At 42.4% G+C, this 72089-nt stretch overlaps 1 protein-coding gene across 4 annotated transcripts; it reads right to left on the bottom strand.

Annotated features, from left to right (window-relative positions):
* Positions 1-23899: 23899 nt before the first annotated feature.
* On the bottom strand, positions 23900-56732 carry LOC108438527 (kelch-like protein 25). Of its 4 annotated transcripts, XM_037540742.1 has the most exons (5): positions 56628-56732; positions 55648-55707; positions 47331-47443; positions 40694-42541; positions 23900-24965 (listed from the first exon to the last, which is right to left on the bottom strand). In XM_037540742.1, the coding sequence occupies exons 3-4, from the start codon at positions 47392-47394 to the stop codon at positions 40728-40730; spliced, it is 1878 nt and encodes a 625-aa protein (XP_037396639.1). In that variant the 5' UTR covers positions 47395-47443; positions 55648-55707; positions 56628-56732; the 3' UTR covers positions 23900-24965; positions 40694-40727. The 4 variants fall into 4 exon arrangements, with proteins under 4 accessions (XP_037396639.1, XP_017571884.1, XP_017571885.1 ...); XM_017716395.2 differs by lacking the exon at positions 55648-55707; XM_017716396.2 differs by lacking the exons at positions 47331-47443; positions 55648-55707.
* Positions 56733-72089: the final 15357 nt, after the last annotated feature.

Raw genomic sequence — 72089 nt, 5'->3', positions numbered from 1 at the left:
CATATAGAATTCTCAGCACCACAGACTTTGTCCCCATAGTCATGTGTGAAGACTGAGGCCATATTTTGAGGTAAAAAAAATGTTTTTATGCAGTTTTAACTAGAATAATATCTACATGACTATGGTATATATTAATTAAATGACAAAGAAAACAAAAGCCAAATAAATATTTTAAAATATGTAATGAAAATCGTTCCCAGGAGTCGTGTCACTGGTGTTACCGCATAACAAAAAAATCACACTGATGACTTCACTCGACTTACTTTGACCTGTTTTCTGAGGATCTGAGGATCTATGAAGAAAAGCTCATGGTGAGTCCACTGAGTCTTTCAGTTGTCAGTGATTTTCTCATTTAGCTCATGATTTCATGTGAGGCTCTTAGCTCACGTCACTGGTGTGACCGACTTTATTCTGAGGTAACTGTGAAATAATAGAACACAAATGGATTAAATTCCATATTTTAGTGGATTTTCCATGATTGACAACATGTGGTTTGATGCTCTGTAGCAGCCGTTTAGTAAAATGCATTATTCATTAAAAACATCTCTGGTGTTTCCTTTATTATGTGGAACACCAATGACGACCGGTAACACCAGTGACTCCTATAGAGAGATAGAAAGGTGGACGTTTCTGTAGAATGAGCCAAATGTGTCTACAGCAGACAGTAGTCTGGAGAGTTCCCAAAGGCTGTATGATGCATTTCTGTGCTAGATATTACTACATCCATCCATCCATCCATCCATCCATCCATCTATCCATCCATACAGGATATATCCTGGACAGGGCACCAGTCCATCACATTGCAGTAGTACTACATAGTACAGCAAATAATATGCTTAATGCTAACTTTAGGCCAGAATTCCTTTATTAAAGAAAGTTTTAAGCGTTAAGAATGTTTTTTATTCTTATCCTCTGATGCAAAAATGATACAACCCCTCATATTTAGAGCCATCAGCTTTTTATTGGAAGCAAACTCACCTGAATGCTTTCCGTAGTGGGTGATCTGTCCTGCTCAGCGCTACAGAAGTGTTTTGTTTCATTCCTCTGAACCAAACTGGCTCAGTTCATGTATATTCTGGGATGTCCTGCTAGAATGGCCTACTTCAGATCTGGACACGGCGTTTCAGTGGATTGAGGTCAAGACACTAAAATGCTGAAGCATCCAGCGGGCAAAGGACCAAGCAGAGCCTGGGAGCTTTTTAGAGGAGCTGCTCTTTATTAAAGCGATAGTTCACATAGCCTGATGTTTGCTTCTCTAGCTTCAGCACTGGAGCAATGAGGCTAATGAAGCTATATAAAGGAAGCTTATAGCCCACCCATTATCTTGGTGCTAACTGCATGTCTAAGTCATCGCTCATTTGCCTCAAACTGTGTAGTTATTTATGAAAATAGATGAAAGGATGGACAACGTTTAGTTGGCTGCTACTGTTTTCAGCTATGCAAATGTGCTCGAGTCCATGTTAATACACTCACCAAGCACTTTATGAGGAACACTGGTACACCTATAAGATGGTTCTTCAAGGGTTCTTTAGTGAAGACAGTGGCTCTATATTGAACTATGAACGATCAAAGAATATGGTTCTAGGAAAAGGCTTGTATGTAACAAAAAAAAGGTTCTGCTATTGTCACAATGAGAAGCTTGAAACAATGGCAGAACCTGTTATGGTGATATATGTGTGTGTGTGTGTATATGTATGTATATACACTGCTCAAAAAAATAAAGGGAACTCAAACTGACCACTTAGGAAGCAACACTGACTGACAATCAATTTCACAGCTGTTGTGCAAATGGAACAGACAACAGGTGGAAATTATTGGCAATTAGCAAGACACACTCAATAAAGGAGAGGTTCTGCAGGTGGGGAGCACAGACCACTTCTCAGTACCTTTCTGCTTTCTGGCTGATGTTTTGGTCACTTTTGAATGTTGGTGCTTTCACACTCGTGGTAGCATGAGACGGACTCTACAACCCACACAAGTGGCTCAGGTAGTGCAGCTCATCCAGGATGGCACATCAATGCGAGCTGTGGCAAGAAGGTTTGCTGTGTCTGTCAGCGTAGTGTCCAGAGGCTGGAGGCGCTACCAGGAGACAGGCCAGTACACCAGGAGATGTGGAGGAGGCCGTAGGAGGGCAACAACACAGCAGCAGGACCGCTACCTCCACCTTTGTGCAAGGAGGAACAGGAGGAGCACTGCCAGAGCCCTGCAGAATGACCTCCAGCAGGCCACAAATGTGCATTTGTCTGCACAAACGGTTAGAAACCGACTCCATGAGGATGGTATGAGGGCCCGATGTCCACAGATGGGGGTTGTGCTCACAGCCCAACACCGTGCTTGGCTTTTGCCAGAGAACACCAGGATTGCGCCCTGTGGTCTTCACAGATGAAAGTAGGTTCACACTGAGCACATGTGACAGATGTGACAGAGTCTGGAGACGCCGTGGAGAGCGATCTGCTGCCTGCAACATCCTTCAGCATGACCGGTTTGGCAGTGGGTCAGTAATGGTGTGGGGTGGCATCTCTTTGGAGGGCCGCACTGCCCTCCATGTGCTCGCCAGAGGTAGCCTGACTGCCATTAGGTACCGAGATGAGATCCTCAGACCCCTTGTGAGACCATATGCTGGTGCGGTTGGCCCTGGGTTCCTCCTAATGCAGGACAATGCTAGACCTCATGTGGCTGGAGTGTGTCAGCAGTTCCTGCAAGATGAAGGCATTGAAGCTATGGACTGGCCCGCCTGTTCCCCAGACCTGAATCCAATTGAGCACATCTGGGACATCATGTCTCACTCCATCCATCAACGCCACGTTGCAGCACAGACTGTCCAGGAGTTGGCGGATGCTTTAGTCCAGGTCTGGGAGGAGATCCCTCAGGAGACCATCCGCCACCTCATCAGGAGCATGCCCAGGCATTGTAGGGAGGTCATACAGGCACGTGGAGGCCACACACAACACTGAGCCTCATTTTGACTTGTTTTAAGGACATCACATCAAAGTTGGATCAGCCTGTCATGTGTTTTTCCACTTTAATTTTGTGTGTGACTCCAAATCCAGGCCTCCATTGGTTAATAAATTTGATTTCCATTGATTTTTGTGATTTTGTTGTCAGCACATTCAACTTTGTACAGAACAAAGAATTCAATGAGAATATTTCATTCATTCAGATCTAGGATGTGTTACTTGAGTGTTCCCTTTATTTTTTTGAGCAGTATATATACACACACACACACACACACACACACACATATGTATAGAACCATTTACAACATATTCTTCATTAATCTGAAGAACCCCTTCACCATGCAAAGAACCACTCAAGCTTGCAAATGTTTTTTGAGTATTAATGGTTCTATATAGAACCACTGTCTTTACTAAAGAACCCCTGAAGAACTGTCTTTTTAAAGAATGTACTCTTTAAACATAATTGAAGCTTAGACCTCACCAGTCAGGACTATAACCTGTAATAGACTTGATAAAGTGACTTCTGATGCTAGATTATACGCTCTCATCAGCACAGCTAAAAACAGCAGCAGCCACTGTCTAGAAGATTTATATATATATATATATATATATATATATATATATATATATATATATATATATATATATATATATATATATATATATATATAAATATGGGGCATTCTACAGAAACGTCCACTTTCTCTCCATAGGAGTCACTGGTGTTACCGGTCGTCATTGGTGTTCCACATAATAAAGGAAACACCAGAGACATTTTTAATGAACAACGCAATGTAACGGCTACAGAGCATCAAACCACATGCTGTCAATCATGGAAAGTCCACTAAAATATGTAATTTAATCCATTTGTGTTCTATTTTTTCACAGTGACCTCAGAATAAAGTCGGTCACACCAGTGACTTCAGCTAAAAGCTTCATATGAAATAAAGAGCAAAATGAGAAAATCTCTGAGAACTGAAAAACATTTTAACCCTAGCATGTTTAAGTGTAAAATATCTGTAAATGCTATGGACACAAAAATGGACGTTTCTATAGCTTTAAAGTCCTTTTCCCTCATTCATTTACTTTGGATATGCTAATGCCAAACTAAATCCTGGAAGATGAAGCTGTCGTCACCGTGAGATCAAGGGGTGTGGGGTGAAGCGTTGGGGCTACATGACCCTCCAAACAGAGGTTTTTCAGAGACTCCAAACAGAGAGTTATGAAAAATAAAGAAAACAGGCCAGATGGAGCACAAGAGACCAAAGAAACCCACAAATGTGAGAATTTTCTCTGTTAAAAATTACAATAACCATCGTATTATCTCCTACTCCACTACCCTCTGTAACTCAGTTCCAAGGGGCAAGGTGACAGTCAAAAACAAGGGGTAGGGTAAAGATAAGAAATGGGACTGGGCTAAAGTCATGGATGAGTATGAACATTTTAAAACTGAATGCTGGCAAAACTGAGTTGCTTTATATTGGCTCAGAGGCACTGATATCTAGCTCATCTGTCCTTGGCATCAGAATCAATGGGGTTCCAGTAATGCCTTCTCCGCACATCCGCAATCTCAGCATTATCTGTGACCCCACGCTCTCTTCTGACATCCACGTTAATCCTGTTGTCAAGACAGCCTTTTGAAACTTTGTGTTTGTATAGTACATCAAACCCATACTTGAGAAATAAAAGATGTACTGAAAAGGAGAACTCCAGTATTTTTCCAAACTTTTTGCTATATAAAAACGTTAAGATGTAAACAGTCATTGAGTGGTGATAGGAACCAGACATCCACCTCTAAAAGCTCCTCACTGAAAGTTCCTACATGAAATGGTTCTGAATTCACTGCCTGATGACTGAGACGCTGTTTTATGATAGTTTAGAGAACTTCAACTCCATTCATGGTGGAGGGAGACATGCAGGGAGCTGTGCGGCAAAATAGTCCCCAAAGAAAACTGGTTATTCCAGATTTTCCACTATTTTCCATCAACAACATTCCATATAAACTCAGAAGACTCGTGTAGGTTCTCTGGTGGTTCTGGATGGTAAATAAAGGGTCTATATCTGTGTTGTAGTCATGGCGACGTCTGTTTCCTTTCACCACCACTGTAAAGACGTCTGAACCATTTCACACCAAACTGCTCTGAACCTCTGATTACATCTCACACACTGAGTTATGCAGGAAATATGAAAAGAATGGTGGAATTCTCCTTCAGGTACATGTGAGGGAAAGGAATCCTCTCGGCTTTCTTGTTGTTTGGAGCTGAAGGTGAGCAGATACAGGATGTTTTGTATGATCTGAGCAGGTTAAATATCTTCGGTCAGGAAAGGATGAGGTTTTGGACTCGGTTTTTTTTTGGCTGTCCTCTGAGGGAAATTGCTAAAGCCGGTCATACACTCTTGCATGTCCTTCAGGACGGTGCTGCGAGCTCCGTCTCTGACCTCCACTGCCCCTGAGGGTTTTGTGCATTTCAAGACATGAGCTCTCTGAGGCCTGGTGTGAGAGCGAGGTCTCGTTCGAGTTGGACGAGAGCCTGAAGCTCTTACTGTCATGAGGCGTTCATCTTCAGCTGAAGCGCTAAAGGAATTAGTTGCTAATGGTGTGTGTTTATGTTGACCTTAATGTATAGCGCTAACAGAACATATGGATTTCTTAATAGTCGCTCAAATGGAAACAGGCACAGAGTTGTTTGGCTGTGTTCACATTTCAAGCCTCATTACCCAATTCAGATTATTTTGCTTAGAGTCGATCTTTTTCACTTGATGGTTCACACTAATGTTTCCTGAAAGGAGCTGCATGCATTAATCACATCACATGCATGATCCACATTTTATTTATTTGTTTATTGTCATGAACAGTAAAAAGTCACATTTGCAAGAGAATCAATCAGTGCAGCGGCAAAAAATCAGGATGTAAATGGTTAAGGCTGTTGCTGACCTGCTGCCCATAGGAGCACATTAAAAACTCAAATTTGACTTTAAGTGAGAAAAAAACACATTTCACATTTCAGCAAAAAAAAAAAAGACAACTATTTTCACATTTAGGCAAAAAAAAATCAAATTTATGTTCACAATTAGACAAAAAAAATCACATCTGTGTTCAAAATTAGACAAAAAAAAACTTCACATTTAGGCAAAAAAATCACATCTGCATTCACATTTAGACAAAAAATTCTCATCTGTGTTCACATTTAACAAAAAATCATGTGCTCATCTTTAGACAAAAAATCACATCTATTCACATTTAGACAAAAAAAACATGTCTGTGTTCACATTTAGGCAGAAATCAAATCTGTGTTCACAATTAAACAAAAATCACTTGTGTTCATATTTAGATAAAAAAATCTGTTCATATTTAGTCATAAATCACATCTGTGTTTACATTCAGGAAAAAAACATCACACCTGTGTTCACATAAAAAAAAGTTTTGGGCCACTTTGGGCCCTAAAATTTGAGCACAGCCTGTACCAACTCATCCCAGCAGCAGCAGCAGCGAGAGAATGAGAACATCATGCCTGTTTCTAAATTCTCCTTTATTCAGCGTTCGCTGCGCATTTCTGAGCCCATACATAAACATAAAGGGATGGATTTCACACGCCGTGTCCTTGAGATATGAAATCCTTCCAGCAGCCTCAGCTATTTCAGCCCATCGCTCATTTTCTCAGAATTGGCTCAGTAATCTGTTTGTAGTAATTAATGCAGCTGAAGCCACGGCTCTGTGTTTGAGGGCTGATGTGGGCTCAGCATCGGCACCGTCCGCTAAGATCCCGGCTGCAAAGAGCTTAATAGACCAAACCGATCCACAAACAGCGCAGCGACCGGCTTTAGGAAGCCGGTCACAGCTCCAGATATCGAGCTGTGAAAGTGAGTCAGTGTCAGACCGGCGAGCGTAGCTGCGGGCCGAGAGCAGCTGAGCCTCTGTGTACTTACCCACTGAATTATTTAAAGAGAAAACATTAGCATTAGCATTAGCATAGACAGATACAAGCTTGGAAAAAAAACATTCCGTGATACATTAAAGAAGATAAAGAAGATTTTCACGCTGTCATTTCCGTTGTCGGCAAAATTAGGCTAGCTAACATGTTAGCACTAGCATTAGCATTGAAGATCAATTTGTAATATGTAATGTATAGCACTAACCTTAGCGTTAGCACTAGCTTTAGCATTAAAGATCCATTCGTAATAAGTAATGCATAGCACTAACCTTAGCATTAGCACTAGCCTTAGCATTAGCATAAAAGTTCTATTTGTAATTAAAAAAATTAAAGTAGATTTTCACGCATCGTCAGCTGTCGTCTGTAAAACGTAGACTGTCTATTGTGCATTAGCATTAGCATAAGCAGAAGTTATTCTGGTAATATATTACAAAATAATCACAGTATGTAAAAATGAGACTAACCCAGATAAAAATGTATAGATAAGTAAAGGGTGATTCTACAGAAACGCCCACTTTTCTGTCTCTCTATAGGAGTCACTGGTGTTACCGGTTGTCATTGGTGTTACTCATAATAAAGGAAACACCAGAGACATTTTTAATGAACAATGCATTTTACAAAACAACTGCTACTGATCATCAAACCGCACGCTGTCAATCATGGAATCTCCACTAAAATATGGAATTTAATCCATTTGCATTCTATTTGTATTTGTACCTGAATAAAGTCGGTCACACCAGTGACTTCAGCTAAAAGCTTCATATGAAATCAGGAGCTAAAGGAGAAAATCTCGGAGAACTGAAAGACTCAGTGGACTCACCGTGAGCTTTTCTTCTTAGATCCTCAGAATCAGGTCAAAGGAAGTCGAGTGACGTCATCAGTGTGACTTTTATTTCAAAAATAAGAGATTTTTTTGTACGTATTAACACCAGTGATACGACTCCTGGGGACGACTTTCATTATATATTTTATCATATTTATTTGGTGTTTGTTTTCTTTGTCATTTAATGTATATATTCCATAGTCATGTATAGATTATTGTAGTTAAAACAGCAGAAAAACGTGATTTTTACCTCAAACTATGGCCTCAGCCTTCACACATGACTGTGAGGACGAGCTCTTCCCCTGGTGGTTGGAGTTCTAGATGATTGATTTATAAACCAATATTGCTGAATTCTGGCTTCACACGCATATGAACTTGAGTCACATCCCATTCTTAATCCATAGGGTTTAATATGATGTCGGCCCACCCTTTGCTGCTATGACAGCTTCAACTCTTCTGGGAAGGCTTTCCACAAAGGTTAGGAGTGTGTTTATGGGAATTTCTGACCGTTCTTCCAGAAGTGCATTTGTGAGGTCAGACACTGATATTGGACGAGAAGGTCTGGCTCGCAGTCTCCGCTCTAATTCATCCCAAAGGTGTTCTGTTGTGTGGATTCTGTGCAGGCCAGTCAAGTTCTTCCACACCAAACATGCTCATCCATGTCTTTATGGACCTTGCTTTGGAACAGGAAGGGGCCGTCCCCAAACTGTTCCCACAAAGTTGGGAGCATAAAATTGTCCAAAATCTCTTTTCCTTTCACTGGAACTAAGGGGCCGAGCCCAACTCCTGAAGAAAAAAACCCACACCATGATCCCCCCTCCACCAAACTTTACACTTGGCACAATGCAGTCAGACAAGTACCGTTTCTTCCCTCACAACTGCCAAACCCAGACTCGTCCACCGGATTGCCAGACGGTGAAGCGTGATTGGTCACTCCAGAGAACACGTCTCCACTGCTCTAGAGTCCAGTGGTGGTGCTTTACACCACTGCATTCCACACTTTACATTGTGCTTGGTGATGTAAGGCTTGGATGCAGCTGCTCGGCAATGGAAACCCATTCCATGAAGCTCTCTACGCTGTTCTTGAGCTGATCTGAAGGCCACATGAAGTTTGGAGGTCTGTAGTGATTGACTCTGCAGAAAGTTGGCGACCTCTGTGCACTATGCCCCTCAGCATCCGCTGACCCCGCTCTGTCATTTTACTTGGCCTACCACTTCCTGGCTGAGTTGCTGTCGTTCCCAATCGCTTCCTCTTTGTTAAAATCCCACTGACGGTTGACTGTGGAATATTTAGTAGTGAGGAAATTTCTAAACCATCTGCGAGCAACTGTATAACTGAATAATTAACTGAATCTTTGCAGTTCCAAAATAATCAAAAGGAATAGTCGACTCCTCCCAGCTCCGCGTCCACATTCGGGAAAGTCATTAGCACGTTTTATGGTGAGTTTGAGGTTCACCAGGTATGGTGAAGTTTTATGGAAGCTCCTGTTTTGCTGCAGGGACTCTCTCTCTCCCTCTCTCCCTCTCTCTCTCTCTGTCTCTCTTTTTCGGATGGGCAGAAGATAGAGCTGCTCAAATATACATGAGGGGAGGAAAGCTCCCGAGCTTTTCAATTATGCACAAGTTCAGGAAAAACGAGAAAGCAAAACACCGCCGCTGCATTTCAATTAGCGAGCGGTTTGCTGCGTGAACGTCCTGCTGCGGCTCTGAGGGTCAGGAACCTGAAAATATGGAGCGGCGTTTTTATTTCCCTGCTTTAAAACAAGCTCAAAATAGTCAGGTGTGCTTTTAGAAAGGTTAGGTCAGGTTGTGATGCAATGAGTTTGGAGGGGTAGAACAAGGTTTAGTGGTCTTACATTCTGGTTTAAAGTGATAGTGATAAACTACTGTGGTACACACAGCCTGCTTACACGGTTCTCTGCAAGGTGAAATGGTTCTTCAGATTTATGGGGAACTGCTGTATGTGGTTCTATAGAGCACCAAAAAGGGTTCTGCTATTGTTACGATGTCAAGCTTGTTGGAATAAAAGAACAGTTTTTGGTTCTTTCTCCATCAGTCTGCAGAACTAAGTCACCATGCAAAGCATGCAAATGGTTCTTTTAGTGTTCATGGTTCTATATAGAGCCACTGGGCCTCATTCACCAATAACTTCCTAAGTTTGTTCTTAAAAGTGTTGTTGAGAAAGGGTTTAAGAAAGAGTCTGCATCAGATTCATGAGGTGTTCTTAAAGCACAGAACTGTTCTCACCTTTGTGCTCTTGAGTGTGTGTAGATTCTGTTCTTACCTAAGAACAAACCCCACATAAGAAACACTAGTGAATGTTAAAGTCTTAACTGCTTAAGTGGGTTTTAAGAAGAAATGATCAAGAACGGTTTGTGAATTAGACCTATTGACTTTACTATAGAACCTGTGAAGAACCATCTTTTTGAAGAGTGTAACTGTTATAAAAATGACTAATTAATTAATTATTAATTAATTAATATTAGCCTATACATGACCAGTTAGCGTAGTGCTAACTGCAGGCCTAAATCATTGCCTTTTCAAACCGTGACATAGTTAAAGTGACAAACGCTCCAGTCAAACTGAAATAAATTTTAAAAAAAAAACTACTGCTACCTCAATGGGTTTTCCGGGTTTAAAGATGAATAGAAACCACTGATGATGCATCTTGAAGGTGATAAGGAACTGTGAAAAACTGTGTGTGTGTGTGTGTGTGTGTGTGTGTGTGTGTGTGTGTGCTCCGATGTAAGTATGCTGCTGCTTTACCTCAGTTTTTTGTTTGTTTTGTACCGTTTGTGTGTGTGTGTGTTGATGTTTCCCTCCTGGCCTTGGAGTTTGCCACCAGAATAGCGGCCAAGAGCAATTTTCCAGCTGTGGCTTGGAGGCTTCATGGGCTGTTTGGGTGAGGCTACATCTCAACTATGATGCAGCCTGGACCGGCTGCTGGGATGACGCTGCACTGCAGTTGTGTGGCTACCTGGACTGGTGGTGTTCAGCTGCATGTGCAGCGCTATGCTGCAGCTATCAGGCCTCTCGAGCCGGCTGCCTAAGTGACGCTACATCGAAGCTACTTGGCTGCCTGGGCCGCCACTTGGGGATGCTGCATTCAAGCTATGATGCTGCCTGGGTCGCCACTTGGGGACACTGTATTCCGGCTACGATGCTGCCTGGGCCGCCACTTGGGTGACACTGCATTCCAGCTACAATGCTGCCTGGGTGGCCACTTGGGTGACGCTGCATTCTGGCTACGATGCTGCCTGGGCCGCCACTTGGGGACACTGTATTCCGGCTACGATGCTGCCTGGGCCGCCACTTGGGTGACGCTGCATTCCGGCTACGATGCTGGCTGGGCCGCCACTTGGGTGACGCTGCATTCCGGCTAAGATGCTGCCTGGGCCGCCACTTGGGTGACGCTGCATTCCGGCTACGATGCTGCCTGGGCCGCCACTTGGGTGACGCTGCATTCCAGCTACGATGCTGCTTGGGCCGCCACTTGGGTGACGCTGCATTCCGGCTAAGATGCTGCCTAGGCCGCCACTTGGGTGACGCTGCATTCCAGCTACGATGCTGCCTGGGCCGCCACTTGGGTGACGCTGCATTCCAGCTACGATGCTGCCTGGGCCGCCACTTGGGTGACACTGCATTCCAGCTACGATGCGGCCTGGGCCGCCACTCGCTGCATTCCAGTTGCTGGACTGGTGGTGTTCGACTGCTGGAAAATGCTGTCCCTTCACAGCTAAAGACACTTTCGGCTTTCAAGGCTTCCTCGGTTGACCTCCTGTTTGATGCACTGTAGTTGTTGTGTGACACTTTCCCTGTGGCTAAGGACTCTTTCTGGGTTAGCTAAATGGACCTATACTATGGTCAGTGAAATTCCCCCTTTAGCTGTGGGGACTGTGGAGTGTGTGTGTGTGTGTGTGTGTGTGTGTGTATTAGTTATGTATTATTGATTACGTATTCTGTTACTTTCTGACTGTAAAGTGTCTTTAGGTATGGAACAGCTCTATATACATAAAAGTGGTGATGACACTGATGAATTTTTGGGGCTGTTTGAAATTATTTCAGATGAGAAGTATCACTAGCTAAAGGCTAAAGTTAGTTTGGCTTAGAGTTTGGCTTCTTTTTCACTGAGAGGTTAAAGCTCATTTCTGGTGTCCATTTTCTGCTGAATAAAGACAGAATTGCTGTTTTCTTCGCAGTTTTGTTTGACAACCGAGGCACGAGTTACACCAACTATAGCTTGTATTTATGAGCCTACAGCCCAGTGGCCCATCCTAGGAGTCAGGATTGGGGGACATCAGACCCCCTGCTTTTGCCTTCCAAAGTGAGCTCCTTAGACACACACAGACCATTTGAGAGAAGCTCTCCCTTCACATCCATTCATTTCTGACTGATTTCAGTCCATCAATAAAGGCCGTTTTGGACCACCCTGTCCTCTTCTAGAGAGACTGGACTGTCTGCCTTTTGATCCACAAGCTCAACCGTCACTTCATGGCTTCAAAATGAATGTTTATCCACAACAGTAGGAAAATGACACAATAAACGCCCTATTTGAGCAGGATTAGTATTCCCTGGGGATGTGCTGTAATTCCAGGGAATATTGATGAGATTTTAATTTGGTAATCTGCCATGTCTGTAGTTTTTACAGTCTGCTAAATAATAATTCTGGAATAAATTACCTTCGGTAATTTGCCAAACTCTGAGCTCCTCAGTAACAGCAGTCCTGCTGGAATCCACATCTCATTCATGCAGTCACAAAACCAGGTATTAGAAAATGGACGAGGTTGACGTCGTCTTCCTCTTTGCCAGCTTTTTGTTAGAATACAGTAATACAGAATGTGAAGTAGAAGCTCCTCAATAATTCAATGCACTTATTACTTCTATTACTTCCCATTTCTGTTCTACAGTATATTTTACACAAACAGCTCATGATGGAGAAAGTCGTGACTGGATTCTTTTTACATTCAGTATGTGCTGAAAGTGTACTGTGTTGTGCTGATGGTCATGATTTACATTCCATTGAAGCGTTCACAAAAAATTTCTGGGCAGCCGCTATAAATAATTTGGTAATTTGCTCTAGATTTGCATCATTAAGATGCCTGTTGTGTTTCATGCCTTCGTGCTGTCCACCACATGAGAAGCCAATCAGGAAGTGACATGATTGACCTCATCTGATCCCCAGTGAAAACCCCAGTGGGACGACCAGGTCCAGTTTATATACACTGTCAGTGGGTCACCTCAGTGATTCCCAATGCCTGTATGATAAACATTGATCAGGCATAACTTTCTGACCACCTCCTTGTTTCTACGCTCATTGTCCAGTTTATCAGCTCCACTTACTGTATAGCTGCACTTTGTAGTTCTACAGTTACAGACTGTAGTCCATCTGTTTCTCTGATACTCTGTTACCCCCTTTTACCCTGTTCTTTAGTGGTCAGGACCCCCATGGACCCTTACAGAGCAGGTACTATTTGGGTGGTGGGTCATTCTCAGCACTGCAGTAACACTGACGTGGTGGTGGTGTGTTGGTGTGTGTTGCGCTGGTCTGAGTGGATCAGACTCAGCAGTCCTGCTGGAGTTTTTAAACACCTCAGTGTCACTGCTGGACTGAGAATAGTCCACCAACCAAAGCGTCCTGTGGGCAGCGTCCTGTGACCACTGATGAAGGACTAGAGGATGACCAACACAAACTGTGCAGCAGCAGATGAGCTGTCGTCTCTGACTTTACATCTACAAGGTGGACTGACAAGGTAGGAGTGTCTAATAGAGCGGACAGTGAGTGGACGCAGTGTTTAAAAACTCCAGTAGCACTGCTGTGTCTGAGAATGATCCAAAACCCAAATAGTACCTGCTCTGTGAGGGTCCATGGGGGTCCTGACCACTGAAGAACAGGGTAACAAAGTATCAGAGAAACAGATGGACTACAGTCTGTAACTGTAGAACTACGAAGTGCAGCTATACAGTAAGTGGAGCTGATAAAATGGACAGTGAGCGTAGAAACAAGGAGGTGGTCATAATCAGACACGTAAAGAGTGCCGATACTATAGTGATAATTTACTCAAATACAAGTAAAAGTATTAGTAAATAAAATTACTCAAGTAAGAGTAAATGAGTAGTTCATTAAAAAACTACTTAGTGACAAATTTCTGAGCTGACTTGGCTACATCACTGGAAATAACAGTTGGCTTTGCTAGAGCACATCTACACACCTTTCTGTGAACTGTGTTAGGAACGAGGTTTACATTAAACTGCATGCATTTCATGGTTAGGTGATTATATGAGACATCCTTCTTGATCTGTTTCTAATAAAGTGTTTAAGAATGACTTGTATGTTGAATTAAGTTCATTTAAGAGAACAATTTAATAGTGAAAATTATGAGCAGATTGCTTTAGTTATGATGTAGTTTCAGTGAGACTTGCTGCCCATCACCTCCCTGGACTCTAGCGTAAATTAACACATTCACAGCCTTCACACTGTATATTCACTGATATCAGTTCAGAACATTTACACCGTTAAAATCAGCAACAACATCAGCAACTTACCCTGCTTTGATCATTTACTGTAATATATTTCACTAATCATGATGATCAGTTCATACAGAATCAGACATCATTACTGCATTAGACAGGCAAACAGCTACACAGCCTCTCACTCAGACAGAGAGAGAGAGAGGGGATGAAAAAGAGAGCAGATGAGAGAAAGCGAGGATGAGTAAGAGTGAGACAGAGAGAGGATGAGAAAGAGAGAGAATGAGACAGAGAGAGGATGAGACAGAGAAGATAAGACAGAGAGAGAGGATGAGAAAAAGAGACAGAGGATGAGAAAAACAGACAGAGAGAGAGGATGAGAGAGAGAAGATGAGAGAGTGAGACAGAGAGGATGAGACAGAGAGAGAGGATGAGACAGAGAGAGAAGATGAGAGATACAGAGAGAGGATGAGAAAAAGACAGAGGATGAGAAAAACAGAGACTGAGAGAGAGAAGATGAGAGAGTGAGACAGAAAGATAATGAGAAAGAGAGAGAGAAGATCAGAGAGACAGAGGATGAAAAAGAGCAGAGGAGAGGATGAGAAAGAGAGAGAAGGTGAGAGTTGCAGAGAGGATAAGACAGAGGGAGAGAGGATGAGTAAAAGAGAGACAGAGAGAGAGGATGAGAAAGAGAGAAGATGAGAAAGAGTGAGACAGAGAGAGAGGATGAGAAAGAGAGAGACAGAGAGAAGATGAGAGAGTAAGAAAGAGAGAGGATGAGAAAGAGAGAGGATGAGACAGAGAGGATGCGAAAGCGAGAGACAGAGAGAGGATGAAAGAGTGAGACAGAGAGAAAGGATGAGAAAGAGAGGGGATGAGAAAGAGAGAGACAGAGAGAGAGAGAGGATGAGAAAGAGAGAGATTTAATTTAATTCTACTCAAAAAGTACCATTACAGGGAAAACTACTCTTACTCTCGTTACTAGTAGTTAAATGTAATTCGTTACAGCTCTGGTCATAATGTTATGCCTGATCGGTGTATTTGCATAATGATGCTAGGAAATCATAAAATTGACCAAACTGATGAGGATGAGGGACACAGTGATGAGCTACAGAGGATTTCATAACACCAGAAATGAAACATTAACCTCTAGGTTTAGGTTGACTCTCTCTCTCTCTCTCTCTCTCTCTCTCTCTCTCTCTCTCTCCCTCTCTCTCTCTCTCTCTCTCTCTCTCATATATATATGTAAAGTACAGTAGCAGTACCTAAATTTTGTCTAAACTTTTCATCCGTTTACATAGATAACTTTACAGAGCACTTAACCACTCAACACTGAGGCCGCTTAGGCGTGGTCTTGGTGGTTTGGCGGTCACCAGCACTGCTTTTTCACTGCACTGTTTGTGTGATCACCATTGGCTCTTACTGTATGCGTGGATGGATAAGTTCCTCCGGGCCTTTGCTGGATGTTAGCTGGAGGCTGCTGTTCGCTGTCAGGTGCTGTAAGCAGCAGGTGGGCTGGCAGGCCGCAGGATCAGCAGGTGCGTGTCAGCCTCAGCATTTTCTCTTTGGCTGAAGACTCGCCCCCCCGCCTGCGCGTGCCCTTAGCTGTCACCGGAGCCCATCCTCCACATCCTCTGGGCTGAATGGCACCGCACCAGGCTGCTAGATTAGAACCGAGCTCTGCTCTGCTTATAGTATATTAACTCCTGCGGCAGTTCCTCGTCTCACAAACCAGGACTGCTCAGTTAAGCACAGAAATTGCTCCAACACTCCAATACTGCCTGGAGTTCAGAGGAAGTGAACGATCAGTCCCACAGTAAAAATAAATAAATAAATAATAAAAAACTTGAATAAGCAATATAACGATTATGATCTGGTCTATTTAAACCCAAGGCATTAACAGAGATAGTAATACACTAAATACACTAATCAGGCATAACATTCTGACCACCTCCTTGTTTCTACCCTCACTGTCCATTTTATCAGCTCCACTTACTGTATAGCTGCACTTTGTAGTTCTACAGTTACAGACTGTCCATCTGCTTCTCTGATACATTGTTACCCCCTTTTACCCTGTTCTTCAGTGGTCAGGACCCCCCATGGACCCTCACAGAGCAGGTACTATTTGGGTGGTGGATCATTCTCAGCACTGCAGTAACACTGACGTTGGGGTGATGTGTTGGTGTGTGTTGTGCTAATCTGAGTGGATCAGACACAGCAGTGCTGCTGGAGTTTTAAACACTGTGTCCACTCACTGTCCACTCTACTAGACACTCCTACCTTCTCGGTCCACCTTGTAGATGTAAAGTCAGAGACGAGAGCTCATCTGCTGCTGCACAGTTTGTGTTGGTCATCCTCTAGTCCTTCATCAGTGGTCGCAGGATGCTGCCCACAGGACGCTGTTGGCTGGATAGTTTTGGTTGGTGGACTATTCTCAGTCCAGCAGTGACACTGATGTTTAAAAACTCCAGCAGCACCGCTGTGTCTGATCCACTCATACCAGCACAAAACACAATAACACACCACCACCACGAGTATTTGTTTTTGACTTTTCTGTGAGGTCTGTTGAAAATATCTGACTATTTATGTAAAAATCTGCAGTAGTTACCTTTCCATTCTGCAGTCTGGAGATGGAAGGCTCTGTATTGACGCACTGCAGTGAGATCACAGTGGGAGACGTGATATTGAGCTGGAAACCTGCCATGTCCGACCTCACTGCTCTGAGAAAGATTGCTTCTTGATAGCTACTTTGGCTGAGCGGCTGCCAGCGAGCTCGGCCCTGCTGTTTCCTCTGCACACGCCGCTGCCAGAGAAGAAAAGAGAGTAAGTGCTGTTTGCATTCTTCTAGTAAAGGCTTGAGAGAGCAGCCGTTACAGCGCACTGTGTAAGACCGTCACTCAGAGACAGCTGGGGTGGGCTAACGGCACATAACATACAGCAGTGGCGGACAAATTACACAAATCCAGCACCTGAGTGTAGATGCTGAAGTTTTACTCAAGGAAAAGCCATGAGTGACCACACGTTACAGTGATTTTACCACGGGTAAGGATGTTATTAGGCCTGAGGCGAAGCATAAACCCTCTTACCAGCAGTGTTGGAAATAATGCATTACAAAGTAGTGTATTATTTGACTTCCACTACTTTTGGTGGTAATGAGTAATGTATCTAATTACCTTGTCAAATTACAGTTACTGAAATTTAAATGTACTTGTTGCCAGTTACTCGTCTTGTATGAAATCATTAATAGACAATTGCAGACTTTGGCAGACAAATGCAGCCTATTCCACCAGATTTCTGTCTATGATCTCACGTCACACGACCTCACAGTGGCGCTATGAATGAGTGAGTCAATTAGGTTTTGTATCTGTTTCAGTATCTATTTTTCCATTCCTTAATACCTTCTTGACGTTTCACATTTTTTGGAAATTGGAAAAAAGTAGTTACCAGTTACCAAATAAGTGAACACAGTGCACGATTTTCAAGCCATCATTCAATAAATGTCAAACCAGCTACTGGACAACTGATAAATGTTAAACAGTGCTGTTATAAAGGAGCTGGTTAGCGCTAGCTTTGCTATGATGGACATGATCACAAGATTTTAATCCAGCATCTTGAACGCTGGGTCGGTCTCTCAGGTACAATTTTAATATAGTTTAAATCATATTTAGTTATGATACAGTGCATGGTTTCACTAGAAAATCCATCCATCCATCCATCCATTATCTTCCGCTTGTCCGGGGTTCGGGTCGCGGGGGCAGCATCCGAAGCAATGAAGCCCAGACCTCCCTTTCCCCAGCCACTTCCACCAGCTCTCCAAGGGGGATTCCGAGGCGCTCCCAGGCCAGCTGGGCGATATAGTCGCGCCAGCGTGTCCTGGGTCTTCCCCGGGGTCTCCTCCCAGGTGGACTCGCCTGTGACACCTCCCGAGGGAGGCGTCCAGGAGGCATCCTAACCAGATGCCCGAACCACCTCAGCTGGCTCCTCTCGACGTGAAGAAGCAGCGGCTCTACTCCGAGTCCCTCCCGGATGACTGAACTTCTCACCCTATCTCTAAGGGAGAGTCCAGACACCCTGCGGAGGAAACTCATTTCGGCCGCTTGTATTCGCGATCTTATTCTTTCGGTCATTACCCAAAGCTCATGACCATAGGTGAGGGTGGGAACGTAGATCGACCGGTAAATCGAGAGCTTTGCCTTATGGCTCAGCTCTTTCTTTACCACAACAGACCGGTAAAGAGCCCGCATCACTGCTGACCCAGCACCAATCGGCCTGTCAATCTCCCGCTCCCTTGTACCATCATTCGTGAACAAGACCCCGAGATACTTGAACTCCTCCACTTGAGGCAAGAGCCTATCCCCGACCCAGAGAGGGCTCTCCACCCTTTTCCGCCTGAGAACCATGGTCTCGGATTTAGAGGTACTGATTCTCATCCCAGCCGCTTCACACTCGGCTGCAAACTGATCCAGCGAAAGCTGAAGTTCGTGGCCTGATGTCCCCAATAGGACCACATCATCTGCAAACAGCAGCGATGTGACCCTGAGGTCACCAAACCGGACACCCTCCATCCCTTGACTGCGCCTAGAAATTCTATCCATAAAAATTATGAATAGAATCGGTGACAAAGGGCAGCCCTGACGGAGTCCAACTCTCACTGGGAACGAGTCTGACTTACTGCTGGCTATGCGAACCAAACTCCAGCTTTGTTTGTACAGGGCCTGAATGGCTCGTAGCAAAGAGCCATGTACCCCGTACTCCCGAAGCACCTCCCACAGAATACCCCGGGGAACACAATCGAATGCCTTCTCCAGATCCACAAAGCACATGTGGACTGGTTGAGCAAACTCCCATGAACCCTCCAGAATCCTGGAGAGGGTGAAGAGTTGGTCCAGTGTTCCACGACCAGGGCGGAACCCGCACTGTTCCTCCTGGATCCGAGGTTCGACTATAAGCCGGACTCTCTTCTCCAGTACCCCTGCATAGACCTTGCCAGGGAGGCTGAGGAGTGTGATTCCCCTGTAGTTGGAACACACCCTCCGGTTCCCTTTTTTAAAAAGAGGCACCACCACCCCAGTCTGCCAATCCAGTGGCACCGCCCCCAATGTCCACGCAATGTTGAAAAGGCGTGTCAGCCAAGACAGCCCCACAACATCCAGAGCCTTGAGGAACTCAGGGCGGATCTCATCCACCCCTGGAGCCTTGCCACCAAGGAGCTTCTTAACTACCTTAGCGACTTCGGCCTCAGTAATGGACAAGCCTATTCCCATGTCCCCAGACTCAGCCTCCTCACTGGAGAACGTGTCGGTGGGATTGAGAAGGTCCTCAAAGTATTCCTTCCACCGCCCAATGACGTCTTCAGTCGAAGTCAGCAGCACACCATCTCCACTATATACAGTGCTAGTGGCACACTGCTTTCCCCTTCTGAGTCGCCTGACGGTTTGCCAGAATCTTTTCGGAGCCGACTTAAAGTCAGTTTCCAAGGCCTCACCAAACTCCCATACACGGGTTTTTGCCTTGGCAACAACTGAAGCCGCAGATCGCTTGGCCTGTCGATACCTGCCAGCTGCCTCTGGTGTCCCACAGGCCAACCATGCCCGGTAGGACTCCTTCTTCAGCTTGACGGCATCTCTCACCTGGGGTGTCCACCACCGGGTTCAAGGATTACCGCCCCGACAGGCACCAACTACCTTACGGCCACAGCTACAGTGAGCCACTTCAGCAATGGAGGAACGGAACATGGCCCATTCTGAGTCAATGTCCCCCTCCTCCCCCGATATCTGGTCAAAGTTCTGACGGAGGTGTGAGTTGAAGATCAATCTGACAGGTTCTTCTGCTAGACGTTCCCAGCAAACCCTCACTATGCGTTTGGGCTTGCCTGGTCTGACCGGCATCTTCCCCCACCACCTGATCCAACTCACCACCAGGTGGTGATCAGTTGACAGCTCAGCTCCTCTCTTTACCCGAGTGTCCAAAACACATGGCCGCAAGTCCGATGACACGACTACAAAGTCAATCATTGAACTGCGGCCTAGGGTGTCCTGGTGCCATGTGCACTTATGGACATCCTTGTGTTCAAACATGGTGTTCGTGATGGACAAACTGTGGTTTGCGCAGAAGTCCAAAAACTGAACACCACTCGGGTTCAGATCAGAGAGGCCATTCCTCCCAATCACACCCCTCCAGGTCTCACTGTCATTGCCCACGTGAGCGTTGAAGTCCCCCAGTAGGACAATCGAGTCTCCAGGAGGAGCACTTTCAAGCACCCTTCCCAAGGACTCTAAGAAGGCTGGGTACTCTGAACTGCTGTTCGGTGCATAAGCACAGACAACAGTCAGGACCCGTTCCCCAACCCAAAGGCATAGGGAAGCTACCCTCTCGTCCACCGGAGAAAACCCCAACATACAGGCACCGAGTTGAGGGGCTATGAGAAAGCCCACACCTGCCCGCCGCCTCTCACCATGGGCAACTCCAGAAAAGAATAAAGTCCAGCCCTTCGCAAGGAGATTGGACCCAGAGCCCAAGCTGTGTGTTGAGGTGAGCCCGACTATATCTAGCCGGCATCTCTCAACCTCGCGCACCAACTCAGGCTCCTTCCCCGCCAGTGAGGTAACGTTCCAAGTTCCAAAAGCCAGTTTCAGCAACCGACGATCAGAACGCCAAGGCCCACGCCTTCGGACACTGCCCGATCCACAATGCACCGAACCCCTACTACTGCCCCTCCCATTGGTGGTGGGTCGATGGGAGGGGGGACTCATGTAACTCCTTCGGGCTGGGCCCGGCCGGGCACCATGAGTAAATGCCCGGCCACCAGACGCTCGCTGGCGAGCCCCTCCCCCAGGCCTGGCTCCAGGGTGGGGCCCCGGTAACCCTGTTCCGGGCAGGGTACACAAGTCCTGTTTTTGTGTCTTCATAGGGGTTATTATGGATCACACTTTGTCTGACCTGTCACCTAGGACCAGTTTGCCATGGGAGACCCTACCAGGAGCTTTTGCTCCAGACAACATAGCTCCTAAGATCATTCAAGCACGCAAACCCCTCCACCACGATAAGGTGGTGATCCAAGGAGAGGTCACTAGAAAATCGTTCATCCAAAAAAAAAAAAACCTTGTGGAGTCCCACAGGGTTCAGTTTTAGGGCCTTTGCTTTTCTCTTTGTTCATGTTACCTCTATGTGGTGTCATTAGCAAACATAATATCAATTTTCATAACTATGCTGATGACGCACAACTATACATTTCCATTCAGTCTGATAATCTGTAGACTCTGTAGACAGGCTGACCGGCTGTGTCAGATATTTTTCAGTGGTTATTGCAATTATTTTTTTAAATTCTAATTTACGGCATTTAGCTGATGACTTACAATTTGATTATTTTACAAAGGTAGGCCAAGGTAGTGTTACATGTCTTGGCCAAGGACTCTTATTGGTGTAGTGTAGGGTGCTTACCCTGGTGGGGGACTGAACCCCAGGCTACAGCGTAGAAGGTAGAGGTGTTAACCACTACACTAACCAACCACAATTAAATTAAAATGAATTAAAATCCTGAAAAAACTGAAATACTAATCACTGGTGAGTACACCCAGAGAAAGCTGCTTTATGAGAAGGTCGGCTCTTTAGCCTCATATACCAAACCTACAGTAGGAAACCTGGGCGTGATCTGCACTGGTTGCCTGTATCGTTCAGGATAGAGTTTAAAGCTCTGCTACTAGTTTTTAAAACTCTAAATCACCTTAAAGCACAGTTTATATCAGAGTGTCTGTCTGTTTATGACCTTAGATCTGCAGATAAAGACCTTCTGAACACCTTCAGTAAAACACAGAAAATGTGGACTCTTTCAGTTCTTCTGCTTCTGAACGGTGGAGCTCAGTTCAGCTTTTATTAGACAGTCAAGCTCAGAGCTCACTTTAGAATTGAATTAAAACTGTGTCTCTTGGTATTTCTCTTTTCAATTTGATGTCATTTTTTATGATTTTGAATTAGTACTCATAATCTCCTGTGTTATTTTTAAGCCACTTTGAGCTGCCAGTGGCATGAATAGTGCTATATAGCTTTTATTATTTTATATTATTATCACTAATATTGTTATTGTGATATTAATGATAGTTATATCGCCTTTAAATTGACTGAGCTTTGGTTAGGCTCAATGAAGTTTGTTATTTTTGTACTTTGTTTATCTGTGTGCTATGCTAAAGATGCAGCTTTGAAATCCGTCTGTCCTCCATGATCATCTTCCTCGGACACACTGATCGGCCCAGTGTTTTGGTTGTACTGGGAGACTTTCGGTTGTATTGGGAGGAGTTTTGGTTGTACTAGAAAGAGTTTGTTGTGCTGGGAGGAGTTTTGGTTGTCCTGGCAGGAGTTTTGGCTGTACTGAGAGGAGTTCCTGTTGTACCAGGAGGACTTTTGGTTGTACTGGGAGGAGTTCTGGTTGAACTAGGTGGGGTTACGGTTGTACTGGAAGGAGTTTTGGTTGTACTAGAAAGAGTTTGTTGTGCTGGGACGGGTTTCGGTTGTACTGGGAGGAGTTCTGGCTGTACTGATAGGAGTTTCTGTTGTACCGAGAGGACTTTTGGTTGTATTGGGAGGAGTTCTGGTTGCACTAGGTGGGGTTACGGTTGTACTGGAAGGGGTTTTGGTTGTACTAGAAAGAGTTTGTTGTGCTGGGACGGGTTTCGGTTGTACTGGGAGGAGTTCTGGCTGTACTGATAGGAGTTTCTGTTGTACCGAGAGGACTTTTGGTTGTATTGGGAGGAGTTCTGGTTGCACTAGGTGGGGTTACGGTTGTACTGGAAGGGGTTTTGGTTGTACTAGAAAGAGTTTGTTGTGCTGGGAGGAGTTTTGGCTGTCCTGGGAGGAGTTTTGGCTGTGGACTGTGTCTTGGAGAGATGGCTGTGTTTATGCTGCTGTAACGTGGCTCAAATGTGTCTCAATCGACTCCTGAAGTGGTCTGAGTGATCAGATTTATATCTGATTTTAATGCGTCTTGGATGTGTTTACACCTTTTTTATGTAGTTCGATAAAATCCTGATACGAAGTGACGAGGTGTAAACAGGGTCTAATGTTGGCACAAATATTTACACATGACATTATTTTCCTCTAAATAAATCTGCTTAGGCTTTAACATGGTGAGTTATTGCAAACCAATGATTCATTTGTTAGGTGCTCCCAAAGGTTCGATGTGCAGGGTATATTGAAGCAGTGAGTGGCTGTTAAAGCAGACCACGATGAACAAACCCAACATTAAATCACATTATCAGACGGAGTGATCCTGCTGAGAGGAAATATTTGCACACATCAGCACAAAACGCACCATCTGCATCACACTATTGATCAGTTGATGAACACTAATGCTGGCATTAGTCACTTCCATGAGCTCTGAGGTGCTTTTCCACTCTTTTTTAAAGTTTCTGTAAAGCCTTCCACTTCATTTTTAAGTTGATGTGTCCCTTGAGGGCTCCTGGCATGAAAGAACGAAGATATGAGAACAGTCTTTTAAATCATTTAGTAGAGAGAGAGTGAGAGAGACAGTAACTACCAGCAATGAATAAACTATTTTGAAAGGAAGAAAACCTGAAGGATTTAAGAGTTTATGCTGCAACATGGAGCTAATAATCCGAAGCTTATTTTCTCTACTTCAAAGCACCCTGGGATGTTGAACGCCAGAGGAATGGTTTAAGATGAGGGAGCGAGCGCTTCCTTAAGCCACGTAGAGCTTATAAAACCAGTCAGCAAGCATCAGAAAGTCATTTATTCAAACCCTTCAACAACAGAGTGCATTAACGACAAACATGGCTAGCAGTATTAGGCACCAGGAATTCAGTTCATGAGGAGGCCTATGGGATCTAATACTTAATCCCAAAAAAATGTGCCCTTCCAAATGGAAAACTTTAGCAGTGAGTCACTTTCCATTTAAAAAGAAAAAAAAGTTTGTAAGACGTTAAAACCAATGGCGGTAAAACATGCCCTGTTCTTCAGACCTGTGGTGAAGGTCATTCTTCAAATATGTTCCAGAAAAAGCATTCGGAAATAAAAATGGTCAGTAACAAACACCCTCATCATCCAATATCAAACTCGGTGTGTGCAAACGTTCCTTTTTTTTGACACCAACACATACATGAACTGCAAATTCTCATTTCTTTAGTCCTTTAAGAAAGTGTAAATGTCAGCCTGTTGAATTTATACAAGGCCAAATTCTGCTTCACATTATTTTTTTGTTTAAATAATTCAGGTGCTCCTACATCAGCACCTGCTTGAGTAAACCTGCACGTTCTCATTGAGATGTTCTGCATTTCTGTACACAGGTTGGAGTCCGGTGAAGTCCGGTCTGAGCTTTCACTGTAGTGTTCACAAGGCCCTTGGAAGTAAGAGAACCCACTGAGGGCACATGCTGCGCCGTGGGTGGAGGTGGAGCAAGCGCAGAAAACCTGCCGGGTCTCGTCGCCGAAATTCTTTCGGCAAAAGTGTTTCCCGACACTAAACTTTCAACACTGTTTCGAAACAACAAGACAGAATTTGATGCAAGAGGTCAGTGCGTCCGCATCGCCTCCTGTTTGGCAATAGATACGCATGGCATGTGATTAGCTCATTGGCTCTGTGCTGTCAGGAGACGACCAGTCCAAATGTCATCGCTCCGGTTCTTCTGCTGCACCCACTCACTCCTAGGTAGTTTTGTTTTTTTGTTTGTTTTTGAGAGGCGCCTATCGTTCCCACTGCAGGATGACCACAGTTTGGCCATGCCAGGTTTGTGCAAGCCCAGCCCATCCGTCGGCTGCAGCCAGAAGAGCATGACACCTGCAACGAGAGACAGAGGGAGAGTTTGAATTCAGCCTCATGTCTACTAAATGGTCACTGTGTAAGAGTAAACGAAACACAAGAAAACAGTATCACATCAGCCTGAGGGATATTTTTCCAGATCAATATTTGTTACACCAGTCAGGCAGAACATTCTGACCACCTCCTTGTTTCTACCCTCATTGTCCATTTTATCAGCTCCACTTACTGTATAGCTGCACTTTGTAGTTCTACAGTTACAGACTGTAGTCCATCTGTTTCTCTGATACTTTGTTACCCCCTTTTACCCTGTTCTTCAGTGGTCAGGACCCCCATGGACCCTCACAGAGCAGGTGCTATTTGGGTGGTGGGTCATTCTCAGCACTGCAGTAACACTGACGTGGTGGTGGTGTGTTAGTGTGTGTTGCGCTGGTCTGAGTGGATCAGACTCAGCAGTGCTGCTGGAGTTTTTAAACACCTCCGTGTCACTGCTGGACTGAGAATAGTTCACCAAGCAAAAATAGAACCACTTCACCATGCAAAAAACCATTTAAGCATGCAAACAGCTCTTATGGTTCAGTAAAGAACTGCTGTCTTCACTAAAGATCCCCTCGAAGAACCATCTTTTTTCTGTGTATTGTACTATTTGAAATCAATGATTCCAGAAAGGTACTGTATACAAAACATACAAGCCTATTGTATACTAAACAAACGTGCTAGCTAACTCTCTGAACTCTACTGCTGGTGTTTGCTGTCGTGAGTGAATGGCTAGACTTCTTCCATCGTGTCTAGTGTTTAGAAGGCCTACATCTCCACCGAAGTAGCAAGGTTTGTTTAAAAAAAGACAAAATCATTATCAAAAATACCATATTGATATTAAAGAAATGATCTCTAACATTATCGTACATTACTGTTAGAAATGAAGGTTCAGTGCAGGTAGATTTTCTGTTCATCAAGGTACAAACAGTGTAGGTGTTCCCTCAAAGATTCTACATCTGATTGTGAAGCTTAAATTTTTTTTTCCAGGTGAAAAGTTGGTATTTGTACCTTTTCATAACCGAATGTTTTAAAACAGAACAGTAGAATAAAAGCCTGGAGGCGAGGCGGGATGTGTGGAGTCAGTACAGCTTAGAACAGATCATTTCAGTGGATTATGGTTCAGTTATGTTCCCTGACTAAAGGTACCGAGATGGAGCCTTAAGGGAACCACCTCAGTGAAAAAAGGGGCACTGACCCAGAAACAGTTTAGTACCTTTATTTCTGAACTGCTTGATCACCCAGACTCAACATCATGATTCCTTTTCAGATACGACCCACAGACGATAATGCACATCACTGAAGGCTTTCTGTGGTGACCTAATGATCAGATGGTGCATTTCTGCTGGTTTGGCTTTGGAGCAACATCTCACCCACCGGCTAAGCCCTCCCTTTTGATCAACATTCCACACATTGTGCAAAAGGATCCAGTGAGTGCAGCTCGCTTGTTTTCGGAAGTGGCTGCTTCACCGAAGCCTCCTGAGTTCCGGCAGCGGACATAGCTCCAGGTCAGAGGAGTAAGATGATTCCTCAATGATGGCTGTCACACAGAATGAGGTCAAACCTCTCGAGTAGGCAAAGCAGCACTGAGATGGGTGTCGAATTCTCTTTCACAACCTACATCTGTTCACACAGGAGAGATCAATCTGCACTGTGTGGAAACATTCATATTATGTGAACTTCCATGTGACAACATGGAAAACTCTGGAGAGTCGGGAAAAGGAAAGAGTGAAGTGTGACAAATTTGTAGGGATAAAATTATCGGCATCGGACAGACATTTAGAAGTGATACAAGATGCTGTTGGCTGGATATTTTTGGTTGGTGGACTATTCTCAATCCAGCAGTGACACTGAGGTGTTTAGATTTTCCAGTCAAGATTGTTCCCGGTGTCTGTGAATACGAGCCGTAGTCTATGTAGGTTTGCTGTTAAGAATGGAAAACAGCGACGGTCACTCTTTGCCTTGATATCACTTAAAATATGTTCTGGATAATAATTTTATTCTTAGTGTTCTAAAGCTTTCTCGGTCATTAGAAAAAGTGCCATCCTCTTAAATAATAAGGTTCTTCAGGGGTTCTTAAGTAAAGGAAATTGCTGCATTTAGAATCATCAGTTATATACAGAACCGGTTCACACTTAAATGGTTCTTTTATCGTTACAAAGCAAAAAAACATTTCAGCATGAAATCTTATGATTTCCAAGGCTCATGGTTCTGAACAGAACCATCTTCTGTACTACAGAACCCTTGAACAACCATCTTTATGAGTGCAGGACTCTTTATTTACTGTAAAGCTGAAACACCCAAGCTCGTTTTTTGGACAAGGTTTTCACATTTATGGCCCAACACAGTGTGTTAGCCTCAGCAGATGAACATGAAAAATATCAGATTCCAGTGTCGGCCTACAGTTCCCATACTGGTGCCTCTCTACAGACCTGTAGCAACAACTCTCACAGATAAAGCAGCGGTAAAGGCAGCAACACCATCCGCTTTAAAAGCTGACAATTTAATGAAACAGGAAAAAAATATCAGGAGATGAGAGGAAGAGCACAGCAAATTAGGCTGCTTTCACATCCTGAATCTGTAGGGGGGGTTTGGGAATGCTTTGAAGGAACCGACAGAATCAATTGCAAATGCCTTTGAATCTCTTTTTTGCTGTTGTCCCTGCGGAGAGAGGAAGGGATTTGTAGTCTCTCAGCACTTCAAGTGCACAGCGCTGAGGCTGCCGCCGTTTACTCAGAGGATTTAAAGCTGGATGCTCGCAGGGAGTCGTGGGGAAATTGAACCGCTCGATGATTCGTCCGGCTCCGTGCCGCTAATCCCTTCCTCATCACCTTGACGTGTTTTTACCTCGTTCTGATTTAATGCTAATCCCTCCTGTAAGAGTGTGTGAGAGCGTTAAGCTGCGACGCTCACAGTTTTGGAGCAAAAGCAGCGAAAATCATGGCAGCGCTTCTTTTGGAGGACGCAAGATCTGCTTATCTGCAACCGAGTGATGCCAGTGGATCACAATGATAGCTGATGGCTTTGTGATTAAGCAGGTTGTGCTGCTTTTAAACGTGAAGCGCGAGTGTTTGCGCGAGTGTTTGCGAGAGTGCGCACAAGCTGCAGACACAAGTGAGGTATTAGATATTTAATCTCTTTAACAAATACAAAGTGCAGGAAGTCATCCTCTTAGCACTTATCCGTTAAAGTGGATGGAAACTTCGCTGCAAACTTCACTTAAAGCCTGCAAAGCCTCAGAGATCGAAACAGAGAGTCGATGCTGACAGTCTTCTGGCACAGAATCAGAGGATACAGATATTGGGTAATCATTCCTGATTCTGTCTGCAGCAGGTCCCACCCCATTCTTCTTCTTTTGTTAACGACTATCTGACAAGAAGGGACTTGTCCTGAAAGTGGAATCCAACTAGGCTCAATCAGCTGGGCTTCATCGCTCTGCAAGGCTGGCACATCCACCAAGAGTTTTAACAGCGTGGGAATGCAAGGGGACGACTGGTCAGAAAGACGGTCTGGATTGGTCATGAATCTGAGGTCGATACAAGGCAAAGCCTGTCTGATTAGTGTCTGAAAAAACCTGTTTTCATTTTAACTTTCACTACCACGATATAAGATCCAGGGCTGGATTCACAAAAGCTTTCCTAAGGAAAAAACTTGTGCAGCTTTTTAAGACAAACACCAAGATGTTCATAAGAATGTTCTTAAATGCAATTCTCTAAAAAAAAAAAAAAAAAAAAAAACTTAGTAAATTCTCACATAATCTTATTTTCATTGAGTGTGTTCACACTCCGATAACTGCAGAGATTCAGATTTTGTCAGTAATCTGATCGACATGCTTAAATCCTCTTGAGTAATCAGGTAATGGGGAAACTCCAGGTCTACATGAGTCAGACAGTAATCAGGTAATGGGGAAACTCCAGGTCTACATGAGTCAGACAGTAATCAGATAATGGGGAGACTCCAGGTCTACGTGAGTCAGACAGTAATCAGGTAATGGGGAAACTCCAGGTCGACATGAGTCAGACAGTAATCAGATAATGGGGAAACTCCAGGTCTACATGAGTCAGACAGTAATCAGATAATGGGGAAACTCCAGGTCTACATGAGTCAGACAGTAATCAGATAATGAGGAAACTCCAGGTCTACATGAGTCAGACAGTAATCAGATAATGGGGAAACTCCATGTCTACATGAGTCAGACAGTCATCAGATAATGGGGAAACTCCAGGTCGACATGAGTCAGACAGTAATCAGATAATGGGGAAACTCCAGGTCTGCATGAGTCAGACAGTAATCAGATAATGGGGAAACTCCAGGTCTACGTGAGTCAGACAGTAATCAGATAATGGGGAGACTCCAGGTCTACATGAGTCAGACAGTAATCAGATAATGGGGAAACTCCAGGTCTACATGAGTCAGACAGTAATCAGATAATGAGGAAACTCCAGGTCTACATGAGATCTGATTACTGAGCTACAATCCAGCCTCTTTATCAGATTTCTTAATTTGATAACTGCAGAAATCTGATATGATCGGATTATTGAGTGAATGTAAACACACTTTGCATTTTACCCGGCACCATAAATGACACGAGATACATTTAAAATCTGTATTAACTAATTCTGATATTTAGTTTAATCCATCCAGAGGAGCAAAATGGAGGAAAAACATCAAACCAAGCTTTTAAAACTTTCAGCAAACGTGAACTAGAGGAGACGGTGTAAGAAACAGCCCACAGGAAAAAATCCTCTTTGGAAAACATGATACCTGGGGGTGACAGGCAAGGATGAGGAGCAGTCTGATAAGTTTAGATGCTCACCCCATGAACTCTTACAGCCTGAGATGAGTGTGAGTCGTAAAGGGAAGAAAACATTTAAGAACATAATATTTTTCAAGAATACCACTTGTTCTAAGAAAACTGAATTCTTAAGAAGCTTTTTGAAGATAAACACGTTCTTTTTCTTAAGAATAAAATTAAGAAAAAAAGACATATTTAAGAAGATTTTCTTTCTTAAGACACTTTCATGAATTTGGCCCCCCATAAATATTTCACCTAAATATATTCAAGATAAAACGTATAATCTCATGTATTACATGCATGAAAAATAAGATGCTTAATGTCTGGATTTATCACAGAGTAACCAAAATAAATCTTACATGGTCTCTTGGGCTACAACTGTCTGCTGTGATTACACGCCAGTTTTAATTTAACCAATCAGGCCAATCAATACGAGGTTATTTGATCTGTCAGCACAGATATGAGCGATGTGTTTATAATGAAAAGTGATCACAGTGACGATATAAATATGACTTATTGTGCAGCTCTGGTTCAGACCAGTAACAAATTAAACCAGGGTTCACTTGGAAGCCGACTGTGACCCATGTTTATTTTGGCTGGACGACTTTTCAGATGTTCAGGTGTGTTCACATCTGTCAAAATGGATAAAAAAAACATGGTACGTGAAAGTGCCCTTTGTTCAAGAACAGCATGTCCAGAAAAATCCTCCTTTACTGCCACCCAAACTGCCTGGCACCAACAAAAACACCAGACTTTGTGTTTTTTCCATGCAATCACTGAACGCTCCCAAACTCCCTCCACAGCGGAAGGCGGAACACTTCAAGTGCTCTTATCAGCAGCAGACGCTGCCGTCTAGACTGTGGGGTAGCACACACATGTCATGGCTGAGGATAAGAGACGAATTTAAGGGCTGACTGCAACGAGTGGCGCTCATTCCAAAAAAGGGAGGCTGAAGCTCCAAGCCTGGCTGCCAATTTAACCAGGTCACGTCGACCGGGCAAAGCTTGTTCTTGTCTTTAGGCGCCCGTTCCTGCTGTCAGTCGGACACGGGGATGAGCCCCGTGGGAAATCCTGGCCTTTGCCACCTGTGCCTGTCTGCTGCGTCTAGCTGGCGGAACTGCGGACCGGGCCAAAACATCGTGTTTGCAGCTACGGTAACAAAGAGATCAGATTACAGCAGCACAATCCGATTTAGGGCCTCGGCAACAGCAAAACAATTAGCTGGTTTAGGCTTTCCAGAAGCGGGAGGGGCAAGCGGCGGCTGGTGATGGCTCAGAGCCGTTCCAACTGGCAAATTACCTGGATTAGCAGAGCACAATGCCGCCCAATAAAACTGCACTGTTGACAGAAAAGACAGTAACCAGGACTCATTGTGGACGCATGACAATTACTGCAGCAACGGGCGCTGTTATGAGTCTGTGGTTTCAGTTCTTTTGTCGGGCCTGTGATGTAAAGGCAGGGGTGAAGGTGTACACAGGAAAAAAATATTTGCTGAGATGATGCGGCTTTTTTTAATACACTGTGTTGTGCCTGTATAGAAGGAAACAGGCAACAATACGCTTTGTGCTCTTCTTGGTAAAACGGATGCTTGCTGAGAACAGGAGCACTCAATAAAAGAAAAAACCTCTCATCACTTTCCCTCTAGAATTACAGAGCCCGGCACTTGCTGACTCCATTAAATGGGCATAGAAAAGATCCCTGGGAAGGAATGAATGTCTAGCGTAGCAGATAGAGATGGGCTTTTGTTCACCGACCAAAGGAGCACGGTGTTACGCAATGGGAGGCACACATATGAAAAAAAAAAAAATATAAGAATATCTGAACCGTTCTTGTGAAACTGTCAGATATTAAAACTCTCACTGCTTATTCAATAACTTGCGCATTGTCTGTGTTTGCATGCAAAGACTTCTGCCAATCCAAGTGAACTGAATACATTCTGATTACAGTTTCAGACTGAGATGTTTATTCTCACTCTACTCAACAATCTGATGAAAATCTGTTTACATGCTCCCTGCAAGTAATCCGATCCAAACTGAGGCGCATGTGTAGAGCAACTTAGTGTAGATGTTACCATGACAACTAGCATCACGTGACTCCAGAGTGAGATGAGCAGCAGTGAGCAGTGCTTGTGTGTTTAACTGCTTTAAAATGATGTCAGACTCAGGAAAACGTCCTTCACATGTCCTTATTAAAGCAGGCCGAGAGGAAGACGTCGACTTCTGAGATAAATAAGTCAGTCCCTGAGTCCGTCCCACTGCCGTCTTTTAAAGACCAGAGCATAAGCTTCGTCTCCTCTGCAGACCAGTCTCTGCTCCGCCGTGTTGAACAGTATAAACTTACACTATGACGCGACGCACATGCAGAACGGACTTCAGATAATCAGATACAGTAATTTACATGGATATTATTCTTCTATTTAACGGATTATTTACAGAATTAGGCACCTCGATCAGTTGGATAGAAACTATATTCCGAATGGCCTCAATCAGACATGGACGTATTCTGTTCTGATTGAGCTGTTAGTCGAACTATTAATGAACTATTAATTGAAATGTTGAACACAAACTGGTGTTTTTTTCTTTTTTTTAGTATTTTGGGAATGACCAAAAGATAAGCTGCAATTATCTACTTATAGTAATTTGTCACAAAATGATTCTGAATACATATTTGCTCCATCATATTTTTAAACGAGACATTCAGGACATTAATTTTATTGTACATTCATTTCTTAATGTTATACAGCTTTCCCAATTATTATGGGATCATCTACAACTCATTAATAATTCTTATATTTTTGCAGCTTACAAAAAATCCTCGGCCCTACCACTTAGCCCTACGTCTAGGAGTAGGGTGTCACAATTCTTGTTGAGATAGAGGGGTGGGGTGAAGTTTTGGGGCTACATCACCCCCCAAATGCAGGTTTTTCAGAGACTCCAAACAGAGATAAATGAGAAATAAAGAAAAACAGGCCAGATGGAGAACAAGAGACCAAAGAAGCCCAGAAATATGAGAATTTTCTCTTAAAAATTACAGTAACCATCAGTTTATCTTAGTTTAATGTTATTTCAGTGTATTATGGTGCTTTTCTTCATAACAAGCATAAAAAATCACTAGTAGTTTTCTGATGTCTCAGTATCTAGCTAGATAAATTTCCCATTCCGCCTTAAATGGTGCAGCAGTTACATTCTGGCACCTCAGGCATCAGAACTGCTGCACCTTTTAAGGTGGAACGATGAAAATTTGAATGAGAATCTGGAGAATATCTGACCTCAGCTTCATATCACTGAAGAATTAGGGGTGGGTGATAATAAATAATTGCCCCCCTCTTTGAAGGCTTATGATCCCTGAATGTAACTAAAGCCCAGCAGTGAGGAGCTGAACTCTCCCCTCCTCTGCTGTCACTGCAGACGGGCCGGGTCGCCTACAGAGCAGCGCCAGTAGCTGTTAATGAAGTGATGCTCTTTTTATTTGAGGGTCCCGTTTCAGAGGGAAGATCTCAACCACTGCCCTGTAACTCAGTTCCATGAGGTAAAGTGACCCTTGAAAAGGGGTCGTATTAGGATTGGACCCTCGTATGCATGTGGCATTTCCAAACTTTTGAACGGTAGCGAAATTGTATAGAACTGTTAATTCTTTGAACATTTGTGCAGCACAATACGGTATAAGAGCAAAATAAGCTCTTCAACCTTAGCCCTTGATGGATGTCAGAGGCACCTAAGAGGTTGGTTCAGGCAAATGCTGAGCTTTCCGCAGCTCCTGCTCAAAAAAGGAAGGCTTTAGAAATGTAACGGCAGCTAGATCTTCATTAGACCTGGAGCAACTCTCTCAGGACAAACCGTAACCGTAAGAAGAGCAGGCCTAAAAGAAATAAGACCATCGTAGAAGAGAGTTTGAAAAGCAGGCAGAATTTGATAACCGGCAGGTAGCCTCCTGCGCTTCCCTTCTTGCCTGCTGCTGCAGCCGTTAAAATATTAATGTGATGAAACAGGATTCCCAGGCCTGGGGCAAGGCAAGCATCGTTCACCGAGCTCCATCTGCCTCCTGTTTTCACTCTGCTTCTTTGTTTCCTCATGAGGAGTGCTGAGATGCACTGCGTCGCTGAGGGTCACAGGTATTTTTAGAGCCAAGGCAAAGAGCAGAGCTGTCTACAGCATTCACCTTCATGAGTCCCGTTACATAAGGAATCGCTGTCGCAGCCCCTCGGGGCGCACCCGCTAAAAGCGCAGGCTAGTCGGTGCAGAGGTGCACCCCAACACTCAGGACTCATGTTTGAGTCCCACGTGAGTCACAGGCTCAATACGCTCTGGGTAGCACAACCCGAAAATCGCTATCTGAGCCACAGCCCGAGTTTTCTCCACACTGGCTGGTGCTGAGGTTCTAGGCCTGGTCACAACCCAAATGTTAAGAAGATCCGTTTTGTCATTTCAACAAAAATCTAACCACCCTGGGAGACACATTTTACATCCATTTTACCATCTTGGCTGTAAATCTGTCTCAGTACGTGCTGATGTCCTAGTGTAGACTAAAAAACATAATATAAACGAAAACGCAGACTCACTTTGCTCTGCTTTACGCTTTAGAGCTCAGCTATAGACCCTCTTCTCACATCTCCAGCAGGAAATCTCATCAAAAGTGGAACAGTTTATTGTTAAATGTCTCTCAATGTTCGACTTTTGACGAAGCTGAAGTCGCTTCTCATTCACCAGCTTCTTGTTCAAATTTTCCTGTTCCACCTTAAATGGCGCCTGACGCACCAGACTGTAACTGCTGCCCCATTTAAGGTGGAACGGGAGAATTCGAACAAGAAGCTGGCGAATGAGAAGCGACTTCAGCCTCGCGACTTTAATGTTTGACAGTTTCTCGTTGCAGATTAAACATATCAGGAAACCAGCTGGAGTGATTATAAATACAAATCCATTATAAACAAAAGTCCATTCATCTCCAATTTTCGATGTTTGTCTTAAATCTTTCCTGTTTTGTTATTATGCGAGATTTTCTGTCTTTCAGGGTTAAAGGGTGAATCAGCAGTTCTACATTAACTCCAGCGTTTAAGACCATTTACTGTTAAACTGTGTTGAACGATCAGTAGAGCTTTATTTTACTGTAAAGGAGGATGAAGCTACCGAGACATTAGCAGACCAATAGCGTAATACATTGAAACAACATTAAACTAAGATAAAACAGTGATTATCAACTAAGAAAATTCTCACATTTGTTTGTTTCTTTGGTCTCTTGGGCTCCGTCTCACCAGTTTTTATTTCTCATATCTTTAGAGTCTCTGAAAAACCTTCGTTTGGAGGGTCATGTAGCCCCAGCACTTCACCCCACCCCTCTATCTCAACAAGAATCGGGACACCTTACCCCAGATGAGAACGTGGAAAACAGGGCTAAGGGCTCAGTGGTAGGGGCGAGAGGTGAAATGGGATTGGGCCTACGTGACACCACAGGTTCTACTTTGTCTGTTTCCGTTTATGAGACATAAACTAAATATTGTGATGCATATTGTCTGTCATTAGGCCTATATATTTTGAAGTACTGTCATCTAATATTTTTTATTGATGGGTCTCTTCTCAGCTCCTCCCCTAACCGGCTACTACTGCTGACCGCCAATGTAAGGTGCAACTGAATTTGAACAAGTCTGCTGACAATCTCACAGGCAGAAATTTGAATGACTGCAGCAGGAAACGAGGCAGGCGTAATAGATTAGTCATTCCACCAAATAACAGTTGAACCTAGTGCTTATTTGCAGCTATTCTGTGTGGTTGAGTACTGGGCATCGTTTCATGTACTGCGCAGATAATTTCTTCAGGCCTTTGCCCTCGTTGGCTGGTGGTACCTCCAGAGATTTGGCTTGTCCTAATTATGAAAAAGCATGACAGTGAAGAATCTTCACATCTTATCGCAAACTTTCTTTTATGTCCGAAGGGAAATAGGGTGGGCAGGTGGCGGTGAGAGGGGATGGAGACAGCCCAGCTGCTGTTTCTGCACTTCCTCTGGGCGTTCCGAGAGCCGCCCGCCACTGCCAGCATCCGTCAGCAGGCCTGGCACAGCACCCTCCACACGCTCCGAATCCGCGCCCCCCTGAGGCTAATTATAAAGTCGAGCTTTTGCTGGGCCACCTGCTTCACTGTGAAACGCAGTGCTGGTGCTGGCTGTGTCACTGGCTGCTAGGGGAAGTGTGAATTATTACTCGTAGAAGTGATCATTTGCTCATGATCAGGAAAAGCTCTCGCGGCACTGCGTTAAGAGGCCTGGATTTCCCAGCACAGCCAGTCTGACGCCGAGGAGAACGTGTTCAAGCACTCGCTGTCTTCGCTGTATGGTTCACAATGGAAAGGCCCACTTTACTGAAGCATGGAAAGTACTCTGGCTGCAAGATATGGCAAAAATTGATTGTGTTTACCCTGTGGAACTGAGCGTCTTGCCAGGCATCCATTCAGAAAAATCTGCTTACAGTTGCTTAAACTCATTAAAACACATGTTTACACTGGCCAAAGTGAACCGTGCAGTCATCTGCCAAAGTTTGACCACCCTTGGTCAAATTACACCGAGCAGGCATAACATTATGACCTTGCTTCATTCTCAGCACTGCAGTAACACTCATGTTACACTCAGTGCTGCTGGTGTAATTATTATCATTATCGTTTTATCACCCAGCCCTGCCTAAGAGTGAAAAGTATCGCTATATGCCCAACTCCAGCTGCCCGATAAAGAAAGATTATTATTGCCACACGATGCAATGTGCCATGTGGTTAAAAATGAAAAAATCTTGACAAAACAAGATTAAAGGCTTGCCTGCACTTAACAAAATTACCTACATTTATCAGGTTGCTTAAATCCCACCTGTTCAGAACTGCAAAACTGCAATAGTCAACGATTAACAAACGCTATATTGCGCGACCCATTTGTGTCTAAATCCTGAGCAGTAAGCACTTAAAATCCACTGACAGTGTAATTCAGTCAGAGACTGGACTTTATCTCTGAAACAAAAGACCTGCGATAGTGGAGGAAAATTATATTAGGCTTGATTAGTCTTTGTCTCATGGGAGCAAAAATCTCTGCAGCTCACAGCAGGAGCACCGGCCTCTAAAACTGACCTGCCGCCTCATAGAGACGCTGATATTGATGTCGTGCTGAGAGGAGGGCAAGAGGTCATGCAAACATTATGACACTCTGTGATGTTCGTTTAATGCTTACTAAGCAATGTACTGCACACTGACTTTGAAGAAGGGAAGTGTCGCAAGGCAGGGATCCAACTTGGAAGTTACTTGTTTTACTCAGCCCACAGAGTATTAACACTTACCATTTAAAAATAATTACAAAAATATACATATATCACTTTATGTAATGTGTGTAAATACATGTATTTGTTTATATGACACCTACACATGAATACACTGCTGCACTGCACCTACAAAATGTGGAAACATGGCAGAGCAGAAACTGGGCTGCTCTGATCTTTAAAAGACGGCAGTGGGACAGACGTCCAGCTTATGTGTCTCAGAACACGACGTCTTCCTCTCGGCCTCCTTTAATAAGGACATGTGAAGGACGTTTTCCTGAGTCTGACATCGTCATAAAGCAGTTAAAAACACAAGCACTGCTCACTGCTGCTCATCTCACTCTGACTGGACTCATGTGATGCTAGTTGTCACGGTAACGTCTACACTAAGCGGATCTCTATGCAAGCGTATAATTTTGGATCTGATTACTTGTAATAAGCATGTAAACAAAGATTTTCCATCAGATTGTTCACTAGAGTGAGAATAAACTCACAGAGTTTATAACTCTGCAGTAATGCAGTCTGTAGCTGTATTGACTTAGCACTAGTTTGCTGTTCACCTTCAGTTGACAGGCAATTGACTGACAAAAGCACGAATCAATGTTTAAGTGGATCACTAGCTCACTCAGCAGAACCTGCCGTACTGATGCCAAGACGACTGGGATCGTCAAGTCTGATCCTTGAGCCACAGCTGTTGCTCACAGCGGTATGCCGAACCCTGCAACGTTCCTGCTTTCCTCCCGTCAGGCATCCAGATGGTTCCACAGGTATTTCTCCCCTCAGTCACCCATAGAACCTTCAGTAAGACACGAGCACTTGGCTGCACACTTCAAAGGAAGCTGCTAAGACGAGCTTAGCAGTTTGGCAGTCCGTTATCTTGACAGAAATCGGTGTTCGGTGTGGTAATGTCAAGAGCCAGCTGACTTCAGTAGCTCTTGGCTGCGAGATAACGTCTAAAGAATTTATGCCCCAAACATCACGTTGATCCCTGCACGTTTAAGAGGGATCTACATAATGTGATGGAATAAACCTCCTGATCCTCAGGGATGTGCTGCTACTGCTGCTTGGCTTGACTGCTGTTCTGATGTAATACTAAAAAATTCATACTTGCTATCAGCACCATCGGAGCGTGAGTGCAACTTTATTTAAAATGATTTATGGTCTTGGCACAGAACTGACTTCACTTAGCAATATGACCCCGACTGCTGAGTTCCAAAGCTGGGATAAATTTACTGCGCTTTGTAAGAGCTGGATATGATAACAGAAAGCAAAGATGACTTGAATGCAGTGTAACATCAAACAAATCTGCACAATTCAATGGTTGGGTTGTAAACTCTTTGAGTGGTCTGATGTAAAATTGTAGAGAACTTTATAACACAAATAACTTTTTATTTATTATCCAAAACCAACAGTGAATTTCAGAGGCTATTTTGACTTCCAACTAGAACTAAACAATTTTGCAAAATATCTAATTGCGATTTTCTGAGCAGTTTTGCGATTTCCATTTATGATCAAGTTATGATTGTTTTCTATAAACTGAGGTATGGGCCATTTTCCAGCTAAGATAAAAGACTCCAATTAGGACTAAAATATCTAATTGTGATTTTTTGGACCAGCACTGCAATTTCAATTTAAACTGCAATTGTTTTCTATAAATAATTTTCTGTAACCTGATGTATGGGCCTTTTTATGAGGCTAAGAAAATCAGCGTATACTTTTTAAGGCTTGAGGCTCAAACAGTGCACCAATCTGCCTGTGGTTGTGGCATCACAGTTTGTTTGCTTCTGATTAGTCAAATTCATCTAAAAGCGGTTCACAAGCTCAATGTAACGTTGGTTACATATCCATGTCGACTATAATAAAAATTGCAGCTTTCAAATTGAGATTTTAATATGAAAACAACTAATCTATCAGCCCTACTTCCAGTGCCGTATATGTGCCACAAAAGCTTCTCACACCTATCATAAACAGTGTCTCAGACACCAGACAGTGAATTCATAACTATTTAATGTAAAAACTTTCTGTGAGGGAGCTTTTAGAGGTGGATGTCTGATTCCTATCATCACAATTCAGACTTAGTAAGTTTCTCTAGAAAGGAGTATTTCATACCTAACCAATCGTTAACATGTCATAACAGGGAAACGTTCGAAAAAAGTGAATGTCCCCTTTAATAATTGACTTTTACCAGTGGTTCCCATTCCCACTCTTAGAAACTACACAGTTTACAGTTGTGTATTTTGCCTGCTGCAGCACACCTGATTCAACTCATCAGCTAATTATTAAGCCGTCCATGAGCTGAGTTAGTGCAGAACTATGCAAAAAAAATGTGCAATGCATGGGCTCCCCATGGACTGCAATTGAGAAGCAACAGTTACTACCTACCTAATAAAATTGCTAGAACTGCAGCTTCGCTGTATGCCAATATTTTTACAAAAAGGGGACCATTTCCTACTTCTAAATAGCTATCTTGGGACCAGGGTGCCCAACAGTGAACAGCCACTGTCCTGGGCACAGTTTCCTAAAAGCCTTGTGGTATGAGCTGGTAGAGAGATGGTCCCTCTACTATTTAACAATGATCTTGGTTTTGGGAAACCCAGCCTTCTGCAGTTGGGTTTATTTATTTGATTCCATTCATCAGCTTACCATCACGAGGTGTTTTAGGCTACGTTTACACAGCAGGTAAAAGTGACCCAAATCCGATTTTCTCCCCAAATACAATTTATTATTTGGCTGTTGACGCTATGTTTTAAATGTGATCTGTATGTGACATCAGTCTGAACAGATCAGCTCTGAAACCGACCCGCATGCGCCAAAGAACAACGCTTCACGTGTCATGCTTGTCCAGAGGTAAACAGTCATGATGGCCAGAGAACGCAAATTCGCTCCCGGAGCTTTCAGTTTCATCTTTTTCAGCATCACAGGAGCCATTTAAGTTCCAATGACTGACAGCAACACAGTGTGTTCAAGTTCGCCATAAAAAGAGGCGCGTTATTCAGCCACAGCCACTTCGTTGGTTCATGTCCTCTTTAAAAACTGTTCTCTGGCGCTGCAGCCTTGGGCTCCTCCGTCCGCGCTCGGCTGTTTCGTTCGAAACCTCTTCAAACACGGAGCGGCTGCGATGAGTTTCTTCTATTTTTTGGTACAGAAACATAAGTTTATGAGCCTCAGCAGCGTGAAATTATGACGAACGTCGAGTTGTACTGACGTAAAAGTTGCATGAATTCCGATCTGGCTGTTCAGACAGAGTCGAATTGCTGCAGATCGGATACGGATCGGATTTCAGTACCACATATGAAAGCGTCTCAGATCGGAATTGAAAATGTCAGATTCCATGCATTTTTTGTTCACACAGCCACGCAAATGACAAATCTGTGTCACATATGAGGAAAAAGATCGGATTTGGGCCACTTGTGCCTGCTGTGTAAATGTAGCCTTAGAGGACAACACAATGAACCGCCAAGTGCCATAGGCTTCTCTGGCCTTCCAGCACAGAATTTAAACAGTAGATTGAAGAACTGTGGCCTGCACAGCTTTCTGTATGGAGGTTTTCTTCAAAGGGAAATGTAGTTCAGGACTAGCTTAGTCATTGTCTGAGAAACCAACCCCTAAACCAAGGACATCAAGAAGAAATCTTACCCAGTTCATGTCCATCCTCTTCGTTCTAATGCTACTAGGCAGGGAGATGTTTCCAGGTGCTAACGAACGCAGTGGGAATCAGTGAATAAGGCACTGTAGTGATACTGTTCCAGCTGTCCGAAGTCGGATCGTAGCAGTCCAGCGTTTTGCACCGCTGTGTCCCAAAGTAGCCACCAACCACATAGAGTTTGTTCCCAGAGGCCACAGCGTGGCAGCTCATTCGTTTAGAGGTCATGTCGCCTACACGCGTCCATAGATTTGTCTCACAGTCGAAGCGGTAAGCGGAAGCAGCGGTGAACTCCGTGTCACCACCCATGATGAAAATCTGGCTGCCCAAGACTGCTGCGGCGGTATATCGCCAGGGCTGAGGGCACTCCGCCGCTATGGTCCAGCGGTTCTCTACAGGGTCATAGCACTGTACTTTGGAAGCCTTGTCCCTGTGGATGGTAGTCCCACCAAAAACAAAGAGCTTTAGCTTAGCACTGACAACCGCTGCATTGCTGACACCATCTCGAAGTGGTGCCATCATGGTCCATTTGTTGGTTAGTGGGTCGTACCGCTCCACTTGTTTTAGAGACACTGAAGGAGAAGCAGGGAAAACGCCAGCTATTGCAGTGTGACCTCCTACAACATAGAGGCAATTTTCCAATTCGGCTGAACCATGACCGAACCGCGCAATTAACATGGGGGCACCTTTGGACCACTCCTCATGGACTGTATCATATATCCATACATCTTTTGAGACTCCGTTTTCCGAGCCTCTCCCTCCAGTCACGTAAACCTTGCAGCCAATGGCACACGCACTGAACTCTTTTCTAGGACTGGGCAAGTCCGACTTGGGAATGATTTCCTTCGCTTTATGATCCACTTGGTAGATCTTATCGCACATGAAGGTCTGGCCTCCAAGAATGAGCAAGGTGTGGCCAGCCTTGCGTGGCCTGGCACAAGGACTGGTGACAACTCCATCGTTCTGGAGAATTTTCTTCTTGCACTGAATGGCCTCTTCCACTATCTGCCTGCTTCGCTTGTCTGACATGACCAGTTCCTCGCAAGCCACAGCCTCGATGAGGCACTCGGATGGCAACAGTGCAAGACGGATACCCCGGAGCAGCTCGGGAAGATAGTCCCTGCGACTGTCTAAGTCATACTTGACCCAGCGCATGACCGCGTTGAATACTATCTGCTCGTCCTCTATCTCCAGCTCATCACTGAGGATAAGGTCGAGTAGCTTGTCTTTAGACAAGCCGTAGAAGTCCTCCGTATCCCTCACAGCTTCAAAGTGGACCAGGCACATCCTCCATGAGAGTTCATAGAGGCGCTTGCACTGGTGAGCGTCGGAGAGCAGCATCATTCCCAAACAGTTGGATGAATGCAGGTTCTTTTCGAGAAACTCCGCCGCTGCATCACGGATGTCATGGAACTGTAGCATATCTCCGGCTTCGAGAAGCGATTCTGCATTCTCCTCGTTAATGATAACCCGTGAGGAGTATGCAAAGTCCAGCAGTAGCTCCAGAACCTCTGGGTGCACACTGTCCCGGAAGTTAACGTCACTGTCCAGACTCTCACGGAGGCCTCCACTGAACATTGCCTCGAAGTAACGGCTGCACGCTGCCAACACCGCCCTGTGGCAGGGGAAGGAGCGGTCTCCAGCCCATAACGTCACGTCTGTGAACATGCATTGTTTGCGAAGGGTGTTGAGGTGCGTGAGGACGCTGTCTGGATGCGAGGGCTTGTGGAAGAGGGAGATGTTCATGGAGCCTGTGCTCGTCCTTGACTTGCGGTTTTCATGGACGCTGACTGACATTTTTTCTGGCACCTCCAAGGATTCAGCTGTGCCAATATCTCGAACTGGAGAAAAGGATAAAAGGTACATGTTAGCTGATTATATAGAGAGTATTATTGAGTAATAATTATCCACAGCTCGGTTGTATATAGTAACGTAGAGCAAAGTGACAGAAAGAACAAACAAAACAACCCACAACAAAACAATAACAACTCAAACTACTGTTTCTCATTAATTAATGTTATTAACTGAAGAGAATTAAAGCTCATGGTGGGCAATATGAGAATAGTTTATAATATCATGATAAATGACATAATGCCATAAGAGGCTTTTTCCAAGCATGTTTAATTAAAAACCTTAAAATAGGAGAATAATTGATCCAATTTAATTGGATTTTAGAAATGAAAGAATACAGGAATTGTGGGCCACATTACATTTACAGAACATAAAATCCACCTGGATCTGCAATGTAGGGGGGGGGTCGTGGGCTGGAGTTTAGGGAACCAGTATTGTGACCGGAAGGTCACCAGTTTGATCCCTTGAGCTGACAGTCCATGACTGAGGTGTCCTTGAGCAAGACATCTAACCCCCAACTGCTCCCTGGGTGCCGGGGATAGGGCTGCCTACCATTCCGCACAAGGGTGTTCACTGCCCCCTAGTGTGTAATGTGCTCACTAGTGTGCATGTGGTGTTTTACTTCACGGATGGGTCAAATCCGGAGGTGAAATTTCCCCGTTGTGGGTCTAATAAGGGTCTCTTAATCTAATCACATTTGTAAAGAGTTACTGATGCAGTACATCTGATAAAGTGCAGATATTTTAGCGCATCTGAAGGCACTACTCATTACGTCATATTTTAGTCTGAAATATTGGCCAAATCTTATCATCTTATCATTGTTGATAAGTTTTAAGCAAATGTCTGCCAAAACCAATATGATTCTGATATCACTGTGCATGTTAATTGGAGTTACCACAACACCGTGTGTAAAACTTTACTGTGTTCGTTGATTTTAATAGCATTTTATTAAATCTGATTAATTCTAAAACTTCAAATCTCAGCAAAAATAAACACATTGATACCACAATCAGGCATAACATTATGACCATCTCCTTGCTTCTACGCTCATTGTCCATTTTATCAACTCCACTTAATATATACACTATATTTCCAAAAGTATTCAGTCACTCATCAAAATCATTGAATGTAGGTGTTCCAATCACTTCCAGTCAACTGGAAGTGGTATTATAACAAAGTGGAAGCGATTGGGAATGACAGCGACTCAGCCACGAAGTGGTCGCCAACTTTCTGCAGAGTCAATCGCTACAGACCTCCAAACTTCATGTGGCCTTCAGATCAGCTCAAGAACAGCACAGAGAGCTTTATGGAATGGGTTTCCATGGCCGAGCAGCTCCATCCAAGCCATACATCACCAAGTGCAATGCAAAGCGTGGAATGCAGCAGCAGATGAGCTATCGACTCTGACTTTACGTCTACAAGGTGGACCGACAAGGTAAGAGTGTCAAATAGAGTGGACAGTGAGTGGACACAGTGTTTAAAAACTCCAGCAGCACTGCTGTGTCTGATCCACTCAGAGGGTCCATAGGGGTCTTGACCACTGAAGAACAGGGTAAAAGGGGGCTAACAAAGTATCAGAGAAACAGATGGACTACAGTCTGTAACTGTAGAACTACAAAGATCACCTATATAGTAAGTGGAGCTGATAAAACGGAGATGCTGTTATGCCTGATTAGTGTATGATCATACAAAAAGTATCACGATTTTGTATCGATGTTTTATCGCCCGCCCCTAAACAAATTAAAAATCACTGTTTTAGCATCAAAACGTAATTCTACTTTGTCACTATTTCACAGTGATATGGCACATTTCTTTGAGGGCTTTGCTGATATCAGGGTCTCTTTTTATAGTCATACTTTAGCCAGCCAACAACAAATTAAGAGTTAAATTAATCAACTCACACTCCATAATTCATATGTGGTGTGTTGGCTGAGACTATTAAATTTAAGAGTAAAATGAGACCAGAATGTCTGCCAAGCTCTGACTCATTGATCCACGCAGTGTTTAACAAACATAGCTTAAACTGCGCTGTAGGAAGCCCATACTGATGAGCATCTGCAAAATAACACTTTAAAAGCCCGCGACGGATCACTGAACGCCTTTCTGATCCTTTTAACAGCCTCACATTAGCTAATTCCATAGGCTTTTGTAGTCCAAACTGCAGCCTACTTACGGAGTCAGTGCCTACGAGCACACGTTAGGCTATTCTTCTTGCTTAGTGGTCTAGATACATACAGCGTTCCACTTCGCCGCTTTGCGTAGCAGAGAGAAGCTCTGCTTTTTAGAAAAGTATTTGCAAGTCAAATTGTGCATGAAATGCTTCGGCATCCGTTCAGTTTTTTAAAATGCAAATGCTCTGACGCTTGAGCAGGGCCTCAAACTCAGAGCCAATATCGCCATCGGCTGAAAGGAAACAACAAAAGAGAAAAGCTAATGTCTCAGCAACCGGTGCGACTCATTGTGCCGTGCATACATGCTGGAGCCGTTAATCGACGGCTTTTGGAGCGTTTGGGTGATGATCCAAAGGGGTGCATGCATGCAGACATCAACAGGGGTCTGTGGGTCTCGCTGCCATTTTAACAAGCACAACAATGCCGGAGGTCAGCCACAAAATAAAGCAGGTCACAGAAAAGCCATGCACAAGGCAATGCTGGGGGAGGAAGGGGGGCAGAGGGGGGCGTCGGAGGGGGCTTGATGTGGGATGGTGGACGGATAAATCAGCCCACTGAAAAAGTGATGCATTGAGTTTAGTTGAGTCAAATATGTGCATTATTTCCACATGAATATGAAAAACTGCATTTGATTTTTTTTCTCATGGTCCAAATCTGATCATCTTCATATGTGATGCAGGTGTGTGTCTGTGCGTCAGTGTGAACAGATAAACACAGAATTTGACATTTTCAATTCTGATTTGACCCCGCGACCCTGACGGAGAAGCGGCTTAGAAAATGGATGGATGGATGGAATTCTGATTTGAGACGTGTTCGTATGTGGTACTGAAATCCGATACGTATCCGATCTGCGGCAATGCATTTACGCTGCTCCGGCGCGTCGACAGATGTGAACGCACTCTGGACGCACGTGGGAATAACAATAAGACGTTCCCTGCATCATCCAATTAAATCACGTCCTGCTCAAAATTTCTGCTCAAGTCAAATTTTAATTCATAAATGTGATTTTGTAATCAAAAACCAAATTTAGTATGTATATATTTATACACCAGCTATCTTCTGCGTTGCATTGTCCGGATTTGGCTCAGTTTGGCTCAGCTTTTTTCACCACACCGCATCCCCCAGACCCCAGACTCGACCTGCTGGATCCATCATGCACTGCACGGCTATGTTTAGTGGAACCAACGCTTTCTATTGAAAATGAAAAGGATATGTTGCAGTGTGTCGACGCACTGGAGCAGTGTAAACAGCGTTAGTCTAAACAGCCAGATCAGAATTCATACGACTTCTACATCAGTCAAACTCAACATTCGTCATAATTTTGCACTGCCGAGACATTTCAGGTGATATTTCTGTACAAATGAGAAGAGACTCATTCAAACTACTTTTTCTACTGAAAGCCGACCCGTATTTCCACCAATCTGAGCTCTAAACTGGATCTCAGATGGCGTCTCTTCAGCGATCTGCTCTGTAAAAATTATTTTTTATTAAAAAAAAGCGTCCAAGACTTTTGACTTTCAGCAGTAAAAAAAACAAACAGCATAAAACAATTTCTGTTAAAAAAAATACATTCATTTCATGCAGTTACTGAATAATTTGCTTTACGATTTGGGCTCGTAAAGTCAGATGGAAAAGTCAGACGAAGCCGAAATATACCCACGCACATAAGAGTGCAACACGGTGTGTGAAATGTTGAATACAAGTAAGTGGATTCATAGTTGATAGTATTTTTAAAGTGTGGGACTAATTTGTCCGTTCAAACTCATCAGATGTCAGAAAAAATAAATATCGTGATGCATTGTGTATCATAAAAAATAAATAAATAAATAAAATAATCACAAGTTGTGTTACTAGGTTAAATTAGAAAAAAAATCCAATCACAGCTCTTGCTATGCATGATTTTGATATAAAAACGATATAACATTAACAATCTGATAAATACAAAGATCACCGAAGTCGTGTCATCATTCACATCAGCAACCACGGCTCTAAGCTGGATCAGTGGACCTATGACAAAAATGAATGGCCACTGGTGGCGTGTGGGATGCACCAGAAGCACTTTTTGCAGTAACTGTCTTGGTGTAATACAGTGGTCATCAACTCTAGCCTTGGTCTTTACCTACTTTCCTACTGAGTCTAGTGCCAAACACAATCTGCAATACCTGCTCCAGCTGATTAACTCTTGATCGGCTGTATCGGTAAGTAGATATACAGGGTGATTCGAAAAGATTCATCCGATTTCAAAGCTTCAAATTTCTATGTTTTACACCTGTGAGGCACCAAGGAGCCAACCACAATCCAATTGAAAGAAGGGTTGATAGCATTCCTGACTGTTAGTGGAAGAGGGCTCCCTTCAGTCTGAGAGATGAGACCCCTGAGTAGAAAGCGTTCTGCATTCTCCACTTCCATAAAAGTGAATCCGTAATAACCGTGCAATGCAATTTCCATGGGCAGTGAACCTCCAACAGCTCAGAGCGTTCGTCGTTGGTTCCACACATTAATCTTTTTGAATCACCCTGCGTTTAACTCATGTGGAAATCATGTATACATTTGAATTCAATGCATTCTTCTCAGTGTGGTAGTGAGCACGTGTCCAGAAAACACTTACAGTGACAGAATCTGCTGACCCACGCGCAGGCACTGACAGAGAAGATCTGAGGTGGGGTCTGCATCGGTCCCAAAACACACCCCCTCTGCAGGCCAGGCTGAGAGAGAGCTCCTCTACACGACAGCAGAGGGACAGAAGAGTGGCACAGAAACAGCGACGTGAGATTTTAATCCACATCCCTCCCCAAAAAACTGTGATGCAGGTTTGTGGCCATGGTTTAAGCCTAGTCTTAGACTAAACTGCAATATCAGTGCAATATCACCGTTAAAAAGCCCGTTTAGTCTATGCTTCGGCTTAAGCTTGAAGGCCACCAAATGTGTGTCTGGTGAAATTAGGCCTGTGTCTGATGACTGTGTTACCGCAATAACACCTCTCTGTAGCCACGTTTACATGCAGCCTGATAATCTGTAAATAATCTGACTAGTAGCTCATATATTTAAGCAGTAGAACCTGAGAGGGAGTGTGTTACTGCAAAATAGCATCACGGCTGTGATTTGGTCACCGTAGATGATGTTATTGGTGATAACACACTCCTCCAGTGTTCTACTGCTTCAATACAACAGTTAAATAAATAAATACAGTAAGAAATTAATAAACTGGCCGTGAACGCGGCGTTTAATATGTTTTAATGTTCAGTTAAAACATTATAGCTCCTTAACAAGCAGCTTGCTGCTACGTCAGAGTAACGAGCTCCGCCCACTCGCTGCTCAGCCGGCAGTTCGTTCTCCAGCTCCACACAGACCAAATTTAGTATTGTCTCATCTTCAAGGCCTGACCAACTCGGCTGTCGGTCAAATGTGATTTTAAAAGTATCCATTTTCTGTTTGTGCGCAAACAGAAATATAACTTGAACAGCTCCTATCAAAGTTGTTGCTTAGCAACAGCATCTCAGTGGAGTGTCACAAGGTTATGGAAAACGAAATAACAGCACAGCTGGAACACTTCTCAACCAATCAGCTTGTGCAGCCGGAACCAACTGGTGTTTAAAACAGAATATGTCCATGTAAACACTTCAATCAGAAGTCTAGTCCGATTGAGGCCATTCGGAAAACAGTTTCTATCCGACTGATCGAGGTGAGAAATCCTGTAAATAATCCGTTAAACAAAAGAATAATATCCGTGTAAACGCCTGTATCTGATTACGTTCCCTATCGGAAAGTTAAAAGTCCGTTCTGCATGTGCGTCGTGTCTTAGTGAAAGTTTATACCGTTCAACACGGCGGAGCAGAAACTGGTCTGCAGAGGAGACGAAGTTTATGCTCTGATCTTTAAAAGACGGCAGTGGGATGGACGTCCAGCTTATGTGTCTCAGAACACGACGTCTTCCTCTCTGCATTCTTTAATAAGGACATGTGAAGGACGTTTTCTGGGTCTGACGTCATTTTAAAGCAGTTAAAAATGCAAGCACTGCTCACTGCTGCTCATCTCACTCTGACTGGACTCATGTGATGCTCGCTGTCATGGTAACGTTTACTCTAAGTGGTTCTCCACGGATACGCATCAATTTGGATCGCATTACTTGTAGTGGGCATGTAAACAGAAATTTCCATCAGGTTGTTGAGTAGAATGAGAATAAATACCTCAGTCTGAATCTGCAATCGGAATGTATTCAGTTAGACTGGCAAAAATCTTTGCATGTAAACACACAGTGATGGTAACTTCCTTTAGTATGGACATTAGTATTCCCACACATAAACATATATACTTTCCAGCTCATAAGAGGAATACTTTATTGCTCAGACGTTGCTCTTTGATGGTTCAGGAGAATTAATGAGGAATTCCAGTGATCTTTTTTTACATTGTCTGCATAATTAAATGTTTGAGATATAAACAGAATGGTTCAGAGTGGTTTGGTATGAAATGCTCTGTTCTAGATAAACTTACCGAGTCAGAACTGTTTACAGCGGTGATGATAGGAACCTACATGAAATGGTTATGAATTCACTGCCTGATGACTGTGACACGGATTTATGATCAGTTTGAGAAGATTTTGGCCTTAAACTCCATTCATGGTGGAGGGATACATGCAGGGTGCTGTGCGGCAACATAGTCCCCAAAGAAAATTTATTATTCCAGACATTCTATTTAAACTCAGAAGACTCATGTAGGTTCTCTGGTGGTTCTAGATGGTAAAAAAAATGTCTATATCTGTGTTGTAGTCATGGCGACGCCTGGTTCCTATCACCACCACTGTAAAGACATTTGAACCATTTCACACTAAATCTCTGTGAATCTCTGATCACATCACACACTGAACTGTGTAGAAAGTTTGTAGAAATTCGCTTATAAAACATGGTTCTTTAAAAGAACCTGTTAAAGGTGGGATATATGTTTCTAAAAAAACTTCTGATATAGAACCTTTACACTCATATATAAGTTATAAAAAGGTTCTTTAAAGAAGCATCCATTGAAAGTTGGGACATACGGTTCTAGGAAAAACACTGCTTTCCTTAAAGACGCATCCACTGAAAGTTGGGACATACGGTTCTAGGAAAAACACTGATTTCCTTAAAGACGCATCCACTGAAAGTTGGGACATACGGTTCTAGGAAAAACACTGCTTTCCTTAAAGATGCATCCACTGAAAGTTGGGACATATGGTTCTAGGAAAAACTCATGCATTTCTTTAAAAAGCATCCACTGAAAGGTTCTTTAGGGGACTGAAAGTGTCCCTAAAGGCGCTTGAGTGCATTCCTGCTGTAAAATGAGACAGCGGGGAATAAAATGGCAGTGTGACAGTTTTTCACGGGCCGATAAAAAAAAAACAGAGTTTCTCCGCTGTTCATCCCATCGCCCACGGCAACCATCACTCAACAACAGTGCCGCCAATGCCAAAGTTGCTGAATCACTGAATGCGAACAACCGGTCTATCTGTGCGCACGTCGCCGTCGGCATGAATGACACCTTTTAACCACAACGCCACCGAGGAATGGCGGCACAAAGGTCCTCCTTCCGCTGAACGTCCTGCCTTTGTCGACATCTCTTCTCCTCTGACTGATAGCCCTTCCAGGTTCTTTTCACTCGGAGCGTTGGTATTCCAGAGCTTCTCCACTTCAGCTGCGGAGGAAGGAGGGAGAGAGGGAGGGAGAGAGGGAGGGGAGAGAGGCACTTTTCTTCTCCAAGCCAGAGTCAAAAGCTGGCAACCTTTCTGTGTTTACAACGTTCAATGGATCACCAGCTGGCTGGCAGTCTGTCTGAACGCTGAAGAACCTCTTTCAGCTCAGAAAAAAGGGACAGAACCGGGTGGCGAAACGGTGCAAGGCCGACGCCTGTGAGACCGAGCTGTTGGCATCACAATGGACGAAACCGATCCGCTCTAAAAGAGCGCCAGGGAGAGACAGAGCGACACAAGAGACGTTTTGGCAAAGACGAGTCTCACTGTGCAAGTTAGGGCCGCAGACACAACATTGTAGGCTGCGAAACAAGCTGGTAAGCCGTGCTGCGTCCAGTACGGTTATTCTAGACCGAACAACAGCGACGACAGCAGCCTAGTGATGCACCGATCCAACATAACGGACCTTTTTAACCTCTTAAATGGCCAGGACCCACAAAGTTTTATCACGCACTTCTATAACCTGAGAATACACACTCAAAATGCTTAGGTCTTAAAGGGTTCTTTAGCAAAGCAAATGGTTCCATATAGAACGACGAACACTCACAGAACCATGGGTCTCTGCATGGTGAAAAGTTTCTTCAGACTGGTGGAGAATGTGCTGTAGATGGGTTTTGAAAAGGGCTTTATACAGCACCACAAAGAGCCCAAGAGATCCAAAACCACCAGTGAACCTACACAAGTCTTCTGAGATTATATGGAATGCTGATCATGGAAAACAGTGATAAATATGAAATTATACGTTTTCTTTGGGGACTATTTGCCTCTGCATGTATCCCTCCACCATGAATGGGTTTAGAAATATAGAGCGTAGATATACACCGATCAGGCATAACATTCTGACCACCTCCTTGTTTCTACACTCATTGTCCATTTGATCAGCTCCACTTACTGTATAGCTGCACTTTGTAGTTCTACAGTTACAGACTGTAGTCCATCTGTTTCTCTGATACTCTGTTACCCCCTTTCACCCTGTTCTTCAGTGGTCAGGACCCCCATGGCCCCTCACAGAGCAGGTACTATTTGGGTGTTGAATCATTCTCAGCACTGATATGGTGGTGGAGTGTTAGTGTGTGTTGTGCTGGTATGAGTGGATCAGACACAGCGGTGCTGCTGGAGTTTTTAAACATCAGTGTCGCTGCTGGACTGAGAATAGTCCACCAACCAAAAATATCCAGCCAACAGCGTCCTGTGACCACTGATGAAGTACTAGAGGATGACCAACACAAACTGTGCAGCAGCAGATGAGCTGTCGTCTCTGACTTTACATCTACAAGGTGGACCGACAAGGTAGGAGTGTCTAATAGAGTGGACAGTGAGTGGACACAGTGTTTAAAAACTCCAGCAGCACTGCTGTGTCTGATCCACTCGAACCAGAGTCCATGGGGGTCCTGACCACTGAAGAACAGGGTGAAAGGGGGGTAACAGAGTATCAGAGAAACAGATGGACTACAGTCTGTAACTGTAGAACTACAAAGTGCAGCTATACAGTAAGTGGAGCTGATAAAATGCACAATGAGCGTAGAAACAAGGAGGTGGTCAGAATGTTATGTCTGATCGGTGAATATTGTCTGTACAATAATAAGTAACCAACTGTAACCTTGTAATTAATACGTTTAATTACTCTGTTGATTCTCTTCTTTATACTTCTTTTCTGTTGTCTTCCTCTCCCTTTGCTGCTGTAGCACTGAATTTCCCCACTGATGGACTAATAATCGTATCTTAAAATAACAGCTAAATAAAACATTTTAACATCTTTTCTGAAGTGAAGGTGGTGCATAAATCAAGTACCTGCTCCCATCATTTATACTGAGGTTTAATATCCTGTGTTAATTACACATAAACATTACAGATGTCCTGAGATAAACTGGCATCACCCACCTTCCCCATAGAAAACTAATCCAGTCCGAATAGGGCTTTAGTCTAGAATCTTCTCACAACTATCGTAACACAATGTCTCAGACATCAGGCAGTGAATTCATAGCCATCTAACGTAGCAACCTTCTAGAGCTTTCAGATGTGGACGTCTGGTTCCTATCATCACCAATGTGAACGATTCACAGCCCTGGTCTCTCTAGGACAGGGCATTTCACACCAGACTACATTACGTTATTAAGAAATTCTGAAAAATCCGTGGAATTCCCTTTTACAATTAATAAATGAGTAACACGCCCAAAGATCAAGAGGTTAAAAGTAGGTGCAGATATTAATATACACACCACTGTATAGTGCCTAACCTATAGAGTTAAATCAGTCTCGCCAGAACCTGAATTCATGATTCTGAACCTGAATTTCTGACACCGAACCTGAATTTGTGATTGACCTGAATTTCTCGTCCTGAAAAAGCAGTGTCCGCATAACAAATTCAGGTCCAGACCTCTGAATTCAGGTTGAGAATCGAGAATTCAGGTTCTTGTGATGCTCATTTAACCCCATACTAAGCTGCGCTTCTGTTATCAGTGCCGTAATAAATTCCTTCCAACCTTGGTTGAGATGTATATTTATCCGTTTCCCAATTAAACTCCCAACAGTGAGCATTTCAGACTGGACGGCAACGGTTGTGTGATAAAGCCCAATGCCCAAATGGCCAACACACTGCTAGTCTAGCGTTGAATCAGACAATGTGCTGTTTCCTCACTGTGTAATTGCACATGTATAAGCAGCTTAGTGAGCAGTAATGCTTTTGTTGGCAGAAGCAGATAATTAGCCATCACTCCTTATGGAGCGGATGAGAACCAAGAAAATGAGACCTCTTCACCTTGGCTGTGTGGAAACCACCAGACCTTTCCTGTGGATGATTCCTACAGACCCTCATAATAATATCACCTCATAATTGTGAAACAATATCTCATAATTTTACGAGAATATTATGAGAAAAGTGTCATCTCAAACTCGTTATGATGAGATAGTAAGTAATTATTATGAGATATTCCATCATAATTAAGACAAACCCGTTATTATGAGATAGGAAGTCAAAGAGATCTCATAATTATAATCACCTCATAATTATGTTAATGACTTAAAACCTAATAATTATGACTTAGCATATAATGACTTACTAGGTCATAATTATGACTCACTGAGTGATATCAGGAGATAAGCCAAAATTGAGATGCTCTCATAATAATATCACCTAATAATTGTGAAACAATACCTCATAATTTTGTCTTGGTATCTCATGATAATGACTTAAAACCCAATATGACTTACTATGTCATAACTATGACTTACCTTCTCATAATTATGAGATCCTATCTCATGATTTTGTATCTCAATAATTTACCATTCAGTTATGCTTTAATATCTCAATTACGAGAACAGTGTCTCATTGTTATGAGATAGTAAGTAATTGAGATGTTTCACCATAATTAAGAGAAACTTGTTATTATGAGATGGGAAGTCAAATCTGAGATCTCATAATAATCACTTCATAATTATTTCTTAATGACTTAACACCTAATAATTATGCCTAAACGTATAATTATAATGACTTACTATGTCATAATCATCACTCATTGAGTCATAATTAAGATGATATTATGAGATAACAAGTCAAAACTGAGATTGCATTATAATATCACCTCATAATTATGACTCGGTATCTTAAAATTGTGATTTGGTATCTTATGATAATGACTTAACACCTAATAATTATGCCTCAACGTATAATTATAATGACTTACTATGTCATAATTATGACTCATTGAGTCCTAATTAAGATGATATTATGAGATAACAAGTCAAAACTGAGATTGCATTATAATATCACCTCATAATTATGACTCGGTATCTCAAAATTATGATTTGGTATCTTATGATAATGACTTAATACCTAATAATTATGACAAAGTATAATTATAACGACTTACTATGTCATAATTATGACTCACTGAGTGATATCAGGAGAGATCAAGTTAAATTGAGATGCTATCTCAAAATAATGTCACCTCATAATTGTGAAAAATCATTTTGTCTTAGTATCTTATGATAATGACGTAAAACCTTATATGACTGTCATAATTATGACTTAACTTCTCATAATTAGTAAGTAATTATGAGATATTCTGTCATAATTGAGAGAAACTTGTTATTACGAGATAGCAAGTCAAAGCTGAGATCTCATAACAATAATCACCTCAATTATGAGTCAGTATCTCATAACTGTGTCATAGTGACTCATAATAATGACTTATTACCTAATAATTATGACTCAACATCTAATTATAATGACTTACTATGTCATAATTATGACTCACTGAGTCATAATTTAAATGATATTATGAGATAGCAAGTCAAAACTGTCTTGGTATCTTATGATAATGACTTAATAATTATGACAATGTATAATTATAATGACTTACTATATCATAATTATGACTCACTGATTGATATCAGGAGATATCAAGTTAAATTGAGGTGCTCTCAAAATAATATCACCTCATAATTGTGAAACATCTCATCATTTTGTCTTAGTATCTTATGATAATGACTTAAAACCTTATATGACTGTCATAATTATGACTTACTTCTATTAAGTTCGACTTGCTATCTCACAATAATGAGATCCTACTTTGCATCTCAGTTATGTCTTAATAGCTTGTAATTATGACTCACAATCTCAGAAATACAAGAAAATTGTCTCATTGTTATCAGATAGTAAGTAATTATTATGAGATACTCAGTCATAATTAAGAGAAACTCATTACTATGAGTTATGATCTCATTGTTTTGAGATAGCAAGTCAAAGTACAGCCAGTCAAAAATGACATTTTAAATCATAATTTTGAGGTATGAGGGAGCAAGTTAAAACCGAGATACTATCTCATAATAACATCTCATAATTATGACTCAGGATCTCATAATTTTGACTTGCTACCTCATTAATGAAACCCTGCTTTGCATCCCAAATATGTCTTAATGTATCATAATTATGGCTTACAATCTCTCAATGATGAGAAAACTGTCTCATTAGTTTGAGATAGTAAGTGATGGTAACGAGATATTGAGTCATCATTAAGAGACTCATTATTACGCGACAGCAAGCCTGCATTGAGACAGTAAGTCGTAATTATGAGATTGTAAGTCGTACTTATTACATAGTAAGTCGTTATTATAAAACAGGATCTCGTTATTATGAGATAGCAAGTCAAAATATGAGATATTAAGTCACAAACACAGAAAACTCTCATTATTATGACTAACTTACTGACTGTATGTTTTCCGTCGGTTGTTTCCATACAGTGCAGATGTATGTCGCTATGTGGTGCTGCGAGGAACGCAATAATTAGGTAATAATAATTAAATATTAGGTAAACAAACGACTAATACATGATATTAATGGTTCACAGAGCTCGCGCTCACTTGTAGAGCCGCATCGAGCATCACCACTAGCTTAGCCATCCAGCTAACGTCGAAAACGAGCTATGAAGCCGAGCTGCTGCGTTCAGCTGAGAGGTTTGTGATATTAATAAGCAGAAAAAAGTTATTTAATTCAATAAAAGCTTCCCCAACTTTCCCCTGACCGGCTGTGCAGGTTTTCAGCTGGATTAGTCAGAGTGGCTAACGCTGCTAGCCCCAAACTGCACCAGAAACATGACTGAAAACTTGGCTTTTTCCTAAGTTCTGTCTTTAATAATCCAATTAAAAGTACTCGAGCAAACGTGGGACGAATAACTTAAGGACACGATAAAACAAAACGCACATTTAACACTATTTTGTTAAGTTCCCCCTCCGAAAAACACCGAAGTCCCGATGAAGTCGGCTTGAATTCCCCCGTTCCACCTTAAATAGTACAGCGATTCCATTCTGGCGGCTCCCTACTCGCCAGCTTCTTTCTTGTGCCAATTCTGCCATTCCACCTTAAATGCTGCAGCACTTAACGTTACGTGCCACCGACTCGGTCAGCTTCTCATTCGCAAGCGTCTTGTTCGAACTTCCCCGTTCCACCTTAAACGGTACGGCGGCTACCTTCTGGATCTGGCGCCCCAGTCAGCGTCCCATTCGCAGTCTTCTTGTACGAATTTCCCGTTCCACCTTAAAAGGTCCAGCGGTTACACTCTGCCGCCTCTAGCCTCAGTTGTAACTGCTGCACCATTTAAGGTGGACCGGGAAAATTTTGACTTCAGCTTTGTGAAGGCTCGACAAAGTGGCGGCGAGATTTACCTCAAAGAAATGTGCCGTACTTACAGAATTACGGACAAATTCCAGCACGTCGCTACGAAGGGATCATAATTTTATTCCCGTGCTTTAAATCGACGATCTCGGCTTTAACTCGACTCTTGTCCGGCACCTCCAGCCCGAGCAAACTGAAGGAAAACAGAAATGTGGAGCCTTTATGGCCAAAAACAGGGGGCAGCGCCGTTGAAACGTGAGTGGCATGGGCTTTGACCAATCAGCGTCAGAGGAGCGTTATGTTAATAAGGGGAATGCCCAATAGGAGAGCGGAGATTTTAACGTGAAGCCAATCGTCGCTCAGAGGGGGCGGGGTTTCGCTTTCAGCAAAAAAGAAAGGTGGTTTCTTATATTATAATGTGACATATTATATTACATAATATTGCATTATATTTATTGAATTGCATCATATATTATTTATTGATTTAAGTATTTTCAACCGCACAGAAAACACCAGCATCACTCTCTTGCTTATTCTTTAACTCGGTTGTTTAATGAATTTTTTCAGTATATTATAATCATTAGATAACATTATGTTATTCCTCTCAGTATTTTTAACGTTACAGTATCAGCACTGGCACTGTGGGAACGTTTGGAGTTGTTGTCCCAGTGAAATACAGACTTATCGCGCCACCTAGAGGAGGAACACAGTGCTGCAGCCACAGTCCACTGATGGAAGCCCACGTTGTGCTGTCAGGATTAACTCTGAGCTCTGTGTTTGGGGGAAAAAGTGAGCAACGTTTTATACACGGACTGCTTTTCCAATAACTTGTCCTGAAATGAACCCCCAAACCTCACTGCATTTACAGTGTCCCAGCATAAGTACAGCTGCAATCATGGTGTTTGCACCTTAAATAAATAAATATCAAGTGAAATTAGTCTTTACATGAGTTTATGTTCTCTTCATATAAGTAATTTTAGTCTTTTTCCCCCTCACTAATTAAACAGTTCCTGTTTCTAACCTATAGTCCTACATTCGTACCATTTATATTGTAATTGCTGGTGTAACTACGAAAGAATTTGCATATTAAAGGACAAACAAACTGGTAAATAAGAAATGAAGGTATTTTTAGATCAGTAGGGAGCTGTATAAATAAAAGTAATGTGTGGACATGACTTAGTAAGCTGTTGGAATGAGATCCAAATGTGTGGCCACGGGTTAGTAATGCATGATCTTGTTCCCATACCTTACTAAGTCATAGTCACGACTTAATTATCTTGTTCCCACGGCCACGCATTATTGTTATTTACACCGATCAGGCAACATTCTGACCACCTCCTTGTTTCTACACTGACTGTCCATCTTATCAGCTCCACTTACTGTATAGCTGCTCTTTGTAGTTCTACAGTTACAGACTGTAGTCCATCTGTTCCTCTGATACTTTTTTACCCCCTTTTACCCTGTTCTTCATTGGTCAGGACCCCCATGGACCCGGGAGCAGGTACTATTTGGGTGGTGGGTCATTCTCAGCACTGCAGTAACACTGACGTAGTGGTAGTGTGATAGTATGCGTTGTGCTGGTGTGAGCGGATCAGACACAGCAGTTTTGCTGGAGTTGTTAAACAGTGTGTCCACTCACTGTCCGCTCTATTAGACACTCCTACCTTGTCAGTCCACCTTGCAGATGTAAAGTCAGAGACGACAGCGTCATCTGCTGCTGCACAGTTTGTGTTGGTCATCCTCTAGTCCTTCATCAGTGGTCACAGGACGCTGTTGGCTGGATATTTATCTGGATATTCTCAGTCCAGCAGTGACACTGAGGAAACTCCAGGAACACTGCTGTGTCTGATCCACTCGTACCAGCGCAACACACACTAACACACCACCACCATGTCAGTGTTACTGCAGTGCTGAGAATGATCCACCACCCAAATAGTACCTGCTCTGTGAGGGTCCATGGGGGTCCTGATCACTGAAGAACAGGGTAACAAAGTATCAGAGAAACAGATGGACTACAGTCTGTAACTGTAGAACTACAAAGTGCAGCTATACAGTAAGTGGAGCTGATAGAAACAAGGAGGTGGTCATAATGTTACGCCTGGTTGGTGTGTATGGTCTGTCACCAGCAGGGCTCTGTAGATCACTGTATATTGAGAAAGGGTGTGGTTTAGCATGCATGCATACTAATGAAGTCTTTTGGCCTCCTAGTTTATTTAGCGGTGTTTGCAGCTGTTTCCTCCGAAGTCTAATACAACACAAGCTAAACTGTATTTGGTAGAAAGCGTGAGAGAATTGATTTTGCAGGAACTCGTTTCTGACTGTAAATTATATTATTGTATTATTGGATGGTAATATAACGACATATTGGAGAAATTGCTGCATTTCAGCTCTGCGTTGTGCAACAGTGGAGTTTTTAAATGCTTCTGTGAGTCCCTGAGGCTTCATTTTACATCAGATCTGTTGACACTGATGAAATGCGTCTCTCTGACAGAGTCGGTTGTGCTGGGCTTTGTTCCAGTCTGGCTGAATCTATGGGTTTGTAGGTCATTTCAGCTGGATCAGTATTTTCAAGGATCTTCTGACAAACTCCACGTGGCTTTAATCAGGACGTCATACCTGCCTGTATCCCTCCACAATGAGTTAAGTTTAAAACTACATTTGAAGCCAAAATCCTCCTCAGACGTCTGGTTCCTATCACCACCACAAGTTCGTGTACAATGAATCGATGCACACCAAACCGCTCTGAGCAACTTTATTTACATCTCAGACACTGAATTATGAGTTTCTGTGGCAATCCCCTTTAGTAACCCTATTTCCCTTCCCTTGCTTTATTTTTTAAGTTGGTCTTGTTTATATTGGAGTTTGCTATGTTGTTGTTTTCTATACAGGAGGCCAGTTACATCATCACACCCCTACAGCCTTTGCTTCCCTAGAGAACCTTTCAGTGGATGGTTCTTTGAAGAACCACGTTCGTGAAAGTACAAGTGTGAGGAGACTTTTAAGGAACCTCCACATCATTTAATGCTTCTATACCAATTAAAGCTTTATATATATATATATATATATATATATATATATATACTTAAAAGCCTTTATTATTAAACGTTTATTGTTTCGTGGTTGTGGTTTTATTGTTTTGTGGTTACACTGAAATGGTTGAAGACTGGTTGATGGTTTTTAAAATGTTGCTAAAATGTTGCAACGCGGATGCTGCAGTATCTTAGTAGTATGGCAATGCGTTGCTAGGTGCTACTGTAAATGGAATTCCACCTTAAGTTTTGTGCCATCTTAAATGTAGTGCTATGTTAATTGCAGTTCCATTTTAAATTCAGTGCCACGGTGAATGTAGTTCCACCTTAAATTCAATGCCGCCTTAATGTTAGTGCTACCTTAAAGGGGTTCCACCTTAAATTCTGTGCCACCTTAAATTTAGTGCTATGTTAATTGCAATTCCATTTTAAATTCAGTGCCACCGTGAATGTAGTTCCACCTTCAATTCAGTGCCACCTTAATGTTAGTGCAACCTGAAATGGAGTTCCACCTTAAATTCTGTGCCACCTTAAATTTAGTGTTATGTTAATTGCTGTTCCACCTTAAGTTCAGTGCCACCTTAATGTTAGTGGTACCTTAAATGGAGTTCCACCTTTAATTCTCTGCCACTTTAAATTTAGTGCTATGTTAATTGCAGTTCAGTGGCATCTTAATTTTAGTGCTACCTTAAATGAAGTTCCACCTTCAATTATGTGCCACCTTAATTTTAATGCTACCTTGAATGGAGTTCCACCTTAAATTCTGTGCCACCTTAAATGTAGTTCCACCATAAATTTAGTGATGCCTTAAATGCAGTGCCACCTCAAATTCAGTGCCACCTTAAATGAAGTTCCATCTGAAAGTCCGTGCCACCTTAAATTCAGTGCAAACCTAAATGCAGTTCCACTATAAATTCAGTGCAATTCCACCTTAAAATGTAAATGACTTATTTGTGCTGATCCTGCTGTGCATTAGGCTGTGAGTTGGTGTGTACTGTGTATGAGTGTCTGTGTGAGCGATGTCCATTGTGACGTCACTTGTGGCAGTTAAGTTTGAATGTCCCCAACATTCCGCCCATTCATTCCTATGGGAAAAAGTATCGTCTTGGAGCGATAATGTTATGAAAACAGCTAGGGGTCCCACGGTCCTGCAAAGTGTCCTGCCTCTGAATAGTGAAATAGTGAAATAGTGATACTTTTTTGATCCCACAACCGGGGAAATTCCACCTCTGCATTTAACCCATCCGTGAAGTGAAACACCACATACACACTAGTGAACACACAAACTAGGGGGCAGTGGGCACACTTGCCCGGAGCAGTGGGCATCCCTATCCACGGCGCCCGAGAGCAGTTGGGGGTTAGGTGTCTTGCTCAAGGACACGTCAGTCATGGACTGTCGGCCCTGGGGATCAAACCGGCAACCTTCCGGTCACAGGGCCAGATCCCTAACCTCCAGCCCACGACTGCCCCCAAAATAAAGAACAAACAAATAAACAAATAAATAATTAAACACAAGCTTGGAAAGCACATAGACACACAAATAAATAAACCTTGAAACTGAGCAACAAATAAAAAATAAATATATTAATAACTGTAACTTGAACTTAGAAATTGTGTATTAAATAAATAAACAAATATAAAAAATAACGATATAAATATGAAAAAAACATAACTTATTCTTGAAAAATAAATGCAATTAAAAAAAACATAGGATAATAAACCTGACTACCTTGGAAAAAGTTATAATAAACAAAAATAAATAAATAAACACATGCATAAACGCAATCATATCACTAATTAAGTAATAATCACAATGTGAGCTTGGAAAAATTTGAATAAATGGCAAACAAACAGATAAATAAATTAACAAACACAGATCAATCAAGCACGTGGATGGACAAATACACAAATGAATCGCTGTTGTAGGTACAAAACCTCGTATCTCCAAAATGGTAACTTTACAGGAGAAGGAAAAAACCTACTTCACTTTTAATGGAAGTCAATGGAACCAGAATTTTCTCAAAGTAATTTTGGGCCATTTCCTTTAGTCCACTCATCATGAAATTTACACACAATGTAAAGGGTAACATGTGTTTCCAAATTATGCCAAAAACTGAAAAACATCAAAAATTGAGATACGAGGTTCTGTTCCGACAACAGCGACATGCGTGCACTTTGAACCTGGAAATTGTACAATAAATAAACATATTAATAACTCTAACTTGAACTCTCCACTGGGCTGCTGAGCTGAGATAAATTTGCAGATGATGAAATCTTCCATTAAAAGTGGAGACGGAGATCTTCGCTGATCTTCTCCGCTTTAGTCCAACAGACACACATGCTGCCACCATTAAGATTCCTCAGTCTGCTCATGAAACACTATATTAACGCCAAAGCTCAGCGCTCACAGCAGCTTTCAGAGGAATTAAAAGGAGCAATTTGAAAGGCACACGAAATATGAGTCAAATCTAATTTTAACCCATAATAAACCATCCCAACTTCAGATGGGAGCCATCTGCAGCCTCGAGAACATTAACCATATCTGATATCTGAAAGGAGTGAGTTTGAAAATGAAGGAATCGTTCTGTTTTCTATAGCGTGCCACTATTTTCTAATGTTACAGTGGAATTTAATATCCAAATATCCTAATCCAAACTCTTTTAGCGTCATGTAAATCCAGTGTAATCTACAGAATTTAATATTGCGCAATAAAAAGTTGAAGAAAATTAACTTACACATGAAATGAAGTCAGATATATGACATAAGAGAAAAGTGAATAAATAAATTGAATGATGAAAATAATTGTTGAATCATTTCCAAAAGAATTGTAGATGCATTAAATTGAATTGAGGTGAAATGTAAGTTTTCACAACCTGCATCATTTCCTCAAGAACTGTCAATCAAATAGAATTGAATCGTGGTGAAATTGAAGATTACATGAGGTGTAAACTCATGATCCACTGAATCGTTTCTTAAACAATCATTATTGAACTGATCTGAATCTTGGAGGAATTTGAAATGGCATGAGATGCACTGAATCATTGCCTGGAGAATCGTAAACAAACTGGATTGAATTGCGGTGAAACTTGAAATTTCATTAATTGCACTTAATGAGTCTCTAAAGAATTCGAATCAAACGGAACCAAATCATGGTGAAGTTTGAGAATTTGTGATGTAGTGAATCATTTCCAAAAGAATGGTAGATGCACTGAATAGAACTGAGGCGCTATTTGAGTTTTCATAACCTGAACTGAATCACTTTCTAAAGAGCTGCAACAGAACAGAACTGAATCTTAATGAAGTGTGAGATTTTATGAGGTGGACTGGAATATTTTGTGAAGAATTGTAATCAAACTGGATTGAATCGGGGTGAAATCTTAAAAATACTCTGAATCATTTCCCAAAAAATCAAACTGAATCAAATTGTGGTGAAATCCCCAAATTCATCATCCACTGAATCATTTCCTAAACCACGTAATTTGAACTAAATTGAATATTGGTGGAATTTGAAATTTGTTGACGCATTGCAGTGTTTCACAACTAAATGTACTTGAAGTGAATTGAATCACAGTTAAATTTGAAATTACATGAGACACACTGATTCATTTTCTGAAGAACTGTAATCAAGCTAGATTGAATAATGATGAAATTAGACATTTCACGAATCACATTCAACCACTTTCTAAAACAACAGAATCAAACTGAATCACATTGTAGCAAAATCTGCAAATTCATGATCCACTGAATCATTTTCTAAAAAACTGTAATTGAACTGAAACGAATTTGAAATTTACTGCATTGCGCTGTTTTACAATGAATTTTACTTGAACTAAACTGGATGATGGTGAACTTGGAGATTTCACAAATGGAATCATTTTCAGAAGAACTGTAATCAAACTGGACTGAATTGTGGTGAAACTTGACATTTCATCAACTGCACTCAATCAGTTTCAGTCAAACTGAATCAGTCAAACTAATAGTGAAATTTAAGAATGTATAATCTATTGAATCATCCCTAAGAATTATAACTTTTATGAACTGCAATGAATCAATTACTAAAGACTTGTAAGTGAACTGATTCATGGAAAAATATATGATTCACTGAATCATTTCCTAAAGAATTTGTAAACTGAATCAAACTGGAAATTTCATGACCTGCACTCAATCGATTCATGAATCAGAATCAAATGGGATAGTTCTGAGCTCTGAGATTTACACCCATTAAGTCAATGTTTTACACACTGATTAAATCTGAGAAAATGATATGTGCAATAGGCATTCCCCACATTCAGTCTGGCACTAAGGTCCAAGGTCAATCTGAGACTGTAACACTGACCCAGAGATGGACACAGCCTTGATGGATCACTCTGGTGAAACCATGTAATTAGCAAATGAGCCTAAGCAGCTATTTTAAACTTTCATCCCTAGAGCTGTTTGGAGGGGCTTTGAGAGGTTCTGGGAGATCCCTTAGGCCCTCGGGCATGACAGATTAGACCAAAAATAGCTATAGTGGTGATGTTAGAGGATCTCCATGAATTTTTTCCCAAGGCCAGCAACAGTAAACTCTACTTAGCCGTATGCAAATCAGAGCGTGAGACTGACGTCAATGGGGTAGACTTTCCACCAAGTGGTAAAATCTGAGACATAAGCCATTTTAACAAGGCTTTAAATTTTGTGGGATGACTTTACAGCCTTTCATTCATTTGCACAGCATGGGCATCACAGTGGAGGAGTTTCTCTGAAGTCTTGTCTTCTGCTGTTCATTTTAGTCGTTTTTTTTAGAGTTTCTGATCGCTGTCAGTGATGTCTGCTGCCATGCCTGAAGATGGGAAAGCTGCGGAAGCTGCTCCAGCCTGGAAGTTCTGCAAGTCGTCCTTGGTGCGAAAGCTGAGACAGCACCTGAACTGTAAGTACAGGTGTGAATATTTACGAGTGAGGAGCAATTAGTGTGGTTAGGTGTTAATATGCAGCACCAGCCAAACGTTTGGACCCACCAGACTGGAGAACTGAAGACGTTCTGAGCTGCAGGCTTAAGATTGAATGATGGGGTGATTGTAAATGGATTTATGTTAATGTTTATTTTCATTGAACTATATGTTTCAAAATGCCTCCAATGAGATGTGGATCTAAGTCAGTGTGGTGTGATCAGGACTCTATGTTCTCTGCTCCTGTCGGAAAGGCATCTCAGGCGGTTCCTCATGTAGCTGCTTTTCAAATCTAGGCTAGTGATGTAAGAAAAAAGAGGGGTTGCATCTTTCTGGAGGTGTTTTATAGAATATCTGTCTAAGATCACTGATGTTAATACACCACTTTCTTCAAGACTCATGATTTTAGGTGACACCTCTGTATGTAAACTCAGCTAAAATGACTTTTTCCTCTGCACTAGTAGCCAAGAAAAGAATTTTACTTTCGTGGAAAGAGACACACCCACCTTTAACTGCATGGAAAAATGTGGTACCACCACCCTTATAAAGCCTTTATAAATGCTTTAAAAGTAATTGGTTAGTGGTTCTTATTTAGGTCATAAACAATGAATAAAAAGCATTCATAAACAGTTATTACACATTAATAAAAGGGCAAAAGCATGCTGTTATATCTGATGAATATGAATACGTGATCAGATCAGTGCATGCCAAAATCTGAGGTTTAAAGTATTAGTCAAACAACAGGTGACTACTGTCCTTTTTATTTATGGGTTGTAACTGCTTATTAATGATTTTAAGCTGTTTGAGTTATTAACCATTAATAAACAAATTTCATTAATTTGTGAATGCTTTATAAGGGTCATCTTATTATACAGAAAGCGTATTACTGGAACGAGTGTCCTATTCTTTTGACCCAAAATGTAAATTACACTGTGTAATGTGGAACAAGGCCGTAGAGTATTTACGTCTGAGTGACTCGCTTTGTAATACTTGGTAATACTTTTGTATTGATTGGTTTATTTCTAATTGTTATAATTATTTTTATTTGGAAGTAATTTATGCATATTCTCCTAGATGTGCAAACAATAAATAATGAAATCTTAAAATACATAAAAAAGTAAAAAATGTAGCTGCTTGAGAGAACGCCAATAGTGTCTAAAGCTGTGTCCAGTCAAGGATTGTACTTACATGCAATTAATAATCTGATTACTGCAAAAAATCTGATTTTGTCATTAATCCGATCAACACGTTTAGATGCACTTGAGTAGTCAGATAATGGGGAATCTCCAGGTCTACATGAATCAGACAGTAATCAGATAATGGGGAAACTCCAGGTCTACATGAGTAAGACAGTAATCAGATAATGGGGAAACTCCTGGTCTACATGAGTCAGACAGTAATCAGATAATGGGGAAACTCCAGGTCTACATTAATCAGACAGTAATCAGATAATGGGGAAACTCCAGGTCTACATGAATCAGACAGTAATCAGATAATGGGGAAACTCCAGCACTATATGAATCAGACAGTAATCAGATAATGGGGAAACTCCAGGTCTACATGAGTCAGACAGTAATCAGATAATGGGGAAACTCCAGGTCTACATGAGTCAGACAGTAATCAGATAATGGGGAAACTCCAGGTCTACATGAGTCAGACAGTAATCAGATAATGGGGAAACTCCAGGTCTACATGAATCAGACAGTAATCAGATAATGGGGAAACTCCAGCACTACATGAATCAGACAGTAATCAGATAATGGGGAAACTCCAGGTCTACATGAGTCAGACAGTAATCAGATAATGGGGAAACTCCAGGTCTACATTAATCAGACAGTAATCAGATAATGGGGAAACTCCAGGTCTACATGAATCAGACAGTAATCAGATAATGGGGAAACTCCAGCACTATATGAATCAGACAGTAATCAGATAATGGGGAAACTCCAGGTCTATATGAGTCAGACAGTAATCAGATAATGGGGAAACTCCAGGTCTACATGAGTCAGACAGTAATCAGATAATGGGGAAACTCCTGGTCTACACGAGTCAGACAGTAATCAGATAATGGGGAAACTCCAGGTCTACATGAATCAGACAGTAATCAGATAATGGGGAAACTCCAGGTCTACATGAATCAGACAGTAATCAGATAATGGGGAAACTCCAGGTCTACATGAATCAGACAGTAATCAGATAATGGGGAAACTCCAGGTCTACATGAATCAGACAGTAATCAGATAATGGGGAAACTCCAGCACTACATGAATCAGACAGTAATCAGATAATGGGGAAACTCCAGGTCTACATGAGTCAGACAGTAATCAGATAATGGGGAAACTCCAGGTCTACATGAGTCAGACAGTAATCAGATAATGGGGAAACTCCAGGTCTACATGAGTCAGACAGTAATCACATAATGGGGAAACTCCAGGTCTACATGAGTCAGACAGTAATCAGATTTCTGCTTTACAACCAGTGCTTGGTTTCAACGCTGATCTAAGAGTGTTTTGCTGCATCTCGCTGCGAAGCTGCTTGCTGATTTCCAGTACCGTCATCTGTTTTCACACATGCTCAGACTGAGAAATCAGAAAGAAATCAGAGTGAGAGTTCACAGCACTGAGAAATCTGATTACTGAGCTAAAATCCAGCCTCTTTATCAGATTTCTAGTTCAGGGTGTGCTGTTTACATGACCGTTTGAGTAATCAGGAAACTTCAGATATCTGGCTATGATTGGATTATTGAGTGCATGTCAACGCACTCAAGGGTTGGTGTTGGGGTGGGGGGGGTGGGGGGGGGGGTATACATATGCATTATTCAGGAATGAAAAAAGTAAAGAGGAACTGTCCCTCAGTGAAAGCAGACTTAATTATGTGGTTTCTGTCACTGAATGGCACACAAGCTATGTTTACATGCAGCCTCATAATCCGTTAATAATCCAACTAATAGCTCAATTGGAATTGAACATATCCATGGGAACACCTCAGTCGGAATAGTCTAGTCTGACTGAGGCCATTTGGAATACAGTTTCTATCCAATTGAATGAGGGGGGTAATCCTGTAAACTATTACTATAAAATGAAAGTGTTTGTATGAATTCAGTAAAAAAGAAACATGCCAGTCACGACTGCATATGTGGACATATTTCTGTATTGTGCTCTATTTACACAAAGTTAGGATAGTTCATCATTTAGGTGACGAATTTTTACCCTGCTGCACTGACATTGAACCGCGTGCTGCACTGGGTCGGTATGACCAACAGGTCAAAACCAGCTCTAAACAAAGTGACCACTGGGCCCTGATTGGTGCTCTGGCTTTGCGCTTCTTTCGTTTTGACATGTTACGTTTTTAAACACACAGAAACCAGAAGGAAGGACAGATTTCTCAAAATGTAGGAGGAAAAAGTCGGATATTAGACTCTGAAATGTAGTGGAGTGAAAGGAAAAAGTCGCCCAGAATGGAAAAACTTAAGTAAAGTACAGATACACGAAAAAAACATTTAAGTAGAGTAACGAATTACATTTACTTAGTTACTGTCCACCACTGATACAAACCGAGTCTGTTCTACAGTTTCTCATTAGGTTAAATGAGGATTTTGCCAGTATGTTGTAGAGCTTGTCCAACCTAGCAACAGTATCTATGAAACAGGGTCAAGCATGGATATGTCACCGCAGTGCATTCCTCTGGTAGATGTCTGCTGCCATAGTAAAGAAGCAAATAGGTGGTTAACTGAGCCCTGTCGTGGTTAAGCTGTCCCAAATTTAGCCGTCTGGAAGCTGTCAGTGAAATTTTATAACATGCTGAGGATGGCTCGTGATCTGGCAGCTCACGGATTTTCAAAATAAGTCTATGGAAGTGTATGCGTGAGTCTGAGTGTGAGTATTTAGACATTTGTGGGTACCAAAAAAGTCTCCATTTTGACGAAAGCAGGAATGTTTAGTGGTTTTGGAGACATTAAGCTGCTCTTCATGAGGAAAAATGAGTATCCTTTCAAAAACTCTGCTTTTGGTTACTGAAGTTAATTAATGCTAGGTTAGGTAGAGCATTAGCATTGGCATTAGCATTAGCATTAGCACAAGACATTTGTGTGTTTATATTTGGGAAGCGCCTCTGAGTGTCATTGAGGTCAGTTTTCAGTTTTCATCCAGAACAGAGGACAGAGTGATCTTGGTGCGCGAGCACGACAAAAATAGTTGTATTACTACACTGTGAGAAGTCGCCAATTACAGTCGTCGCCAATTTCATCTGTTTTTGTCTTTTAACAAAATAATATTATGATAAAAACCCTTCACTTCTGCTCTGATGTACTTAAAAGGCTTATATCCTGCATTTTTCTTGTACTGCTATAACTTTTGTACAGTGTTATTGGCGAGTTAGGCCTTCAATTTGGGCCATAAATGCCAAAACTTGGTCAAAACATGAGGAAAACAACAATCTCACTAATAATAAATTTTTCATTCCAAACTTAAACAGTGCAGCAGTTACATTCTGGATTTAAGGCTCACTTATGCCCATATGGGGCACCCGTGGGCTGGATGTTAGGGAACCAGCCCTGTGACTGATTTGATCTCCTGAGCCGACATTACTGAATTGCCCTTGAGCAAAGCACCTAAACCCCAACTGGGGATAGAGCTGCCCACCGCTCTGGGCATGTGTACTCACTGCCCCCTAGTGTGTATGTGGTGTTTCACTGCACTGATGGGTGAAAATACAGAGGTGAAATTTCCCCCTTGCAGGACTAATAAGACTCACTTAATCTACTCTAAATACAGATATGGATGTATATACCAGGGGCAGTGAGTGCACTTGCCCAGAGTGGTGGGCAGCCCGGTCCACAGTGCCTGGGGAGCAGTTGGGGGTTAGTGATGTACTGTTGGCTCTGGGGATCAAACCAGTGACCTTCTGGGCACAGGGCTGGTTCCCTGACCTCCAGCCAATGACTGCCCCACCCTAAAGAAGCAGAGCTGTTCAATGGCTGGGAATCGAACCTGGGCCTCCCATGTGATGTAAAAAAAGGACTTTTATTTTGAAAAAATCCCTCTCAGTCAAATGACATAATAGTCCATATTAATATAATGTAAAACATGCTTTATGAATTTTATTTTATGTAACATGTTGTGTGGGTCATTCTACAGAAACATCCACGTTTGTGTCCATAGTGTTAACAGATAGATTACACTCGAAAAACAGCTTTCAATTTATTTATTTCAAGTTATTTCAACAATTACACCTTCTTGAGCCTCAATTCAGTAATATCGGTTTTTAAATCAGTCATATAGAATTCCAAAGACCATAGAAGAGCTTGTCCTCACAGTCATGTGTGAAGTCTGAGGCCATATTTTGAAGAAAAAACATCTTCCTGCAATTATTACTACAAGAATCTATACATGACTATGGAATATATGATTTAAATGACATAAAGAAAACAAAAGCCAAATAAATATGATAAACTATATAATGAAAGTCGTCCCCAGGAGTCGTATCACTGGTGTTAATTCGTACAAAAAAACTCTTATTTTTTAAATAAAAGTCACACTGATGACGTCACTCGACTTCCTTTGACCTGTTTTCTGAGGATCTAAGAAGAAAAGCACACGGTGAGTCCACTGAGTCTTTCAGTTCTCAGAGATTTTCTCCTTTAGCTCCTGATTTCATGTGAAGCTTTTAGCTGAAGTCACTGGTGTGACCGACTTTATTCTGAGGTCACTGCGAAATAATAGATGGATTAAATTCCATATTTTAGTGGAGATTCCATGATTGACAGTGTGTGGTTTGATGTTCTGTAGCAGTTGTTTTGTAAAATGCATATTTTATTAAAAATGTCTCTGGTGTTTCCTTTATTATGAGTAACACCAATGACAACCGGTAACACCAGTGGCTCCTATAGAGAGATAGAAGAGTGTGAATGTGCAGAGTGGCTCTCCATATTTATCTGTAAACCTAAAAGCCATTCGAACACCAGCTTCCTCCTGCAGTTCTGAGAAGCTTGTTGAGTCCAGTGCAAACACAAACACAGCCGTTCTGCCCAGGCTGGTGGCTGAGTGGGTTTAGCTTAAGGTCAGAATGTAAAGCATCAGTGTCTGCAGAGCAGAAGAACACACCTGAGAGCGCTTCCACGTCTCTGGAGAGGAGAAATTAAAAGTGAGCGTGTATTTAGTTTCCAGCCATCTGTCAGTGTTTATTTAGCGCTGTCCCATCAGAGATTAGACAGACAGGCTGAGAGTCGACTGTGGGAAGGCGGTGTTGCTCACGCATTTTCCTGAGATTAGTGCTAAACAATGAAGAAATTATAGACCAGCAGCCGTATGACAGAAACCTCTTCTCTTTTAGTCTTAAGATCTGACAGGTCAAGATAAGATTTATCATAAATTCATATTACAGAAGCAAATCTCATCTTAATTTAGGAATTTTATCTTTTCTTACAGCATCTTATCTCCAGTTAGGAAATCTTAGCTTACTCAGTCCAAGTTGAGAATCAGCTGTCATGTCTGTTTCCTCGTAACCGACCGTAAGCGCACAGCAGAAACATAAACACGTAATCAAAATAAGGTTGAAAATGTAAGGTACAGCTCCTGCTACTGATGTTAAAAAAGGTCAAACAAAGCTAAAGTGTTATAAACTGTAACGTGTTGTGCTCGTCCAGAGGTGAACAATCATGACCGGCGGCGAACACCAGTCACTCTCAGAGCTTCAATTTCGTCTCGCCAGCATCACAGGAGCGATTATAAAGTTCCAGTGGTTGACAGCTGGACTCATCACCTACAGTGTGCTCAAGTTCACCATAAAAGGGCTTAGGCACTTCTTTGGTTCGTGTCCTCGGATTCTTTCAATTTTTTTTTGGACTGGACACTGCAGCCTCGGCCTCCTCCGGACTTTTCAAAACCTATTAAGAGTAAGTGACCCTTATTAGGCCCACGACAGGGAAATTTCACCTTTGCTTTTTTCCGTCTGTGCAATGAAACACCACATACACACTTGTGAGCACACACATTAGGGGGCAGTGAGCACACTTGCCCAGAGCGGTGGGCAGGTCTATCCACAGCACCCAGGGAGCAGTTGGGGGTTAGGTGTCTTGCTCAAGGGCACCTCAGTCATGTGCTGTCGGCTCACGGGATCGAACCGGAGACCTATCTTCCAGCCCACGACTGCCCCCACTTTAAACATGGACTGATTGATGAGTCTCTTTTAATTTTTTAGTGCAGAAACATCAAAATTATAACGAATGTCGAGTTTGATTGACGTAAAAGTTGCATGAATTCCGATCTGGCTGTTCAGACTGAGGCGCATTGCCGCAGATCGGATACGGATCAGATTTCAGTCCCACATATGAAGGCGTCTCAGATCAGAATTGAAAATGTCAGATTCAGTGTGTTTATCTGTTCACACTGACACACATCAGATTTGGGCCTCTTTTACCTGCTGTGTAAACACCTAAGAATCTTTGTCAGAATAAGCCCAGAGAAGAACTGCTGGAGAACAATTACCTAGAACCTAGAACATTTCTTGAACACGCTAAATATTTTGCATTTACATTTTTCTCAAATAACTAGAATTTGTGCAAAGAAGAGTTAAATTTAGGTGT

Source organism: Pygocentrus nattereri, chromosome 8, assembly GCF_015220715.1.
Source record: "Pygocentrus nattereri isolate fPygNat1 chromosome 8, fPygNat1.pri, whole genome shotgun sequence".
Classification (NCBI taxonomy): domain Eukaryota; kingdom Metazoa; phylum Chordata; class Actinopteri; order Characiformes; family Serrasalmidae; genus Pygocentrus; species Pygocentrus nattereri.
The sequence above is the reverse complement of the archived record's forward strand: the minus strand, read 5'-3'. Positions and strand labels throughout refer to the sequence as shown.

Excerpts from the sequence above, each read along its gene's own strand:
- LOC108438527 (XM_037540742.1), bottom strand. The coding sequence starts at position 47,394 with ATGCAGACCCCACCTCAGATCTTCTCTGTCAGTGCCTGCGCGTGGGTC. Across the intron at positions 42,542-47,330 it reads GGTCAGCAGATTCTGTCACT|TTCGAGATATTGGCACAGCT; the intron begins GTAAGTGTTTTC and ends CCTTTTCTCCAG.